The following is a 72,089-nucleotide window of genomic DNA, read 5'->3' as shown; positions in this document are numbered from 1 at the left end:
CTCAATAAAGGAGCCAAATACTGATTTACATAAAATACTGTTATGATCCCACAGGAAATCTGTGGCCTCACACCCCAAATCAGTTATCCTGATTGGTTTTGGGTGGCTCTGCTTGTTCCTAAATAATTCTTCAATGATGGATTTTGCTGCTTTCGAAGACAAGACAATTGCATAAATACACATGGAAAAACCCACCCCAAGAAACAAACAGTGGTATTACAACCTGAGATCTATCTAGTGAAGTGCGCAGATCCATTAGCAAACAAAAACTACAAGTAGTGACAGTTATAGGTTGCAGCAGGACACAGCCCACCCAGCCACAACTTTAAAGGAATGGTAATAAGTTAAGGGGAAATACTTGTGCATTGCTTTCCACTTTCAAGTTGCCTACAACACTTGATATAACACACCAACTCAAACTTGCACTCTAGTGCAAAACCTTAAGTGACCTCATATTTTTTACATCAATTATATTAACAGAGCAGCACATCTCAGTGTCACTCCTCCCGTGCATTGGGAAGTTAATTTGCTTTAACACTGCTTGAGTTGCACTGGTACCCCTACACTGTTGTAAACTGCAAGTATACTACACATTTCATTTCATTTTGAATTGCAATTTTAATTTTGTTTTTCAAAAATATGAGGGTTTGATTTTTGACTTAAAAAACACTTGTCCCCCTTTTGAGGTAAAAGTAAAAAAGGGATAGAAAAGGAGCTAAAATCTCTGAATATCTGAAAACTAAAACCCAAAGATTTTCTATTTTCCAAAAAGAAAACTTCAATTTGAAATGAACATTTTCATTTTATTTAGACTTTTTTCATCACACTCTAATTGTTTATGCAATTGTTTTTTATTTAAAAAAAAACAACAACAACACAATTTTTGTAGGAAAAATCAGTTCAGTTGAAAAATTTCTAGTTCTGTTCTGTTCGGATTCTTATACCACGTCCATCCCCCAGATATCTGAGCACGTGGAGTACCACTGAGATAAAGCTGACCAACATCAAATGATATCAAGGGCAACTGCATTAGAGAGAGCTCAAGCCAAGATTTCAAAAGGCATTATAGGTCAAGGAAAGCGCCTTGAAGCTAATATGGAATTTCACTGGCAACCAGTGTGTGATTGAGACAGAACTAGAATTATGTGCTCGCTCCATCTGGTGCCAGTCAGAATCCCAGCAGCCACATTTTGTACCAGCTGCAGTCTGTTAATTGTGTGTTCAGGGAGACCAGCAAAAAGGGCATACAATGGTTCAAACTGAATGAAACAAAAGCAGGAACAAATACCTCTGCTTCAGTAAGGGCGAGGTGATGACACAGTCTGGCAGTATTCCTAAAGTGATAGAAGGCAGACTTCACCACAAGAGAGTTTCAACTGCACATCATGCATTTCAAATGTGAGAGCAGAGTCAATGATAGTCTCCTAACCCTCCTGACCAGCAGAGAAAATTGCAGACACACTAAAAAAAAAAAAAAGAGTTTAAAGTCTGAAGCCATACAGTACTTCTGTTTGGGTTTTCAAAGAACGCTTTTAGACATCGAAGCCCGGATTTTGATCAGGCAAGCAGACATCTCCGATGGGGCAGAGGGACTAATTCAATAACAAATCAATGGCCTGACCATAAGAAGGCAACATCAAGTTGGTAGTTTAAAATGACTTGGGGATGAACATGTAAAAACAGGCCTCTAGGAAAAGAACCCAGTGTGTCAATAGCCAATGTAGGCAATATAAATGTAAAGGGTCTGATTCTGATCTTGCGTATACAAGTGTAAAATTAGGAGTTATGTGGATATAAAACCAGTGTGAGAACAGAATCAAGAAAAAACGGCCCAATTTTGCATTTCTTCTGTGCACAAAACTCTCACATACTTATCCAGAATTAAAAAGTGATCAAAATTAGGCCTAAACTGAATTAGGGCCATTTTTTTCCCTAAATAAGTGTGTCCACACAGGGACTTAATACAGCTTAACTAATCCATTTTAAATTCACATCTTTAGTTAATTCAGATGAACTTTCTTTCATATCCCCATGCAAACAAGCCCTTAGTGAGCTCACAACAGAGGCTGGTCCAAAAAACAAAGCTATGATCCAAATTTGATTCAGACCTTTCTAAAATTTGGGGACTAGTCAGATTCAGTAAACAAGGTGGGGGGGAAAATGCAAGAAATTCTTAAATTTAGATATGAGCATGTAAGTACCAGATGATATACCCCCAAAACACCAGCAGAGCAATAAGACACAAGTTTTAGCTGGACCGTACTATCTTGCACATCACAAGGGATATAAGCTATTTCAGTGCACACTGTATCATACATTGACAAAGCTTATGCACTTGGCTGAACACTCAATGTACCTTCCTGGAACTCTTTGCCTTTCAAATCTGCAAGCAAACAGCTGACTCTGCATTGCAGTGTTTGCTCTACCTGTCCTCATCAGGTCTCTAGGATCTGGAGGAAAGATGTTGACAAACGTAATCAATAAATTAAAGAATGATGAACCAATGAAAAGAGTGACTGAGAGGCCACCGCAGAGACCACAACCATCATGACAATATCATCATCCGGGGATGGGGTGGGTGGTAAATTAAAGTGAAAACAGGATCAACATTTTAAAGCTAGTACAGTGTAAGGTTACAAAAAAGAGATGAGAAACAGCAATAGCTGTTTTGCACAAGAGAACTAACTGGGATCATGTTTTCTATTTAATATTTATAGTCACATTTTTTTCTCTTTGGTAATGAACTCTCAGGCCTGTTTGCAAACTCTCTTTCCAACACTCATTTTGGTGAATTGGGGTGTGGGAGCAGGGAGTGGGGAAGGGTCCAGGGAAGCGGGGATCCTAGGTTCTATTCCTAACTGCTATTGACCTCCCTTTGTGATGTAGGACAACCCTGTTTAGTTCTCAGTGATATCCTTGCATGAAATGTATTATGGAAGTACAAAAACTAATTAAAAGAATTGTGTTTCAGAATGATGCCAGAATAGCAGAAGTGATATTGACTCGCTTCAGGTATGTGTTTGCAAATCTCTTCACGTTAACAGAAGGCACACATATGTACCCAGAGCCAGAAGATGGCCCACTGCCTACAAAGCTCATGAAACAAAACAGTAGAGATGTCAATTATGGATGAGGAAAATTGTTCTACTTCATTTCAAACCCACTGGAACAGTCTGGACACAAAAGTTCAGCTTGAATGCAAAGGATTTGGGGATCAGGATTTCATTCAGGAGAGACTGAAAAATAGAGCAGAGGGAGGAAGAGAGGGAAAAAAATCAGAAGAAAAGAAAAAAAAGAAGTGGAATGTAGTTCGGAGTGGGAAGAGTGAAAAGCAAATGGTGAGACTGGGACTAAAGCTAGCCGGAAAAGGAAACCCCTTCCTGTGAAATACTTCACAGTTTTGAACACTTTTTTGGCTCAGCCTGGGACAAAAAGTTAAAAAACCAAAAACCCTAAACTCAAGTTTCAGCTTCTGCCACCCTTTGGGGCTCCCACAGTGCAAGGCTCTTGTGCCAGACACATGCAACATCACCATGTGGCGACATAATGGCACAACATGCTGATGCTAACTTCTACTAGTTGTCTGGCAAAGTGAATATGCAAAGATCAGGCTGGCTTTGGTGGACTTAAAACACAGCCAGTTTGGAGGAGCACCAAATGTGTCCAAAACCGACATTAACAGCATTATTATAAGTACCATGGCAGCACCTACAGGCCCCAAACATGACCCCTTTATGCTCGGCACCAAACACACACATAAGAAGATAGTCCGTGCCCCAAAGAGCTTACAATCTCAGCATCAGATGAGAGATCAGGTGAACACAAGAAACAGACAGGGAGAGCATACAATAACAGTGAGACCACCATAATTAGCAGAATAAGTAGTGATCATAGCACAGAGTCCTGACCTTTAATACAAACAATATCTTTCTTTTAAATAGCTAACTTACTTTGTCACTAAATCTCAAGTCAATTTACAAAGGAGGTCAGCATCATCATCACTATTTTACAGTTGGGGAAACTGAGGCACAGGAAGGGGAAGTGATCCAAGGTGATCCAGCAATTCAGTACTCTGTCCACTAGCCCTTGCTGCCTCCATTGTCGTCATGTGTTTTGTAGGCATATGTCAGTTTTAAAGAGAGATCTGAAGGAGGCTGATATAGTGGCTTTGAAGATGTATATACTTTTGTACATACACAGTGTAAAAACATAGGACAATTTTGTGGTATGAAATCAAGCAAACTCCCCTTGGCTTCATTGGAAATTGGGTCCAGTTAAGATCTACAGAATTAAGGCTGTGCTTTCTTTTTTAATGTTATGAAGACAAAATGGCAGATGCAATTGGAACAGCTGTCTGAATATTTTAAAAATGAAAAAAAAATTCAAAACAACCAGCTTGGGTCAAGGCTGGCACTCAAGACAATCAGTGGCTCCCTGCAGCTTACACTATTTTAATTCACACAGTAATTAAAATGACAGCTATCGCCTAGTGGCTAACTAATAGGATTTAAAAGCACCTACATATTTCAACACTGAAGCAGCCTCACCAGGGTCAAATCTGTGTTGCCAATTGTATCCTGAAAGTCAGCATTATCCCCAGTGAGTTGTTTCTGAGTTTACAAAAAGAAAAGGAGTACTTGTGGCACCTTAGAGACTAACAAATTTATTTTAGCATAAGGTTTCGTGAGCTACAGCTCACTTCATCATACTTCTGAGTTTGTAGTTCAGATGTAGAATGCCAGTACATTTGATATAGGTTCTCTACCTACACCTTATATTAGGTTTCAGAGTAACAGCCGTGTTAGTCTGTATTCGCAAAAAGAAAAGGAGTACTTGTGGCACCTTAGAGACTAACCAATTTATTTGAGCATAAGCTTTCGTGAGCTACAGCTTACTTCATCGGATGCATACTGTGGAAAGCATAGAAGATCTTTTTATATACACACAAAGCATGAAAAAATACCTCCTCCCACCCCACTCTCCTGCTGGTAATAGCTTATCTAAAGTGACCACTCTCCTTACAATATGCATGATAATCAAGGTGGGCCACTTCCAGCACAAATCCAGGGTTTAACAAGAATGTCGGGGGGGGGGGGTAGGAAAAAACAAGGGGAAATAGGTTACCTTGCATAATGACTTAGCCACTCCCAGTCTCTATTCAAGCCTAAGTTAATTGTATCCAATTTGCAAATGAATTCCAATTCAACAGTTTCTCGCTGGAGTCTGGATTTGAAGTTTTTTTGTTGTAATATCGCAACTTTCATGTCTGTAGTCGCGTGACCAGAGAGATTGAAGTGTTCTCCGACTGGTTTATGAATGTTATAATTCTTGACATCTGATTTGTGTCCATTTATTCTTTTACGTAGAGACTGTCCAGTTTGACCAATGTACATGGCAGAGGGGCATTGCTGGCACATGATGGCATATATTACATTGGTGGATGTGCAGGTGAACGAGCCTCTGATAGTGTGGCTGATGTTATTAGGCCCTGTGATGGTGTCCCCTGAATAGATATGTGGGCACAGTTGGCAACGGGCTTTGTTGCAAGGATAGGTTCCTGGGTTAGTGGTTCTGTTGTGTGGTATGTGGTTGCTGGTGAGTATTCGCTTCAGGTTCAATATAGCGCAAGTAGAGTAGGGGCTTCCTCAGCTCTCGTCCCCTAACGCCCCTACTCTACTTGCGCTATATTGATGACATCTTCATCATCTGGACCCATGGAAAAGAAGCCCTTGAGGAATTCCACCATGATTTCAACAATTTCCATCCCACCATCAACCTCAGCCTGGTCCAGTCCACACAAGAGATCCACTTCCTGGACACTACAGTGCTAATAAACGATGGTCACATAAACACCACCCTATACCGGAAACCTACTGACCGATATTCCTACCTACATGCCTCCAGCTTTCACCCTGACCACACCACACGATCCATCATCTACAGCCAAGCTCTGCGATACAACCGCATTTGCTCTAACCCCTCAGACAGAGACAAACACCTACAAGATCTCTATCAAGCATTCTTACAACTACAATACCCACCTGCGGAAGTGAAGAAACAGATTGATAGAGCCAGAAGAGTTCCCAGAAGTCACCTACTACAGGACAGGCCTAACAAAGAAAATAACAGAACGCCACTAGCCGTCACCTTCAGCCCCCAACTAAAACCCCTCCAACGCATTATTAAGGATCTACAACCTATCCTGAAGGATGACCCAACACTCTCACAAATCTTGGGAGACAGGCCAATCCTTGCCTACAGACAGCCCCCCAACCTGAAGCAAATACTCACCAACAACCACATACCACACAACAGAACCACTAACCCAGGAACTTATCCTTGCAACAAAGCCCGTTGCCAACTGTGCCCACATATCTATTCAGGGGACACCATCACAGAGCCTAATAACATCAGCCACACTATCAGAGGCTCGTTCACCTGCACATCCACCAATGTGATATATGCCATCATGTGCCAGCAATGCCCCTCTGCCATGTACATTGGTCAAACTGGACAGTCTCTACGTAAAAGAATAAATGGACACAAATCAGATGTCAAGAATTATAACATTCATAAACCAGTCGGAGAACACTTCAATCTCTCTGGTCACGCGACTACAGACATGAAAGTTGCGATATTACAACAAAAAAACTTCAAATCCAGACTCCAGCGAGAAACTGTTGAATTGGAATTCATTTGCAAATTGGATACAATTAACTTAGGCTTGAATAGAGACTGGGAGTGGCTAAGTCATTATGCAAGGTAACCTATTTCCCCTTGTTTTTTCCTACCCACCCACCCCCCACCCCCCACCCCAGACGTTCTTGTTAAACCCTGGATTTGTGCTGGAAATGGCCCACCTTGATTATCATACACATTGTAAGGAGAGTGGTCACTTTAGATAAGCTATTACCAGCAGGAGAGTGGGGGTGTGTGTGGGGGAGGGGGGGTGAGAAAACCTGGATTTGTGCAGGAAATGGCCCACCTTGATTATCATACACATTGTAAGGAGAGTGATCACTTTAGATAAGCTATTACCAGCAGGAGAGTGGAGTGGGAGGAGGTATTTTTTCATGCTTTGTGTGTATATAAAAAGATCTTCTACACTTTCCACAGTATGCATCCGATAAAGTGAGCTGTAGCTCACGAAAGCTTATGCTCAAATAAATTGGTTAGTCTCTAAGGTGCCACAAGTACTCCTTTTCTTTTTACACCTTATATTAGTCATGCCTATTACTTAACTTGGTTGTTTTTACAATGAGTTTGTTTCAGATATATATTAATATAGAGTGGAAATTGGTTTTGATGGTCACTGTTTGTAATGATCATTTGGCCCTACACATACTGTAAACTTTCCACATGCATGTATGATTGTATCTCCCATTTTTGCACCTCATTCATACTTTTCAAAGATAGGAAAGAATTTTCCACATTTATTAAAACTTGCCTAATGGTGATACCAGTAGTAGAGTTAGTGATAATCAGGTAGATGTGTCTTTACACAGTAAGCCAAGTTCTGTGTGGATTGCATAGGTTTATGTCCACACAAATAGTGTCCCATTATGTTTGGGGAGTTTTAATCATCATTTATTTTTTGTAAAAGCAATATAGTCTACTCAGTGCAGCGCAGCCCCAATCTTACCATATGCTCCACATAGCTAGACCCCCGGCACTCAAGCAGGGTCTCATTGATCTCCCTAGAACTCTGTACAAGGCTAAGGCTATTTTGCATTGAAAACACTACTGCAGCACTTGCTACAGAGTCAAGAGGGGTTCAGATTTACACCAGTGCAACTGTTTAATTTGTCCTAAATGTCTTTTTACTGTCCATTTCCTTATCCATTTTGCTAACATCAGCTTTTCCAAACATTTGACTTTAATCAACATGCAGTCCGGACCTTTATAGCGCACCTCAGACTCGCTTTAGAGCAACTTCTTTTCTGAGCCTCGCATAAGTTTGCTTTTCACACACAAAGCAGCTACCAGTGTATTTTTAGCTGGCCGACTTTACTATCAGCACAACTCAAAATGACAAATTCATCCTTTGTGCTGATACAATTGACTTGTCTCATAGGTTTACAGCTAATTAGCTCTTTAGTAAACGATGGCTGGTGTCACAGGTCATCTGATAGCTGATCCTGCTAAATTGACCGTAAATATTTCCTTCCGTTTGTATCTGATTGTTGCTTGCAACTACTGTGCCTTCTCAATTAAAATTAAGTGTTTAAACTATTCCTTATTATTCAGAGGGGAAAGTGTTACAGCTTTGATTCCAAAATGAAGGTTTCATACTGATCAAATATCAGAAGATGACTGTTTTGTACTTAGGGCTTGATCCAGTGTTTGCTGAGGTCAACCCAGTCTTCCCTGGACTTCAGTTGACATTGGGTCAGGCCCCTATATAGCACTTTGGGGCCAAATTCTCTGATGTTTATTACAGTTATTAAAAATATTTGTATTGCGGTAACACTGGAGGCCCCAACCCCAATGAGCCAGGTGCTGTATAGACATAACAAATGGTTGGTCCCTGCCCCAAACAATTTCCAAGGCAACACTCCACTGAAGTCAATAGATCTGCACCCATTCATACCCTTAGAGAATTTTGCTCTTTATCTCTAAATTTCAAAGTCTTTAACAAAGGGTAATAAACATTATTATGCCCATTTCATAAGTGAGGTACTGGAGGGAAAGGAGTTAAGTGATTTGCTTGAAGCCACATGGCCAGTCTAGGAATACAGTTGGGAATAGAACCCAGGAGCTTAATATTCCACTGCTTTGCGTCTTGTGTAGTCAATTACACCTGGGCACAGTGGACGTTAAATGTCTCCATGCTGATAGTCTCCCATGTTGCACTGTTTTACACCCACAGTGCAACATGGAAGCCAGGGGATTCGAGTCCATATTCTCCTAATTCCCTGTGCTCACTCCGCTGGATATATATTCTTACTTAAGAGAAATCAGCAAACAGATCAGATCAATGATCATTCCTTGTATTCGTCTCTTTAATCTAGAGGCATGTCCAATGCAGGGGTAGGTCTTCCTTGCCAGAAAATAGCTGTGTTTTTACATTGAGATCATTTTCTCAGAGTAAAATCCCAGTGGAGAGACGGTACAGGAAAACCCCAGGAGAAGGCTCCTTACCCCAAGCATCACTACATTTAATATCAGAGTTTTCTACTTTACAGGCCCCCCCCCCCCAGTACTTCAAAACAAAATAGGCTGGGCCAAACCACCTTCCCATCAGCAAAATGGAAATTGATGCACTCCATGGGAAAATCCACAGGCAAGAGGCACTTACCTTGTAGAAGAGAACGTATGGTGATGCTCTCTCTCCATTTTCTCAGTCTTCTAAAAGGGTAGTCACGAGGCTTTGGTAGCATTCTAAAAACAAACAAACAAACCAACAAACCAGAATTGTCAGGGAGTTCAACATCATTTGAAGTCATAGAAAAGAAGCTCTGTTTCACACCTACATTAGTGCTGCAGGTTTAAAATGATAATATGAACTTCATTTAAAGTCTTTATTTAAATCATTTTGAAAAAAGATATCGCACTCTTGGACTTGAGTCTGAGTTTGAACTGTATGGCCTATGTCCAATTCAGGCGCCGATTCAGCAGAGAACTTCAAGTTCAGAACACAATGGATCACATGCTTAGGTCGCCCTGACTCCCCTATGTTTGTATAGATCTGAGCACAGCAATGATATTCAATAAATAATGTAGACAAGAAAAATCTCCAGGTACTTTTCAAAACTTTTGTTGCTTTCATCATTCCTGAGTTAATACAGATGTATGATGACATCCCTCAACCTAAGTCTTGCTCAAAGAAAAGCTTTCCTCCTGTTGAGTCAGTCAGGGGTAACTAAAAATGTGGGGCTGGTGATTGTGTTGTGGATCCACAAGCTGTGCTGAGCAGAAGCGTCTATTTAATCAAATGTTGCTATCCTCTCCAGAAGCCACAATCACAGCTGAGGTCTGTAAGGAACACAGGTACTCCTGGGATCACTTTGCTGATGCTGTGTGCTTCAATGAGAACATCAGAATATTTGTCTGGGTTATTTGCCAAGGGGTTGGTATTGTACCTGAAGTCTTAGCAAGCTGAAAGACAGACTCTGCCAAGGAAGAGAGACACTGCTGACTAAATAATATTGAGACCCTGAAATATTTAACTTAAAGATTTTCCAGGTGGTACAGATTATTTGAAAATATGGTTTCAGACTAATCAAAAGTAAGAGTGAGGATTTAAAGGGAGAATCAAGGAATAAAAATATTAATCACAGTTCTAGAGAGAAAGGTGGAGATGATATCCACGTGACACATTGCACAGGCATCTAGGCTGCTATTTTCAAGTAAGCTTAAGGAAGTCAGGGAACCAACTTCCACTGAAACCTCTATTTTCCTTTTGAAAAAACCTTCAGGCCTTTCTTATGCCTCATAAAGAGACTTTAAAAGAGGCAAAACCTCATTTTAAAATCCTCCTCAGCAGTGCACAATTTGTGCCAGGGGCTGAGCCCCAGCACCTTTAGGCTTGGCAGTTCATAGCCCTGGCACCTCTGGGCCTGCCACATAGTTATTAAAGTAAAAAACTTGCTTGAGCCCCAGGACCTCTTTCATTACAAATTAAGCACTACTTCTCAGTAAAATAATGGTAATAAGTTAAATCATCTTTCCCTATTTGCTACAGACTTAGCAACATCATAGCTGCTGTGTTGCATGAAAACTGTGCTCCCTGTAATTCTGCCTTAATATATGCTATTTTTAATGATTTATGGCTTGACTTTAATGCTTCAGGTGGTGTTGACTTCTGCCTCTTTGACTGAGTTGATTGTACCAGACGTGTTTGGGTGTGTCTATACAGAAGTGGTTGTGATTACAACATAAAGACAATTCAGACCTTTCTTGGACTTGCAACAAAGACCAGGAGGAAGGATGATCTTGTGGTCAAGACACTGAATTATAACTCAGTCTTCCTGAGTGACTGTGGGCAAATCACTTGACCTGTCTGTGCCACAGCTTCCTTTCTGTAAAATGGGGATAGTACTTCTTTTGTCTGCCATATTTACTTAGATTCTTAACTCCCTGGAGGCAAGGACTGTCAATTATCATGTTTTTGTGCAGACTTAGAACAATGGGGGGTCCAATTCTGACTTAGTTACTCTAAAACACTGGAATTGGGCTGATATTGGATTACTCCCTCTAACTGCTACTGTAACACAAACAATAAAGAACAAGTTACACTGTTTTCAGAGGGAGCTGAAGGAGTATCTTTATCATCCCAAGCACAGAGTACATACATCATGCAGTCTGAAAACTCCTTAATTCTAGGTAGGCACCTGTTTAATGCCTGAGGCTTCTGGCATTCACAGTTAAGTTGTTTGCAATGGTGAATGCTTAAAACTCCTTTAGCTATTTTCTGCCCATGGCTTTAACCAATCAATGTCTCTTTTTACCATTTATCTGTTCAAATCTCCTCCCAGTTTATCATCATCTGTAAATTTCATTGATGAGCTTACTGTCTCTTCCAGAGCATTAAAGAATAAAGGTAAATAAAATCTAAACCACCTCCTTAGCATTTCCCCCTTAAGGCTGTTTGGTATATAAATGAATAAGATACTCCTTACCATGTTTCAAGTGAGGGGAGGAGTCACCAATCACCTCCTCTGATTGTTTTTGAGGACAAGATTTTATTTAAAAGTGATTTTTTTTTTATTTTAAATAATAAGCTGTGCTCTAGCCACAAAGTCCTTCTGCTTCTGCTTGCTTTTTCAAGCACAAATGGCTATAGGATTCTACCAGCTGGAGGAGGTACTGTTTTACTAAAAACTCAGGTGTTCTACTACTATGGCAATCAGGTAAAGAGGCAATGGAACCCATGAATGGGCTAATCTCCCCAGACCACAAACCCCTTTCTCAGCATCCTGCCTTTGATCTCCTCTGCCTTAATAATTTGTCTAAGAAGAAGGGGCTCATTTTTCCCCCATCACACCTACCAAGCTACCACACATCCACTCCCACCCTCACCTCACCTACCCACATCATCACGTCCACCTCCCTTACATACATCACACTCACCTACTGGATGAACCATATCAGACTTACTAATTTGTCTGTTGGTTCCCCCTGCCAGCTGAGCTTGTGGATCTGTCTCTTTACGTCAACAGTTAACGGTGGTGATTCGTATGTGATATACTGGCCTGTATGTGCATGCTTCCATGCCTGTACTGTATAGCTATTGTTTTAATCGATTAGAGATTTTTCATTTTTGCATCATGATACCGTGCATTGATTCTGAGCTGCACCGATGCCAAAGTCACTTCTGCTTATTTTGCATTCACCATATTGCTCTCTAAAGTCAAGTTCATGAAGCTCTAGTTTTGAATGCAATCCTAATTCAAGAAAAACTTCTGACTGACTTCAGTGAGGGTTTTGATTAATTAAGGACTGGAAAATCTGACTTTAAATTAGTAGTGATTCTCTGACAGAGAATGATATGCCGATTCAGTCAGCAATTAATATACTATCATAATTTAGCATTAATAGACTACATCAACATAAATCGTGTTATCTGTGCAGACTAAGAACAGATTTCATTTAACTACATTTACAAATTACAGTATCCGCCTAGTCTTTCTCCTTCCCTCCCCCCATACACTTCCTTTGTGTTGTTTCTCTCTGAAATCTGTCCACTCTAGCCCACTGGCATAGTTTATTGTACCATGCTGGGCAGTGATTTCACAACATAAGGCCAAGAGTCAGCATCATACACATGCATAAGTGTTTTGCTCAACTGCTCCTTGGGGCAGGGACTGGGGTTTTTTTCCCCCCTGTGTTTTTACAGTGCATAGGACATTGACCAGTGCTCCTAGGTGCTTCAATAATAAATAAAAACTGGGGTCTAAAAGGTGTCACGTACAGTGAGTATTGGGATGAGAGAACATCAGTGAATCAGATTTTGTGCAACCAAAGAATAGCCCTTGAAGAACTACCTGGTGTCAGCATTGAAAAGCAGCCTGAGGGGGAGGGAAGTCTCCTTACTGAATAATATTAATGTCCCATTCTCACTTGCTCCCTAAAGCTATTCTACAATCTTTGTTTTTATTCGGTAGTTCTTTGCTGCCATGCTACATTCTGTTGCTCAGTTAACGGGAAAAGCAGCAACCCTCTTCTGCTAAATAAACATTAGCCATTCCTCAGACACAGAGAATGAGGAGTGACCATTGAAATGCATCTTATTAATATGACCATCAATGGAAGATGCTCTTTCAGGTGCAGGTGAGGGAGAGTTATTACAGGCACAAACTGTTGGAGGTGCATGGGACTGAACCACAAGGCTTGCTCTGGTCTGGATGATTAAGCTACAGATTGAAGTCTCATCCTCTATACCAGAATTTAGGCTCATTGCCACTGCTGATGACTGCAAGAAAGCACAATTTAGAGCAGGTCAAAATATTCAGTATAGGTAAGTGCAAAGGACTACACTTAGGAAGGAAAAAATGAAATGCACAACTATTGTAGCCCTCGTATTAAAAAAGTCATTTCACAATAAATGGAAGTTCAATGCAATGCACTAAAACAGTTTAGGACTTACACGCTATTTCACCATCACTAGAGATACACTATTATCCAAGTTCATTCTGAAGAGACTGGATTCTACTGTACAGATGAAAATCTGGATAGTTATGCTAAGCCTTTTCAATACAGAATGTCCACTGTTTGCCTCTCACTACAGCTTCCACTGTCTATGGTGACACCACTGTAGTGAGACCAAAAGACACTGGAGGCTTCTGTGGGTCTAAATTTATCCAAATAATTGGTCAAGACCCCAGCATCTATCTTATTGTTTAGCTCCATTTGGAACTTTTTTGGTTCAGCCTTCAACCTCTCTCCACCCCAGGCACTCTAATAAGCAAACAACAAAATGGAATAGATCTGGGGGAAAGGGCCTTTACCTCAGTAATATACCTGCCCCTGCACTCTACAATGACACCATCTTTTAAGTAGGGACGACGGGCTGCTGTTAGCAGATTTCCTCTTTGGAGAAAGCCCCAAACTCCAATGCCAAATGCCAAACTTGAAATCTTGTCCTGTTCCCCCACATCTGATGTAGGCAAGGGGGAGGGGGTTGGACAAGGTCAACCGTGGGTATAATAGGAAGAGACCAGCTCAGAATGACACATTGCACTTGTTACACCATTTTTACAGCTATGGCAAATCAATGCCAACCAAATATCATCCAGCTGAAACAGACTCCAGTCAATGTCATTTGAACTTGAGCTAAGGTCTCTGGAAGCAGTGGGTGAGAGAGCCTGGTATATTTAATGCTTAGAGAAACTTAGAATGATGTGTTACAGCAGGCAGATTTACTCTGAGACTGTTCTAGCTACTCCCTAGCAGCTTCTTCTGAACAGTGGTTGCTGAGCAACCAGGTAGCTGTTTCTTTCAACCATAGGACATTAGTCTCTGATTCTGAATAGCTGTTATGCCTAGGTGTAACTAGTTACCCTGAATTATTTATTTTTGCTGGTTTTTTAAGCAATATAGTAGAATGAGTTATGCTTACCTCATGTCACAGGCCTCCTGGACTGATTTTGTACACACAGAAAAAGAAGCTTCTGGCATTTTTCACAAGTCAACCAGCAGTGGCTTGGCTATGCTATCAAAGCAGGCCTGGCAGATACACAGAATGGAGCATCCAAGACCCACCACAGACGCTGCCTGTACAAATGAACTAATAGCACAGATACTGCTGGGCCACAGCAAGGAGGCCAGGGGAAAAATAAAATCCCATGGAGACAGGGGTAGGCCATGGCTATAAAGAATCAGCTTTTCTTAGCAGGTGCTTTAAGTTCCAACATCTGCTGGCCATATAAATCAAAGTGGCTGCTACAACCATTTACGCAAATGAATGATGTGAACATATAAATACATGGTAAGGATTTTTCCCTGTTACTATTCTTGGCATTGAACATATATAGAAGGTTCAGTAACGTTTTTTTCCAGCGAACTAAAGAGGTAAATTTAGGAGAGAAGGAGGAAAAATCTAACAATTTAGTTTCTTATCTGTGCTTTTTAAATATGCTGTGTACTCTATAAATCCTTTAAAAATCAAAATACATCTAATAATTTAAGTTAGGAGCCCCTTTAACTAATTTGTTTATTCAATTTCTGGCATTGTCCAAGTCAAATAGGAGCTTTGCTATTGACTTCACCTCTCAAATAGGTGGAACATGCCAAAGATAAAGGGTGAGATGTCCACAGGTTCCTCGGGGGAGTTAAGGACCCAACTCCAATTGAATCCCAATGGGTGGAGCGTGCCTGACTGTCCTAGGCATCTTTGAAAAGCTCACCAAAACCTAGGAAACAAGTAAACTCCTTATATGGACAAAACTGATGTGTGGTGGTGTAGATAATGGCTAGGGAAAGTCCTCCACAGTTTCGCAAATTGTTTCCCTTCTAATGTATCTAGTTTATAGCATAGTGAAAATAAAAACTGAGAATTGCCACACATTGCATGGAATACTATTATACGCAGTGGTCAACAATAGATAGCTCTGGGAGGAGGGCTGTTGAGCCAGCTGGAAATAGATACTTGGGAGGTCCATGCATTTTATCCTCATTTCATTTAGGTTCCCAGAGGAATTTGGCACCAATGCAAGTGTCATTTACCAGGGAAGAGGATGCAATCAGATGTGGTAGCTTGGGCAAAAGGTTACAACTCTGAAGCAAGATCCATGTGGATGACCCTTTGTCCACTCTCACCTCACCCCACTCCCACACACAGGGGCTGGCATACCCCCATGTGTCTCTCTCCTTACATGGCAGGAGTCCTAAATAGAATGATTTACAATGGATCACGATTGATTTACTCTGGATCAAAAATCAGGGACTCCCCACTCACCCATCCCTTGTTATGTGGGGAGCAGCCCTGTATATTGGATCTAAATTTGTTCTGTTTCTACACAGAACCTTGCTGTAGCGTGAAGGGTCCTGGCACTGTGTGCAGTGCTAGAAACCACAATGCCTAATGAAAACTTGCCTGCATAAATCCTGCATCCTTTTTGGATCAAAATCCCATGGGATTTTTGCACTCTGAAATGCAGCTATGTGATATGCATAAATATGTAAATGTATTCATGAATTGCTTTGAATATTAATTATGTACAACAATCTCCTCACATAATTATTTTTGCAGTAAATTTTGGGTGGTAGTTACACATCTTACATACCTCATCTATCCTCTCTCTGCTGACACGGCTTAGGGTAAAAAGCTTTCCAATCATCTTTGGCACCCACTGCCGGAATGCCTGTTTGAGCCCTGGCACTAAAGGTGTCTTCCCCCATCTGACATTCACATAACCATCATACCAACTCCATTTTGCACTGGGCTTGTTTCGCTGAGACATGAGGCTCTGTAGACAATGTGCCTCAAACTGAAAGCTGCAGTGAGCTATTCACTACAGGTTTCAGAGTAGCAGCCGTATTAGTCTGTATCCGCAAAAAGAAAAGGAGTAGTTGTGGCACCTTAGCGACTAACAAATTTATTTGAGCATAAGCTTTCGTGAACTATAGGTCACTTCATCGGATGCCATGAGCTTTAGCTCACGAAAGCTTATGCTCATATACATTTGTTAGTCTCTAAGGTGCCACAAGTACTCCTTTTCTATTCACTACAGTTTCAGATTCCGGCCAACAAGCTCCTCCAAGCTCACAGACTCCCCCCGCTGTTGGCTCTTACGCTGTTATGTCCAGCAGAGAGATTGCTTCTGCTGCAAACGTTAAGCACTTGGGTCTGGTTCTGCTGCTCTCAAGCCAAAGTAATTGGATGAAATCAGCACAAAGGATGAGAGGTCAGTTTAAGCATCAAATGCCTGATCCTGCTTTCATTGAAGTCAATGGTAAAAATTAAGAGTGGGGACCTGATTCTGATCTTGATAAGCTCCAAGGTTTTTGTTGGGTTTTTAAATACATATACAAAATATGGGCCTGATCCTACAACCCTTACTGACATGCGTAGTTCCACTGAGTCCAGCTCTGCCACCCTTATTCACATTGGATAGTACCTTGGTAGGCAAATGGCCCCATTAAAGTCCCAAAAGGTCGAACACCACAGATGCAGAGGCTCCAACCACTTCTCTATTCCTGGCTGCAGCCCATTGCCCAGGCCACAGGTTAAGATGGTTCCTTTAATTTCCCCACTGCACCTGCACTTCACCCACACAGAGCCAAATGCTTAGGCTTTAGGTGAATGAAATAAATTTCACCCTCACTGAAGAGGCAGTGTCCTCTAAGCACAGGGTTAAGAAGCAGGCTCTCCTGTGTCTCTGTCCTGGTTCTTAGACTAACTTGCTTTCTGGTCTTGGGTAAGTCATTTAATCTCTACATGCCTCAATTCCCCCCTCATCTCCCCAAGTCAGACTGGAGCAGTACAAAGCAGCCCAAATGCCAGCTTCACCAGCCACTTGAGAATGTCATCTTCTTAGGAGAATACTTGGGTGTAATACAGCCATGGTAGCAGCTCCAGCATCACCACCTTTCAGCCACATCTGCAGGGGACCAAGCCAGAGGAAAGGAGGTGTGCCACTGTGGCATGCCTACCTCCCAGCAATCCCTCGATGCTGGCATGTCCTTTTGGAAACAGAGGCAGTTGGATAGCTCTAGGATCAGGCATTGCAAAGGTGCTTTGCTTATTATCATCATTGTATCCCAGCACTGAATGCATTTAATTTCTGTGGCCATGGGGGTGACATAAGAAACTACAACAGGACAGGTTTTGGTTGACTGTGCTGTCAGAATGCCAGGTGGGTTTGGGAATGACAATGGTGTGCCATGATCTACGCTGGCTGTTCCAAACTTGGTGAGTTGAAAAGACAGACACTAGAAAGGATCCCATAATACATCTTATGGATCTCTCTCTTAAGTATTTAGAGTGCTACCTTCCATAGACCAAGATTTTCAAATGTGGCTAGTGGATTTTTAGTGCTTCCATCTGAGATATCATAAAGGGGCTTGATCTTCAGCATTTTCTGAAAAGATGTCTCTTTAAAGTGTCTCAGGTTGGGGCCCCAAAAACTGAGGTACCCCAAATCACTCGTCACATTTGAAAATCTTGGCCAAGTTATCTAGTGGCAACCAGTCCAACCTCATGATGGATGTGTTCAAAACAGACTGAATTTTACTGGAGCAAAATTCAACCATATGAAAAAGAAAATTGCACAGAATGATTAATATATCACAGAGGAAAGTATCCTTACCATTGATGGTGGCTTTATGATCAATGATATTTGCCTACCTAATCTTGAGCCATTCTAGATAATAGCTATGGACCTGATTCCACCACATTGACTCATACTGAATAGTACCTTACTCTGCAAGTAATCCCATTAGAGAAAAAAAATATCAATGGAGGAAGGCATTACTCACTGAGAATAAAGATGACCGAATCTATCCCTAAAAGACTGATTCCCTTACATCTCTGGTTTCAGTTGGATTTCACTGAAATACCTTTGCACAATAAGTTAAACAAAAAATCATGATTGAAATTGAATATTTCCTGGGTGTAAAACAGATTATTTTGCAATATATCAGAGCAAAAACTGCTATAAGAAGGTGACAAGTATTTAAGTGGTATGTGATATCTTTATAAAGCAACTGATGGATTTAAAAAAAAAAGGTAGATCCTTGCAGACACTAATAAGCTACTAGCTGCACAGAGGTTCTCAAAATGGCAATATGGTATCATTAGGTTATTCCTATGACAGCTGAATCACTAATACACAGCAAGTAGTGAATGTGAAGAGTGGAATTCTATGTTGTCATTAACTCCTGCTTTAGGCCCTGGAATACCTGAACTCAGCCTTCAACTGACAAGAAAGATAGCCACACTGCACATGAAGTTACTTAAAGAGATTCTGTGTTGGATGGGACTGGCTGAAGTGGCTGGAAATCTTATGGGCAATAATAAATATCTTGTCCATGCTGAGAATTCCTCAGGCACTTACTCATTTAAGCAAATGCAGCATGCAATTCATGGTACTGCACCTGGGAAAAACCCACCATCATCCACTACCTATATCACATTGGCACCATTGTTTGGGAGAAGGAGGAGATGGTCAACCAGTCTGCTATGACTGTCTCCTGCTGAAGATGATCTGAAGTGAGCGAGTTATCAGAGCTGCATGCTGATAGTGTGACATTTTGCTGGATGCTGCTGCCACCAGAACTAATGGCCACTCACACATGTGCAATGGATAGTTTGGTTCACATATCCATCTTACTCTCAGAGCTGGCCAATGCACTCTGTAATGCAGCCAATACTGTTCTGAAATACTGTGGGACAGTTTTAGTCTCACTTTCTTCTTGATTTGGCTCCTGCTACAGTGGAGCTGCAACTGGAAGGGACTAAGCATCATGGCAATCGATGCAATATAAGTACCTGAACAGAACAGAACTGCTGTCAGCTTCCAGGTGTTCTCTTCCTCCCCTTCTGTGAGGATGGGAAGACAATAAGTCAAGCGCCAGCACATCAGCTGCCATGGCAGTCATTCCAAAGCCACCTCAGTCATGCACTTTGTCCCAAAACAGGAACAACTGATATGCTGGGGGAGTGGTGCTGATGCTCTGACTTCTGAGTAATGCAAGAGCCTACTGTAAACCTGACAAAATATGTACTGAAAAGGTGGGCTCCCCTCCACCCAACATTCTATTGCTCAAGCTTTTCAACAGGCGTAGACTGAAAGGGATATGCCCGATTTAGAGAATCTGTAGATAAAGCAGAGGTGCCATTGTATTTTGGCTAGATTCCTGAGCTAAATCTCTGCCAACATAGAATGCAAATTGCATATGTGATGTCACTGCCATCACCGTAACACATCCATGATGACCACTAGTGCTGCTCTCTCTGTTTTTCTGCCTTCTGAAACACTCATTTATGTTGCTGATTTTGAGAGGGAACTGGTCATGTGACTCCCTCTCTGACTTTAGTACCAAATGGCACGAGACTATGGTGTCGCAACATCACAGGTCTAACCTCAGACTCACCACTACCTTCCTTAACATTTCTGTAGCCTCTCTGCTGTCAGACACACAATTTTGTACATCACTAGTACTTGAGCCAGATTCTCAGGCTCACTACACATCATTTACATCCTCCTGCTTCATCAAGGGGCTGTAAAGCTAACTTAATGGGGCCACTGAAGATTCTCCCAGACTGGAGTAGAACTCCAAGTGGCATAGAGCTGAGGATGCTTAGGACTGTGTTTGCCATTGTTGCTCCTGCTTTCCCAAAGTTCTATAATGTAAATGATTGCTTTTGGTGTGTATGACCAATATATGATTTCTGCTTCTGTTGCAAATAAAATTTCAGCTGTGGGACTAGAATTGCTCACAAATATTTGTATGAATAAAACTCTGCTCACACAAATATTTGTGAAAAGGGCAGGAATGTAGCAAATCAAAACTAAGCTTCTAAATTATCAAAATGTTCATGCAGAATTTTCACACGATATTATTTCAGTTTCTAGAAACAAGTATTTTAAGCCTAGGAGTGTGTATACTGTAAACCTCTGACCAGGGATAACATACTGATAGCCTCAGTTTGATCCAAGAACTCAAATATTGGCAAAACAAATAATACTTAGACTGAAATAGGGCTTTCATATTTCTCAAAGAGCTGATCAAACAATGGCTAATAAATATATTTCCCCAAGTAAAACTGGGTCATTCTTATGTCAGACCAAAAATTAAATGAATATAACACTAACAGACTTCCAACCAACAAGGAGGAGTGTGAACTGTGCAGGAAAAATACGCTACAAGCCTTGGTTTGATTCAAAAGAAGAACTAAAATGTGAACAAAAGAGAGTTTCTCTTGGAAAGATAGGATATACTTAAGTTAAACCATATATAAAATAATTAAAAAATAGAATTGTTCCCAAAATAGTTACAGAAGGAAATAAATGTACTAGGCAATTACCTGCCAGGGTAAGACACAAAGAGACAGAAGCTAAGATTAGAAGAATTTTTTAATATTTATATTTATTTATTGTAAGCTGAAACTGAAATTCTCTCTTTTCTCATATCTACATATGTAATTAATTCATTGATTAGCATGCGTTTGGGATGGCTGCATTACTCAAATGACAAAGCAAACTCTTTCACGACAATCACTTTATCATTCTGTATTCCATGCACATACCAATAAACTAGGTTATATATCTTGCTATTAAAAAACTGTTAGGATAACACTCAGGTTGCAAGGTTAAGCATCTAAAAGTCAAGAAAAGCCAAAGTTAAGACAGCACGCACAACCTTAGCTCTTCCCTTTGGTACGTACACATTATAATACAGTCCTCAATTACCTAATCACACAGGATTCCTAAGTACAGAACTTCTACAACATTAGATATTCATCTGTAAAATCTACTGTTGGGTATTATTCTGTGTATGCCTGTAGCGGGGTGGTCATCCCACTCCGACCCTGAAGGGGTTAAAGCAGCTTTGGAGAGGGCTGAGGCTGGAAATAAGGGGATTAAGAACAGCTGTGGAAGCTGACTGAGTAGCTGACCACAGGTGTGGCCAGCTCAATCAGGGCCCAGCTGGCCCTTATAAGAGGGCTGTGGGCCAGAAGCAGAGTCATCTCACTCTAGCTCTAGCGTGGGAAGGGTTAGCTGCTTGGGAGCTAGGAGCTTGAGCAGTGCTGGGGAGTTCTAGCCTGGTAAACCCCCAGGCTGCTGGCCTTGGTAAAGGCACAGAAAGGTACTGGGGTAGCCTGGGAATAAGCAGAGGCAGCTGGTCCTAACCCCTTACCAATTATGAGAGGCCATTACACTGCAGTCTGCCCTAGTGAGTGGGGGCTAGAAGATGACTGGCAGTAGCCACTGAGGCAATGTGGATTTAGAGAGTTGGGGGTTCCCCAGGGAGGGGAGACCCAGAGTTTGGGGGTACTGCTGGGGCAGAACCCTGAGCTAAAGGGCCACTGGGGTCTGGGAGGGACATGGGGGCCAGTGGCAGGTGAGACACCAGCCAGCAGAGGGTGCTCCAAGGCTGGAAAGAGCTAATTCCCAGACAACCAGAAGGAGGTGCCATGCTGGTGAGTCATTGCCTCGCTACAATGCCAGATGAGCAGAATCAAGAATATTTATATACAATATGCATTGTGAATGAGGCAAAGGTTGCTTTACCACGCTTTAGTAAGATAGTCATTTTAAAATCATGCCAATTATGTAACTGAGGTGCTTTCATTCAGGAGGTCAAAGCAATTGTTACAAGCAATCTAATTTCAATTCCTGGCTCTGCTGCTGATTTCCTATGTACCTTGACCAAGTCACTTAATCTCTCTGTGCCTCAGTTCCCTGTCTATAAAACAGGGATAACGGTCCTTGTTTCCTCTCACACTTTGTCTGCCTTGTCTATGTAGATTGCTCTTCAGAGCAGAGACAGTCTTTTCCTATGTGTTTGTACAGTGGCTAGCACAATGGGGCCCTGACTCCCATTTGGGCTTCCAGCCACAACTAATAATAAAGTTACTAAGAATGCCACATATTGTTAAACTTCTTTGTCAGTATTCTCACAGGGGAAAAAGGAACACAGGAATATTTGAGCCAGAGTATCAAGAATAGTGGGGTCACCCGTATATCACAATTAGGTCTTCTTTAGAAAGAGGATTGAGAACTTCTGAGAGAAAAAGAGGTAGGTGGTGTGGAAAAGAGTCTTGTAATCTATAGCAGTAGCCTATAGAAAATCTGAATAAATTAAATGGTTTCTATTTGCAGTCTCTTAAAAGAAAACAATGAAATCTCAATAGAGGAAACATGAGTTTCTTTCTCTTCAGCTCTTGGCTGATTAAAAAAAATAAAGGACAAAGACTAGCCTGACTGGTGACTGCCATGAGTAGTTTCTACATAATCATGACAGTCTCTTGATCCCAAAGAGACTCCACAACCTTTATGAAGACCTAGGGTGCCTACTTTACTCTTAGTGCCCTTGGAGAAATTCTACCTATTTCCTAGCTTGAAACCGATCTCTTTTTCTATTCTGGGGCCTACAAGGTAGCACATGTGCTAATTCACAGCAATGGCCCTTTGAAGTGTCATTGATATTCAAAACTTGTGGAGCCTTCTGAATCAAAAAAGAATCATCAAACACCACACGGATCCCTCTACAAATCATCTTGCTCTGGTGAAGCGGCTACTCACTTCAGCATGCTAACATCAGCCTGCCTCAGAGAAAAGGGGGCCGGCAGCATAAGCATTGCAAAGGAAAATAAAATCCTCAGCATGGAACCCTGGCAAAGAAAAACAGTGAGATATTTAAACCAATCCATTTCTTTTTAAATACTTGGGTGTTCTTCATAGAGGGAATTTCCACACACCCCCACCCCACCCCCAGAAGCGTCCAAAGTGTTACTCACATTATTTACAGAGCTTTGATGTGTGCCTCCAAAGTTTTAGTTCAGCTTTTAGGAATGTGAGGGTCAAATCATTTTCCCTTTCTGATGAAAGCAGACTGTGAATCTAATACCACAGTTTATTCAAAACAAGGAAATACAGAGGCACTTTCCACTAGTAATGCATAGCAATAAACAGTTGAAACTATCATAATCAGAGGGTGTACTTAGCCTGGTACAACAATGGAGAGACATTCACTCTCTGTGATTTTGAGCATGCTCAGCACCTGTGAAATACGCGGTAGGTTTGCCCTTGAAAGTCTGGAAGAGAGATTCCTTAAAATACAAACTCAGGATCATCACTTCACAAAAGGGAACAGGAAGCTGAAAAAAATCTAGCATCTCTCCACAGAAAAGAGAGTGATGCCATGTAGATGTTAGAGGGCTACTCTTCACAGAAAATGTTCTCTGTATGTAAGCCAAATCTACGTAGGTCTCCGAACATGTTTTCTATGCATTGCTGTGAGTGTCGATGTGATGGATTCTCCTGCAGGTAACAGTAATTGCTAAAGTGGAACTCTATGAAATGTATGCTCAAACCCCACTGCATCTTAATTTATTTAATGGTTTTAAGCAATTTACAAAACGTTAGTTATGTTTCATTGGCTGGTACCTTAGATATTTTTCCCCTTAATTTCAGTAGTCACTCAAGTATGGTTTGTTTCACTGATCAAACGTCAGTGTATAGGAGAACAATTTGAATGGCTCATTTAGTAGCCATTTGTAATAGCACTGTTAGTCATTAAAACTTAGAGGTCAGACCACCCAGTAGAGCAGTAGCAACAGCAGCAACTAATTGTTACAGGAGACCCAAGCCCAGAAGTGATCTCGGGACTCCAAATCCCTGAGCAGTAGAATCTGGACAAGGGCAGCGAAGGGCAAACCTCAAAAGCTTTGGTGTTCAAGTTTGATTTGAGTGAACCATGTCAGGTGAGTTTGCAAAACTGGGCTAGAAATCTAGGGCTTGACCCTATTTCACATGCTCCTTACACTGGTAAATGATGACACCAACCATAACTGGCTCTCTGGAACAAACTGTGCCTGATTCCAAGTTAATGATACACAGGCACTTTGCTTGCTACAGCCCTCCAGTCCTCTCATGCCTCCCCCTAAGCACTCACCATAGAAGAGGAACAATCCTACCTGTTAAGGATCCCTATATTGGTACTCTGAGCACCCTCAATACCCACTGAAGTCAATGGGAATTGACAGAGTTCATCATGTTGCAGGACTGGGCTCTTAATGAGAGTGATCTTCCATGCAGTATATTGGAATTTCTCATTCCAATCCTACCCAAACCCCAGAAGTAAAAAGGTGCACAAAAACATGGAAAATATATTAACTAAATATTTCTGAACCTTAAAAATAAGTTTTTATTTCAAGTTTGGTTCCACAAATAAGCAATAGCTGGAAGAAGAGGTTGGGAGGGTCATTTCTCCGCTCACCTGCTCTTAATCTAGATATGAGATCACTGAAATTACTAATGAACAACACTACCAGTTGTACACAGCACTTGCTCCTATGTCTACTTTTCAGCTGTAACCCAATGCATTGGAGCTAGCTGACTAGAGAAAAGAAGAGGATTGGAAAGAGCAATGAGGTAGGGTTTTTGCCTTCAGATAACTCTTTTGAGTGACAGAGCAAGTCCTCAAGATGAATGCCATAATTAATCTTTTCCCTTCCTCCCTACACTGCAAGTTTTGTGCTGCATCAAACAGGCATTTCCTCAGATATCCTTGCATGATAAGAAAGGGATAAGATGCACATCTCTGTGGCTTGAGAAAGGATTAGCTTGTCTGGTTCAGGGTTTTGTTAAGGCACCCATCACTGCAGTATCTGAGCACCAGTCTGGTTAATAACTCGGCATAATGATATAAATGCTGAAAACATATTCCAGATATAAAAGATATCAAACAAGATGGTCCATACTCCAGAGATTGTACGCCTTACAGGTGGTATTAAACCTATTTCCCCATCACCTCTGATCATAATCTCTCTTTTGTGGGTTTAACATCTCCTATTGGTGATCACATGGGTCAATGTTTTCAAACTAAAGCTAGACACATAACTAATGTGGGCTGATTTATACAGATTTTGAAGATACTCGGTACCTAATTACATAGGTACATAAATATGGGTTTAGGTGCCAAACCTTAGGGACAGAAATTTGAAAACTTTGGCCTCAATATTTTCTCTTATTTCTGCTGGAGGAGATGAGTGGGGAACCAGTTTCTACTTATGCAATTTATTACTCCTTTGTTTGGTTTCAAGATTATATATCTTAATATGATGTTGACTTTTCTTGTTTATTAGGAGAAAGATATTTGTATTGAATAGATATCAGTCTCTCATGTTAAAAATCAAGGTCCAGTGACCAAAGCATATTAGTGAATCAGGCCCCCATGTATGTATTTTTCCCCTGCTTATGTTACTAACACAGCAGAGAAAATAGACATTTTTCTCAAATTCTTATTTTCCCAAGGCTCTACTAAAATACTTAAGTGTTGGCAGGATCAGGGTCTTAGACTCTAACATGTTCATGACCCTTTTATATTTTCTGAAGAACTTGAGCACTTGACCTTCAAATGTGCCACTACTCTTCTAAAGTAAATTTTTAATCTTCAAATACTCAACAGTTCAAAGGCAAAGCTCCTTCAGCTCCTATATAAGTCAGCCCACTTAAGTATCATAAAGAAGTTTAGAAATACTGGTCCATGCTTTCTGCTGTCACCAGTAGGATACCTGACTTTGTTTGAATGTTCAATCACTGAAAAGCTAGTTTTTACATGTACATTCTATTGTAAAATTTGAAGTTTGTACTAATCAACACATTAATTACAATGAAAAGTACATTTTAAAAATTCTTTCAGGATTAATAGTCTAAGATTTCATTTGTAACTTGAGCTGGGTGAATAGTTGTTAGAAAACTATTTATTTAATTTCCCCCTTATTATTATTCTTGAATTGTCCAGGTAGAGACTGTTATTTATTACTACTACAATGAGTTCAGTGGCCCCAACAGAGATTGGGGCCCCATTATAACAGGTGCTGTGTTTGTGTGTGTGTGTGTGTGTATATATATCAGATTTATTCTGTATTCAAACTTTTTGAGAATTTCTTCAATAAATAATCCTTGGGTGGCAATGAGCTCTGCATGGGTCCAGGGTCTGCCCACATGGAGCTCATTTCAGGAACAGGGCTATAGTTTGTGATTTGAATGATCTGCAAATTTCAGTGAGCAATGATCCTAAGCACATGGGGGTGAAACACTTGCCAAGTTGAAGTCAATAGGTGTTTTGCCATTGAAATCCTGGCCCCAGTGGAGTCAGTGGCAAGACTCCCATTGACTTTAGAGGGGCCAGGACTTCACCCAGGAAGTATCCCATTGAAGACAATGGACTTTTGACCAGGTCCCGAATAAGAGAGCAAACACCAGACCACTAAACTTATGAAACTTTGAATTAATTCACAAAAGAGAAAAAGCAAAATGTACTGAATAAATATTCACTGCAAATGATATGTCCAGCTATAGTTACACAAAATCTAAGAATTATTTAAACCTGAAATTATTTTTAAAGTATACTTTTCAATATTTATGCTGGTGCTTGTTGTGCATTTCTCTCAGTTTAGATAATTAAGAGATTAGTCCATTTTACAATTGTTATGGAGTAATTTTCTAGTTAATTTAACATTCAAGTTCTCAGCCACTAGCACAAGGAGGCAATTAGGGGGTCCCAATCCAGCAAAGATTTATCTTCTTGTTTAACTTTAAGTCCCTTGAATATGCCAACTGGACTTCTCCTCCATGGGAATATTCACTATTTTAGTCATCAATAACATGGGGGATAATATTAGTATGCTATCTCACAGGAGAGTTGTGAAGGTAAATCTATTAATATTTGTGAGATATTCAGATATGATCGTTATAGGTACAGTAGAAGAGCCCATCAGGAAATTAATAATTTCATGTTTGGTGCAAGATTTGGTAAATAAGCCATTGGGCCACACATTGAACCATCAGGATTAGATGAAATATTAAATAGTTGCCTCAGTCCCTGAGCACCATCCATCCTGTCTGTAGAGTAAGGCAGGGGCTCTGTGAGGAAAAAGCAATTTGTAATTAAAGACTGTTGTAATGCATACACACAAGGGGACTGAATTAAGGTTGCATGGGCAACCTTAAATCTGGCATTTCCTAACTTCTGAGTGATAGACTTTGTAACCTTTAATACTGTTTTAATGTAATTTTTTTCTGTGCAGCATAATAGGAGTAACATTCACGCTGGTGGAACTAATATATTTGCAGTAAACAGCTCTGCAGTTATCAAACTCTCCAGCTTTGCTTCAGCATTAAATTAACTGCAAAAGACATTTATTATTTCATATATTCCAACACCATGAACAATATGTATTAAATCTCCATCTCATGCAGTGCCTACATTGCTTTGTACTTGTATTGCAAGCTCATATTGCGGAAGGACCTGGGATTAGCCTGTACCATCCAACCTTAGGAATCATACTATAACACCTTGTTAACTGCAGAACCCAAAGACTGTGCCAAATTTCCATCTATGAAAAAAGCCAGCCCCCAAAATTATTTCCCCCTCTACCTCCATTTTGAAAGTGTTGCTCCATGCCACTGTATATACATTATGATCTAAACTCAGCTTCAGTCCTGGGAAATGAGGGGCTGTAGAATAGCTCCCCTACTCCTTGAGGAACCACAAGACAAAGGCTGCAGAAATTGCAACACCACCTCAGTGCTAAATCCCATATTGAACATGCATTGCCAGTCTCATAAATGTACCACATAAAATCAATTACAGAATGTCACAAGTATTTAGTTTGTTTCTCCTGACCCTGACCACCACCCCCCCACAACCTGTACATCTTCTGAAATAAGAGCCTTTTCAGTTAATTTTAGCCAAATTTAAGACTAATGGATTTTGCCTTTTAAGACACTAAAATCAGTTTTTAATCTCTCTCTTTTTGATGGTGCAGGGCTGGCCATCATTAATGTATAATTATTTTTCATACTCTCTTCGATACCATTGCAAACACCAAATCAGCAATTCCAGCCCTTGGTGCCTACATCTCAGAGGATTTACAATAAGAAATTACCATTACATGCACAGTGAGACAATTTTTAGCCAGTGATTACAAAATTTGTCAAATGATCCTATACCAATGGCTTAAAAAAAGGTGAACATGACTGGTTTCTATCTTTGCAATGGCTGCTGTGAGATTTATTGTGCCTCTTTACCCAGGAGTCAATACTCTTATGTGCAGATAGGCCAGAAAAACTCCAGGAAAGCACCTGTTGCATAATCACACTAACAGGACACGTCTTCATGGGAGAACACAGAAGGTAGAGAATCAATGTGTTTTCCCCCCCCCCCCGCCCCCCCCAAAAGGAATCATAAATCTTAACCTAGGTGACTGCCACATTGGATATTTCAGGCAGCTTTTTCAACCTTGGAGGTTTGGGCAACCTGCCAGTAATGAAGATGTATTAATGCTTAATGCAGCTTAATGTAATAGGTGTCATGTTCATAATTTACAGAAGCTCTTTCTAAAACATTAAATTCATTTATACTCCTTAAAAGCTACTCAATCCTGAGGGCTAAGTTAGTTCAGTTGGTGGGAGGAGGTTCTTTTTTAGGATCAAATGATATATAAATTGTTAACATATCCAAACTCATCCATTAGTGCATGTGAAAGCAATAAATGTGCCAAAGTAGCAATAACATGATCGAGGAAAGTCATTGTGGTCATTAGGGCTGAAAAGGTTTCATTTATGGTCCTAGCAAAGAGAATGAAGGCTATAAAGTAAACCTTGGGAGCTCTGGTGACCAGAAGACTTGCTACATTATATTAAAATAAGAATAAAAGAACACATTTTCAGTTTTATAAATGGCTATGCATAGTACCATCCATTTTATTATCCTAGTTGTTCCTACGCTCCCATTTGTGGCCGGCATGTTGAATTTAGAAGGGAAGCCAGGACATGGACCAAAGATACTGGTGTCTCTAAGTTCACCACTGATTGCATTAACCTCTTATTGACACCACTTGGACAGTCATGCTGTAGTGAAGTTATCTTTACCAAGAGGAAACATGCAAGAGTAACAGTTTGGGAGATTGTAAGCATTGGCACACATGATGTTGGGACTGTAGAACTAGAGCAGTGAAGATGTTTCCATTGTCTGCAGCTCTGAATAAATTGAGCTGGGTCAACCTATCATTGTCCAGACTGGCCTGCAACTAACCACTACTTTATGTTCCTGTCGTGCACCTTGATGCCTCATCACCTGACTTTTTGGAATCGAAGGCACCTAGCTATGTGTGTGATAATATGGATATTGAACCTGAACTGCTGTGATCAATAAAGACGCTTAAACATTCTCAAATTAAGCTTGTTGGGGGTAGGGCCATCTTTTTGTTATATATGTGCACAGTCTCTAGTACCCTGGGGCCCCTATCCCTTGAGTAGGACCACTAGGTGCTACATTAATAATAATAGCACTGTGTTAAAGAAGCTAATCTTTATCCCTCTTCATGATTATTCCTATTGGGCTAAATCCTGAAGTCCATATTCTGCTGAAATTTTCACTGAAGATTATAAGAGCTTTCTCCTAAGGTCCTAACCGCATTCTCATTGAAGTCTATGGGAATTTTGCATTTTATTTCATTAGAAGCAGGCTTCACGTAAGGAGTTCAGATAATTAGGCCCTTGGTGGGATCAGAAATTCTAAAGATTTCACATATGGTAAGGTAGGCAAAGCATTACCTTGTGTTGATGTATTTGTAAGACACATTGTGTTATGGAACATGCTTAACGTTTAAGTTTTTATAAAATGGTGCTTTCAAAACAAATGGCCAGATTTGCTCTCTGTTACAGCATAACCCCAATGATACTGCACTGACTTCAGATGAGTTAATCCACAATATGGCAGAGAGTAGAATTTGGCCCAAAGTATTCAAATTCTAAAAATCTAGCAGGCAGAACAGCACTGCCACCAGCCTAGCACCCATCCCTAAAGGGAAGATCAGAGTGAGGGATTATTGCCGTTCAGGCACTAAGTCATGAGTCAAACAATACACCATGCTCTTGGGAATAAAGCATTGGCCTTACATCTTCGGCACATTGCTGGAGTGGCTCATCAGTGAGCCTCACCGCAACAGAAACCTGGTACAGAATGGTTCCCTTTTGCATTCAACTTGTTTGTCAGGTATCCACATTGACCTGGCTGCCGGGTTAAATGTCTTTTAACAGATCAGTATGTATGTGTGCATGTGTGTTATATGAATAGTCCAGAGCTGTAGCCAAAACCCTGATACCACACTATGAGATCAGAGAGCAAGTGTATCTAACAATCTGTAATTAAGTCATGTCATGTAGCCAGATTCGACTTGGAGAAAAATGCCTACAGTAATTGCATTTAGTTCATCTTGTAGCATGCTCCCAATCATAACCGCTAATTCAATTGTACGTTCATTCTGCCAGCTCATTGCCATTAAGCACACATTTAATTACTTCAATAAAGGATTAATATGCAGCACACAAAAGAAAGGACATTGCACTGTGCCAAAGCACACAGCTGCCCCACCATTTAGTGGAGAGATAAAGAAAGAATATCATTGGGCAGCATAATCCTGTTAGAAATACATCATTATTAGATGAACATTCGGGACTTTTATTTTCATGCTTGTTATTCACCACTCAGTGTGCATATATTTCCTTGGCACCAGAAAGAGCCGTAATGTGCAACTGACAGCTCTGCCATTGTTGTCTCAATAATAACACTGCCACCCCCTCCTCCTTATCCACCCTCATTAGTCCCCTCCATGCTTGTAAGGTTGCTCTTATCTCGTCTCCAGGCGAGGGCTTACAGCAGCTACATTACAACATCCTGAGATAAGGGGCCCTGCTTGACATTATTCTTGTCTGTGCTGCAAACAACTGACAAGCATGGCAAGTATTTAAAAAAAAAAATAAAAAAAAAATGAACAACAAAGACTGCTCTCCCCTTATCCCCCTCCAACCTCAGAAGACAGCCCATCAATTCTCCAGGATGTACACAATCATTATTGTAGGGAAAACAAAGGCCAGTGTCAATTGTGCAGTGTTATAAAGTAGTCCCTCAAATTAAAACCATGTACCTAACTGCATCTGATGGCAGAAGCTATTTAGCAGTGATATTTTACGGAAAGGCAATGAAAAGCAATAACTGCTTTATTTAATGTATCTGTTCAATCCAGCTGCCTTGGATGGGCCGTAATAGAAGATGTCGATCAATGTCAGAGCCTTTGAAATAACTGCAGCAGACTGCAATAAACATGAAGGAAAGATAACCAAAGCTACTGATCAGCCTCTTGTTACCTTCCTGCACTCGGAGATTTGTCATTTGTTTGTACTGCTTATAATAGCTGGGGTTGATTATCATGCGAGTGTGGAGTTCTGCGTGCTGGGAGGGAGGAATGAAGGAAGTAGTACAGAAGGAGAGGAACAAATTGCAGAAAGTTCATACCAGGAATTCAGAGGCTGAATCTCTATAAAACATAGATTTGTTCTCTTGCTGGCTCACTTGGTGGACTGCTAACATTTATCTCACTTTCCTTGCTCACAGTTTGGTGGCCTTCACTGGGACGAATTAAAGAAAGAAAGCGTACAAGATAACCAGCTGCTGTACCATCCACTGCTAACCTGTGCTGAGTGCCAAGAGTGATCTTTTACAAAGGGAACCCTGAGCAATATTAACAGGGACATCCATTTATAGTTGCAGAGACATTGATAGTATTATGGCAAGGTTGCAGGTGCTAAACACAGCAAGATCAAGGAGTGGCTTTGTGTGACTTATTGTTAAATTAGTCAAACCAAGCATCTATCAGTCAGTGGCAGAGGGAAACCTGAGACGGAACTTAACCATCACTGAAAAGAAATTCACATTAGTGAAGCATGTCATACTATCCTGAACAAGGTCATATTTTCTTTGGGATGTAGCGGTTTAGCATTGTAGAAGTCCTGATCTGGCCTAAAGTTTCATGATTGTATTATGCTGCGCACCATGGGAATTCAGATTTTCATGGCCACCAAAGGGAGATGAGTCAGATGTTATCAGTCCAAAAGCACAAGCCCAACCATTTAAGTGAAAGGAGAATCTCCAATAGCTATTAACAGTATAGGGCATATGCAAGGTAGGTGAGCACTTTCGATAATATTCAGTATAAGCCAGTTCCAAGCAGTACTTAAGAAGCAGAAAATCAGGGGAAATGGACTGCGGAGAGACAGTAGTTTTGAAGCACAATGAAGAAGAGAATTACTGATTTAGAGATGACCTGATCAACTCACTTGCAATAGGTCTGAATGAATCTTTAATGTGAGCTTTGATTATCTAGTCTGCTATGCAATATCTGGAAACTTTGCACTGAGTGTTTGCTGAAACAAAGCTTTAGCTCAATTTAGTGTTTGCATTTCTGTCAGCTAATTAATATTTGAACTAATTGTTGAATATAGTTACAGTTGGGGGCTCTAGAAATCTGTAGGAAATTCTAGCAAAATCTGAACATTTCCCACATATACATCCCCACAAAAAATCTGTAGGTTTCACTGAAATAATATTAGCACTGCATGCTTTAAAAAATAGCCTGTTTGATAATGGATTTGGCAGACATATTTGTGAGAAATGTATTGATTCTCTCTGACAAACACTTCTATTCTCTATGGCTATCTTGTCTACCAGATGATAAATTATGATTCTCATTTTATGTCATTTTTTATATTACAGTAGAACATCACCACAGTGTTTTTTCTACCTTGGTGCACACTACTTGTGGAGCATATTATAAAGAGATATTTTATTTTATTTTTCAAACTGCAGTCTTGTGTACGTGAACATTTTTTAAAAGTTTTCACTTATTTCAGACTGGAATCAGGGGTTTCAAATTTAGTTTCATACATACAATTGCCAGCTTTTTTCTCTGTGCATGTACAGCACCCAGCACAAAATGGGTCCCTAACCTGGAAGACCCTGTTAGAATCAGGGCTCTATTGCGCTAGGCAATATACACACATAAAACAAATAGATAGTTTCTGCCATAGAGAACTCACAGTCTAAGGCTACAGCTACACTATGAACTAGGGGTGTAATTCCCTGCTCCTGTCCACATACTCACACTAGCTTGATGAGAGTTAGCACACGTATAAATAGTAGTGTATCCATGGCAGCATTGGCAGCAGCAGCACATCTTAGCTGTTCTAAGTACAAACCCGCCAGAACCCAAGGGGTTCATTTTCAGCACAACTAAGCCATGCCGCTATGGCTGCTGTCCATGCTACCGCTGCTATACTACTATTTATACTCACACTAGCTGTCATTGAGTATGTGTATATGAGCTGAGAATCACACCCCTAGCTCATAGTGTAGACGGAGAATCTGGCGCTGCTGCAATAAAAATATAGAATTAGATGAAGGCAATTTAAAATGTGTGTACAAATGCCCTTTGTGTGAGCACATACACACACATGGACATTTAGCCAACAGGGCAAGACTGTAGTACATTTACTCTGAAAAGCATCTTACTCTATGAGCGGTTCCATTGGCTTCAGTGGAACAGCTTGTGGAATATTATTAAGTATTTGTGTTATCATAGTACCAAGGATCCCAACGTACTAGGCGATAAGGCATCAATCTCCAAGAATAAGGATATCAGAATCTAGCCCACAATATTTAGGCAACTGGGCAAAAGGCTTTCTCCTTTGCAGTTTGGTCACCAAATAAACATTGACAGAACTAAATCTAAATGGATTTCAACTGGTTATAGGTAAACTTTTAAAGGTTTGGCTTGGGTCAGCATCCAAATGTTGGCCTAGGAAATTCCAATTGTTAAGGAGTTGTTCTTAGATGATTTCATGGTTTATACAGTTCAGTAGATCTCCTTTTCATCTTAGTCAGCCCTTATCAGATCCCCTTATAAATATTAATGACTATATAAACTGTGTCCACCAGTTTCGAGGCCTGGTGAAGTTACTTCTGTCTTTTCTGCTATACACTGAGGGAGCAGAATGCGCAAGCAGTATTCCACAAAGGCTGGAGATCTTCATATTTATGAATAGAGGATCAGTGATGAAGACAAAAGCTTCCCCATATTGATCACAGGCCACTCCCTGCAATCAAAATAATAAAACTAAATAATATTGCAACATTCAAAAGTCAGAGCTCGCCGAAGATGATCAAATATGTTGTTGGTGCTAGCACTGATAGTCAAGGCCACCAAGAAGGTGGATTGCTATCTGTTAGTAAGGAAATAATAGACGTTCTGCAGAGGATGGATGAGACCTCATATCATGAGAAGATATGAGTTTTGCAGAGGGATTTGAAGCACATTGGCTGCTTTCCACACATGCCACAAAAAGGCCTTCCAGGCACAGGAGGCAGCATGGAAGAAAGCACAGTGACAAACACTGGGCTAATGGGACTAACCAGCAACATTTTATGAGATGAGCATGCAAGCAGCAAAGCCGGATATTGGGAATATTTCTCCATCTATCTAGCGGTACACGGCTACTGCGGATATGAAAATATTCACTGTCTGCTCATATCTAGTAATGTCAAAATAACTGATGAGCTGTCTAAATTGACTACTTCTGTAGCAGCACCTCTAAAGACATCCCAAAAGTAGCGAGTGCATGTTCCCCACAGCTAGATCCTTGATTTCCTGTCTTCTGGAGGTGGCCCTTTCAGGAAGGACATAGAAAGGGCATCACTGTTCTGGTGAGGTACTGCACTTGTTGGTTGCCTAGTGCACCAAAGCCATCCCCCAAAATGTCTTTCTGTATATTTGCAGGTGTGTTGTGTTGGTGGAGGTCAAGAGTAAATGTGCACTTTAGCACATTTTATGTAACATCATACATGCGGTTGTTCTGGGGAAAAATACTTCGCACCTTTACTGCATCTTTCACCCCAATTGATTTGAAAGGGACATACGGCCTCTCTACAGCATTATTGTTTTGTTTCTTCACTTATATTTTGGAAACATTTTGCACGGAACTGTGACTTTAAATGCTTCTGCTACAGGAAGATGAACTTCTTAAGTACACCCTGAGCAGTTCATTGTGAACGAACTGGCAGCAATAAGTGCTGGATAAACTCCTTGCACTTATGCTTGGCACAGGGGAGCCAGTCATTGCTCTGCACTCAGAAGCAATCACAGTTGTCACTTTAAAAGAAAGAGAAATTCAACAGATTGCTGGGACAAACCTACCACAAGTTAATGCTGTGCAAAACACTGCAGGACCACCACTCTGAGCCTAATCTTTACTTCCCACATAGGGGCTACATTACTGTTCCCGGTGGCACACTGCAATTGCACCCGTGGTGCTGGACCACAGAGGGTCGACTTCTTGACTATGACAGCAACTGTGGAATGGATGGCTTAGCTAAAATACTTAGTCCATTAGTGAGGAAACATGTACAGTCTTCATACACCATCGTACCCTCCTCTGGTGCAGGGCAGCCTGCTGCACTTCCACTTCAGCTCTCATTTGAAAAAAATTAAAGAGGGCATGGAATGAGCAATTTAACACAGCAGCAAACACCTTTTCAAGGCAGCATGGCTCTTTACACCTGTGAAGACAACCTGCTCCTACATCTTTGTAAAGTAGCTAATCAAAAGAAAAGCCCCAGGAAGGATATAACAGCAGCAGGTGGGTTTTGAGGAAGGAACGGTTGCTTTTTGAGGCAAAACGAGGAGGCAATTCTGCATAGCTTGAAGAAGGGGTAAATTTAGAGGCCTAGGAATGAAGCAGATTACAGCTAGGAACATTACAGAGCTTCAGGTCTGAGTTATGTTTAAATTGTTATTCTCCCTGCTTCCTTTTATTTTTTTAAGAATTTAATTTCTATCCATCTTCTGCAAGAATTACCAACACTAGCCCATCTTAGAGAAATGTCACATGGAAAAAAAAAAGGAAGAATAAAGCCCTAACAGAAAGATTGTATTGCACATTCCATTTTCTTAGCCATTCTCAAGTACAGCTGCCTGCAACTGTTTTGCCCATTAGTAATCATCAGACTACAAGGCCAAAACTGAGAGACTTATTTTCTCTCCCAAATCCTCTTCACTAGCGGCATTCTCTGTCACTGGCAAAAAAACCTTACTGGCCTCCATCATTTAAGCCTGTGAATCACCTTTGTCTCATCCTTCTCCCTTATCTCATCACTTCTTCCTTGACAAAGATTTTCTTTCTATCCTTACAGCTAAGACTATCATATAGATCCTTATCTCCCACCTTGACTGTTGCAATCTCCTCCTTGCTGGCCTCCCCACTCCCTTTACCCTCTCTTCATTTCATGCAAAATATTGCCATTAAGACTATCTCCCTTGTCATACCCCCACTGAATCCCTTCACTTGCTCTCCTTCTGACACTGCAGTGCATTGTCCCCACCTTCAAAACTTTACATAAGAACATAAGAATGGCCAGACTGGGTCAGACCAAAAGTCCATCCAGCCCAGTATCCTGTCTGCCAACACTGGCCAATGCCTGGTGCCCCAGAGGGAGTGAACCTAACAGGTAATGATCAAGTGATCTCTCTCCTGCCATCCATCTCCACCCTCTGATAATCAAAGGCTAGGGACACCATTCCTTTCCCATCCTGGGTAATAGTCATTAATGGACTTAACCTCCATGAATTTATCTTGTTCTCTTTTACATAACTCTATTCCTCCCTAGTTATCTATTTGCCTCATTGTGCTGTTCCCCCTGCTTCAACACTACCAACTACCTGGTCTACTCACATATTTCAAAGCCTTCTTCAGTGCTGCCTCTTATGTCTGGAACATCTTTCCAGAGCTTATTCACAAGTCACTCGTTCCCTCTCTGCATTCAGGTTTCCCCTAACGACCCTTTTTCACTATGAGGCCTGTCAGGAACCTTGCTGCATGGTAACAAATTCTGAGGAGTAATTCGGTAAGAGTTCAAACACATCCTAATTTAAAAAATTAGTAACATTTATGTTATGTACCTTATATTACCATGACATGACCAATCACTACCTTGGCCACTCTACTTTTACACCATCCCTATCTATCTTCAGACTGTGCGCTCAATGGGGCAGGAACTATGCCGCCTTTTCTGTTGAGAAAACACCTTTTACTTTGCATGTGCTACCAGTAACAAAAGTAACATTAGTGTCTTAGGGCCAAATTCTGCCTTGGTGGCTAGCAGTGGCTTCAGTAAGAGTTACTGGTGTGCATACATCTGAAGGCAACATTTAGTTTTAATGCTTCATTACAAGGTATGCTTTGGATCAGAGAGAACAAGTACTGTTAGTTATTGGAAGCATTCAATGAAGGACGATATACCCATGGCAGGAACCATTCGTAACACAAGCAGGCAAAGAGCAAGGTTTACTCAAAAGCTGGCTATCCCAGCCTCCCCCAGTAAGAGGGCTGCCATTCCTGCCAAATTATGTTGTGACTTTGTAATGTGAACAAATGTCCGCTAGAGATTAGACTGAGATCACTAACCTCATTTTCACTTGTGACCCAAGCCTGAATTGATCCTACTGTCTCCAGGGGTGAAAGGCTATTGTACTGCATTAACCCAAAGAAATTGAGACATTTTTTCAATTGTCTCTTGTCTGTTTGAGACTTTCTGCTTAACATTCAGCATTTGTCCTGCATGTTGACTAGGCATCATATAAACTTTTTTTTTTAAACCAACAAGATTGATAGTTCAGCCTTTTCCCATGTTCCATAGTATAATAAAGCTTCCCTGTCGGCTTAGCTTGGTAGAGTCAGCTTTTCGCCTTATGTATCTGTCAAAAAGCCACAGTGCCAAGACAGGGAACAGTTTTTTTCTCTTATAGAAAGTTGGGTACCAGACCATTCTAGTGATGCACAGTATGTTACACAGTACACAGCCCACATACAACACCACCTCCTTCCACTTCAGTTCCACCCCAGGACCCAAAGGATATCAGTTAAATAATGTTTGTGAATGTTCATTTGCATTCCAAATAGCTGTTCAGTTTTGACCATATTTGTGCCCCTTCTCTGAGAACCAGTTTTTGTCTGCACAAATGTGACTCACATTAACCCAGTGTGGGTCTTTCCCTCTCTAGTTGCTGGAACACATAAAGAAGTTTATGAATCAGCTACTACCTTCAGGCTAACAGGTCTGGTCCTTTAAATCAGACAATAGAAATGTATGCTTTTTACATCCCAAAGTCCTCAGCTCAATCCCTGCAAAGAAACCCAACCAGGAGTGTGGTCACACAAATGTTTGGGGCATTTTGTATAAGTGTCTGAATTCATGTGCAAACAAGGATATTTGTGCAAGAAGAAATGTTCATTACAGGCTATTCATTACTGTTCTGATGTTCAAAGTGTTTCACGTGGCCAATCAGGGAGCAAAAGCCATACCCAGTCTCACATGCCACAAATAGTGAATAAGTAAACGGAACCACCAGCCTACATGTAATGTTTTGCAGGATCAGGCCCCCTAGTTCTAAATTCCACTACAGTGTGTGCCAAATGACGATTTGGACAAACAGGCATCAGGAGTTCAGTTTTTACATCTAAAAGATTTTCCTGTCAATCTAACGAAGGGTGAGTTTGCCCCTTGGAAAATCCCAGACAAAGTCAAAAACTGTTGCAGCAAACTGGTGAAGACATTAAGTTAAATAGTAGCTGTGCATGTTACTAATGGGGTTCACTTCCTCTCTCCAGGGAGACTCTTGGGTGCTCCTCTTCTGTGTGAACCGCCTTTGTAACACACTTTACCATCCACACTTTTCCATCTGTGCCCCTGAGCAGAAATATGTGCAGGGGTACCCCCAGATTTCAGAACTCATCCTTACAAGCCCCTTTGAGGTCACCTGCGTGGTTTTCCCTTCAGAGACGGGCCTTCGTGAACATCCCAATTCTTTACAGAACAAGGTTTGTTGAAGTAGAGAAAAAGAACAATTGTCTTAATACAACTAGGTTTAAACTTTGCCCCAAAGTTAACCAGCTAAAATAATATCAGTTACTGAATAGTTAGTATCAATTTTAGAGCTGGTCAGAAAATAAAAAATTCTGTTTTGTAAAATATTGAAGTTTCTAAATTTGTTTTTGTTCCAATGCAGAATGAAACCATGATCTTTAAAACATTTTTTCAAAGACACCTGTGCACAAAAGAGCCAGAGCAAGTACTTGAATGTGGGTCTCCCACATCCCATGGAAGTGCCCCAACTACTTAATGTTCTGGGTCTCTCTCCCTGCCTACTCAGAAATTCCATCCTGGACTTGAGAAACCTGCAATGAAATTATTGTTGAAATGGATATGTTTCCATTAAACTTTTCAGTTTTGCTAAAATGGTATTTTTCAATGGGAAAAAGTTTAATTGAAAACTTTTCAACCAGCTCTAGTCAATTTACATCTTTTACGACCCCAGATTTCCTAAGACCTGGTCTCTGTTATCTACTGCCACCACCAACCTTTTCACTTAGAAATTTTACCTTAGGGCACCTCTTCCTCTGCTCCCATGTTACAAGGACCCTGTTCCTGATAGGGTAAGTATTCTTCAACAGCTGCTGCAGAAATTCCCATTCACCACAGCTTCACTCCAGAATGCATTAATGAATTTGTAATTTATTTTTTGTCAATTAAAACCTGTTAATTAGCTCCAACACTGATCGCCTAAAAGTGCCCATTGTCCTTTTCAAGTCCCAGAAAGTCTTATTTCACACCGCCGCTTGGAGCTTCCTTTTCATCAACCCCAGAGTCCAACATTCCCACTATCTGGTCTCACCACCACCCTCAGCAACCCGGACCTCGATCATGGACCAGTCGCTGGAGTGACCTTTCTTAAAACTTCAGCAACCCTGGACAAAACCACCTCCAGCGGGCAAGTCTCCACACTTCCTCCTCCTGCTTCTGACCTTCAGATGAATGTTCCAGGGGGGCTCCTAGCAAACCAGTGGTCTTTAGTGGTTTGAAACCACTATCTCCCTCATACCTAATGCAACACATACCCTAACATTCTCTACGTCTTTTCGAAAGAGCAAGCTCTAAAGATCTGACCTTCTTGTTAGTCACCCAGCATGTTAACTTCCAAAAAATGAATCTGTCCTGGTCTACGTGACTGAATTCCTCCCATCAATGTTTCTAGGCTTCATCAAATACTTTGTCTCAGGACTCATTAGCATCCCCCAAAAGCTAACTCTTCCAAGCTCCAAACTGGTTCTCCATGGTCCTCGGAAAAGCTGGACCCAACTATCAATTGAATGGTTTCTGTGATAGCTACATTGTTGTGTTTTAATGGCTGTATTCATCATCCATTTGGAGGCCAGTGGTAGAAGGGAAGTGTTCTTCTGTGTCAGAAGAACACTTCTTTTTCTGCAGTCCTAAAATAGAATTGCTAGGTTTAGGGTAGGAGTTTATATCTTCCACCACAGTGCATATGAAGAATTTGATCTGAATATATATTTTTTGTCCTTTGAACAAGGGAAGTGGTTGTATTATTTTGGAATGCGATCAAGCAAAGCTAAACGCAAACTCATGTCAATGTCTCGGGTAATTCATCATTTGGATAACCAGCAAATATACAAAAGAAATCTTCTGTGTGATGTGCTTATTTTTTTATATACAGATACATTTGATTCATAGAGCCAAATTCTACTAATTTACAATGGTGCAATTTGGCATTACGTTAGACATACAATGGTGTATTGCAAGCAGAATTTGACCCACTTTTATTAATATTTTAAATAGAAGCCAACATTTTCAAAAATAGGAGTCCAAAGTTAGACTCCTAAATCTATATTCACAAACACAAACCTTTGTTTAATGTTAAGGTGTAACTCTTGTCAATAAAACTAAACCATGAAGGATTACGAAAACCAAAGTTAAGGATTAAAAGGTTGCAAAGTCAAGCACTCTCCTGTTAAGAAGTGCCAGAATGACCATGTCCATGCAACCTTAATTCAGTCCCCTGGAGTGTATGCATTATGTTAAAGACTTTAAGGATATGCAGAAGTGATTGCCTGTGAAAAGTTTAAGTGACTTGCTAAACATCACATAGGAACTCTGTAGCAGAGGCACAGATAGAATCCAGTTCTCCTTCCATAGTTCTGCCTTAACTATGAATCCATCCCTTCTCTCCTGCAATCCCCTGCCTCATTCATGACACACCTTCTAATTTCTGTAACAAATGAGAAAGGGGTCCTACAGACAACAGCCTTCTTCTCTGCACAACCCCAATTCATCCTCAGTACAGATCCATCCTGTGCACTGAATGAGGCAGGGGTCCTATGGAAAACAATACTATGGGATCATGTAATCAGAGACAGTATTATAACGCATGGGCAACATTCATTCTGGCATTTTCTCATTTAAGAGTGCTTAACTTGGCAACTTTTTAATCCTTAATTTTGTATTGCCTCAGATTTTATGGGTTAGTTTATCAATGAGAGCAACCTTAACTAAAGTTAAACAGTGGTGGTGGTGTTGTTTTTAATTACAAATAAAATCTTTTTTTCTATGTGCTATTTAAATAAAGCACTTACACATTTGCTCTCTTCCATGTGTATTTTCTGACCACTACTATCTTTGTGAACCTTCATATTTCAACACTCAGTGCCTTGTTGACCGATATATTGAACAGGGTTTAGTTTTTAATGCAGCTTCTGTTTTACTGCAACTTCTGAAAGATTTAACTGTGAAGGGACTCATAGCTATAATTTCCCACTTCCTTAAAAAAAAAAATTCAGAAAGACACAATTTATTGGCTTCCTACAATATCCATGAAAGGGCGCTGGAATTGTGTACCTTATTTTCATGTCACTCTTTGAGCAAAGTAACAAACAATGACCCTTTGAAAAGAGACTGTGTAACCTCGCCACAGTACAAACCCAAAGAAGCACACATCTGGAGTTTATCCAAACCTAGTCTGTTCTCACTGCAGCTCATTCTGTGACCCTCCTCTGTACTAATTTTACAGTAGCATGAGGGAAATCCATTGTCAAAGGCAGCCACTGCCAGGACAACCAAGGCAATAGTGACTCTCCCCAAATATGCAAATGACTGGAGAGAGGGCGTGATGAGTGGCTGGTTATCACTGCTTTCACAAAGTTACTGCTCAGGCAGTTTCAGGGGGCAGCAAATGTTCACTGAGTCTGGAGGGGAGAGGGAAACACAAGCTGTTCTAGTGTTCCTGTTTTTCAAATTTCCTTAAAAACTAACACAAAATGGGCATTGGAGATCATTCCTCATGCATTAATTAGTGGCTGAAATTTAGTTCAAATTCATCATGGCCTGTTTCCAAAAAAGAAGGAAGGAAAGAAAAACCCTCTGAAACAAATGTCTGACCCAACATTAACTATATCACTACTGCAAGACCATGATTCAGTCATGTGGCAGACTTTTAGAACTGCCCAAAAGCTCCCATTGACTTCAATCCATTTAGCTCCCTTTGATCAGATTGAGCACTTCTGAAAATGAGGCAAGTATAGACAGACTCAGACTTTACAGCCAGATGGGACCATCATGATCATCGAGTCTGACCTGCACATCACAGGCCACAGAACCTCACACACATTCCTTTAGCAGGCCCATAACTACTGGTGGAGTTAATGAAGTCCCCAAATCTTGCTTTAAAGACTTCAAGTTACAAAAACTCCACATTTACACTAGTTCAAACCAGCAAGTGACCCATGCCCCATGCTGCAGAGAGATAGGCAAAAAAAAAACAACCCCAGAGTCTCTGCCAATCTGACCTCGGGGAAATTCCTTCCCAACCCCAAATATGGTGATCAGTTAGACCCTGAGCACATGCGCGAGACCCACTACCCAGACGCCTGGGAAAGAGTTCTCTGTAGTAACTCAGAGCCCTTCCCCTCTACTGTCTCATCTCCAGCCACTGGAGATTTGCTTATAGCAGTTGCGGATTGACCACATGCCATGACAGGCAGTCTCATCTCACCATCCCCTTGCAGGGGTGAAAGTAGGCTGCTATGGGCCGGCACAGCATACCGGTAAGAAGCCGGTATCGGCCCATATGCAGCCAGCAAATGACCCTCCTTAAAGCGCTGCCATGGCACCGCTTTAACGTCATTGCCCCTTTTGCCCCCCCACCCCCACCCCCACCCCCGGGCTGCAGATGGCGGGGAGGGGGAGGGGCAGCTGCCACAGGGTCAGCGATTTAAAAGGGCCTGGGGTTCTCGGCCACAGCCACTGCTACCGCAGCAGCAGCTGCAGCCCCGGGCCCTTTTAAATCACCGCAGGAGCCCAAGGCGGTGCAGACCAGGCAGCATGGATGGGCTGGCTGGGGAAGGCTGACCCCAGCCCCGCCCCTTCCACCCGGGACCCCACCCTTTCTGAGGGCCCCCATACCAGTAAGTGTTTAATATTACTTTCACCCCTGTCCCCTTGTAAAAACTTATCAAGCTCAGTCTATACATAGATATGGCTTATATCTCGCTGCTTCTGCAAGGTTGACAGGTAATTCTGTTTCCATCTAATCTATTGCTTGATATTTCTGCAGCCACTCAGCTAAGTTAAACTAGTCTCTTCTATTTCAGCAGAGTGAATGCAAAATAGCATTATCAAGATTTAGTCAGAGAAAGTGTTCACACACCTTACACATAATTTCAGTCACCTTACAAATAATGCCTGTTGTGGAATATATTCATGGCCAAAAGTCACATTTTTTATAAAGCTGAAGCCAGATCCAAGCATATATATAGTATACCCCCCCGCCCAAAAGACCCCAAAGTAACTAAAGTGTTCTATTCAACAGTGTTAAAATGTCACTTGTATCACCCTTTTCAAACAGCCAGACTGAAACTTCTGTACTAAATGATAATGTAGAAAATCTAGACAATCCCAAAGCACGTTATAGACATAATGATAGAGGTACAGACTATGCAAAAGGATTAACTTCATACACCACTGAAGTTCAGTTGCTTCTAAGGTGAAACAGGGCAATTGTTTCATAGCACAAAACAGAAGTAGCAGAAGGAGGGGGTTCAGACATGGATGATGAGAATGATTAGGGTCATGGAAAAACTCATCTGAAGAGATTGAAATGACTTGGACTGTTTACTTTAGAGGAGACAAGTAAGAGGAGACATGATAAAGGTATACAAAATATTGAACAGTACAGAGGAAGGTGACAGATTCCATTCATCACTTTTCATAACACATGAAAAAAATTGGAAAGTGGCGAATTCCAAAACAGATAATTTCATACACTGCATGATTAGTCCATGGAACTCAGAGCCACAGGACAGTATTAAGGCCAAGAGCTTAGAAGGCTTCATAAAAGGAGTGGATATTACTATGGTGAACAAGGATATACAGTGTTATATTAGTAACTATTAACAAAGAGTTTGGGAAGGGATATCAATCCCCAGGGTCAGGGCATACACCAACTTCAAACTATTGGGAGTAAAGAGGAAATTTTCCCTGTGCACTGGTTATTCTATAAGTACCTGTTGCAGGCTTTCTCCTACCTGCCTCTGAAACAGCTGGTATTAGTCAGTATTGGAGACAGGATACTGGAGTACATGGACTGCTGGTCTGATCCTCTGTGGCAATACCTATATTCCTACACAACAGTTTAGGATAGATGTGAAAGATAATAGAAACTGCAGGGGGAATTAAAGACCCAAAGTCATCAGGGTCTCAGCTTTACATTTAACTTTCAAGAAAGGACCTTTACCAGCACTGATGCTCCCCACCCCAGTCCCACCCATCCCTCCAATATTATGCTGTTTTATATTGGTCAATATACATTGCATGGGGAAGAGCATCATCTCCTAAATTAGCACTGCCACTTTCAGTGGCATGTACATGTTCCTCTGAGGTCTTCTAGTGAAAGCCTGCTAATCCTGCATAGTTTGTGAGATCCCATGATACAGTAATATAATGAATATACTAGACACTAATCAGTGAAAACTCAGACGACAACGGGCTTCGTTGAATAACAGGAAACCAAGCTGAAATTTCTTGTTACATAGGATGTAACAGAGATACCACCACTTCCTGCAGAGCCAAAAAACTAAATACGTGGGGGGGGGGGGGGAAGGAGAGTGTGTTCTCAGGTTTTACACTGTTTCTAGCTGAGCAACTGCCACTTAAAAATGAATAGCAATAGCGAAGTCCATAGCAGACTTCATAGAGTTTCTGGTACTTCTCCATTTTTGGGGTCAAAACTCTGGTGGGGGTAGGGTTTTGTTTGTTGTGGGGGTTGTGGTAGAGTTTGGGAATAGAAGGGGTGTTCATATTGCAACCATCACTTACAGTGGAAAGCTTTTCTCAAAGAGGAATAGGTTTTGCAGAGTTTCTTAAGATGGTCATACTCAGGAATTGCCTGATCTCCACTGGAGGATATTTCACAGCTGGATCCCTTTAATAGAGATTCTTTGTCCCCAGTTCTCATTACCTTCATCCTGGGCTTTGTAACCTGCCTTGTCCCAGAGGAGCACAGACAGTGATAAAAATTTGGTTTTTGATGTAGCTGGGGCTTGATCTATTAATTGCTCTGATAATTAGGACCAAGGCCTTAAACTGGCATCCAAAGCTGCCCGGGAGCCAGTGGAGGGACTTGAACACAGGCCTAAAGTGCTCGTGGAGGCCTAAGCCATGGAGAAGTTGGGAGCACATTCTGTACCAGCTGGAGCCTGTGCAGTCTTCGCACTCAGCTTTGGATACGAATTACAGTAAACCAGCCTGGAGGGAACAAATGCATGGATCCCTGTGGCCAGGTTCTTGGATGAAGTTTCCTAGCAAGGTGGAGGTGCAAGGTGGCATCTTTGGAAACTGATGCTACCTGGTCATCCAGCCTTAGCTAAGAGTCAAACAGGACCCCAAGGCTTTACATCAGTCTGATGAATGGGGGGCTTGTTCCCCCAATGGAAAGTGGACACAGGCAACATCTTAGCCTATTCTTTGAAGCGTTTCCCTTTCCACCTAACATCACTTCAGTCTTGCCTGGGTTTAGCTTGAGCCAGCTGCTCTTCATCCAAGCGCTCATTTCTTGTCAGCATTCTGACATGTTAGAAATGGTGATGGTTTCATCAGTTGAGAATGGGCTGTATAGTTAAGTGTCATCAGCATTCTGTTAGCAACTAAACTCAGTGTGCCTCACTCTCTTCGCACGCACATGTGTACACACACCCACATCCAGTGGTAGAAATTCAGGTCACAGTGATTACCACAGGCCATCTGGTTCAAAGTAGCACTCTCTCATGATAGTGTTAAAGTAATGTTGCCACAGTTCATTATTGGTAATGCAGTAGTGTCTAGAGGCCCAAACAGAGATCAGGACCCACTGTGCCAATGTCATGCAGTGACCTTGTTCTTCAAGGGAGTTTTGTTTCAGCCTCACTTGTGTCCAGTTATCTCCCAGATGCCTTCTGGGACTTTTAAGGGGCAGCCTGTGATTAGTATGAGAGAGCTGGAAGGCCCAATACTATGTTGGGAAGCTCTCCTGGAACCAGGATCTGAGGAAGGACTGGCAGTAGCTTTCTGGTTGAGAGATCCTGGTGAAGGAGCCTGGGAAAGTCTGTACATATGGAAGAAACCAGGAAAGGAATTAGAGAAGGTGGCACCATAGGAAGTGGTCCTGGAGAACACTGGAACAGTACATGGTATAGGGACCTAAGGCTAAGTACCTGTAGCTGAGGAATGCCACGGGTCTCCCTACTCACCCCCACACTATGCCAACCTAGAAAGGTGGAGCAGCAAAGGGAACTAATTAGCACCCAGGAAGGCTGGAAAGACACTTGGGCCCCAGGAAAGTCTGAGGAACTGAATCAGATAGCCGAGGAAGGCTGGTAAAGGACTGAGCCCAGAAGGATGCTGGAAGACTGGGAACAGAGCAGCTGTGCTGGCTGGGTGAGTGGGTAATTCTTGGCACATCCAGACAGGCAAACTATATTTTGGTACAGCTGCACCAGCATCAGAAGGGAAGCTCATGTCTCTGTACCCTCTCCCAGTAATAAATGGCTAGTTATTTTGTTAACTGAGCTCATGCTTCCATCACTATCCCAGTGCTTCGACCTTCTCATGTTCTCCCACCAATAAAAATTGATCATGAGGTCATGTAAGAGACTGTTTTATTTCTACAGACTTTTGTTTTAAACACTGAGAGGGATAAACCACTCAAAGAACCACAGTCAAATTGGGATTGGGAATTGACCCACCAGCTGGTAGGAGGGGAAACTGAGGCAGTCGACATGCCCCATACAGGGGTGAGTAAATCACTGTCACAGTCAGGCAGTTTTTGAATTTAGTAAGGAGCAAACTCTTCCCACAAGAATTTAAACAAACAAGTTGGGCGTAGGGGGGCAGAAGAAAGTAGTATCACCCATTTAGTACAGACAGGGAACTGAAACATAAGAGAGATTCATGATTTGACCAAGATCACATAGGAAGTCTGTGGCAGAGCCAGGAACTATGGTTGCCAACCCTCCAGGATTGGCCTGGAGCCTCCAGAAATTAAAGATTAATCTTTAATTAAAGATTATGTCATGTGATGAAATCTCTAGGAATACAACTGGCAACCCTACCAGGAACTGAATCCAACTCTGAGTTCCAATCCAGGGCCCTAACCACAAAACCATGAGCTCTTTCTGAATGCAACATCTATTTCAGTACTTATGTGCCCCTCATCGCTGTAGTATGCAAATGCTGGATAGTTTGCTGTCCATGCCAAGACTGTGCAGTCCAGGGGAGGACATCTGGGAATCCCATGTGATGACAGTAAGCATCACGGGCTGTGTTAGCCAGTCTGGGAGTTAGGAGCTTGGGATACTTACTGAGCTCTCAGTCCATGTCCAGTGAACTACACAATTAGCATTTTATTCAGTACACTCCTGTCATGTCTTGTTTAAATCCTGTGGGAACATTACAGGTTCTTCAGCCAACAGGAAAGCGAAAGGACCAATCCTCAGATGTTAAGGCTTACCTTCATAAAAAAATTCAGAGTGATGTTGAAACCATCTTTCACTACTTCTATGGAAACAATCCAACTGAAACTGGAGAGTGGACAGTGCATTCATTGGCAATAGCACAAGGCTCTGTGTCAGAAATGGTTTGCAATAAGGAAAAGAACAGAAAAACTTGTTCTATCATATATTCAGAAAAGTGCCATCTAGTGGAATTTAATGCAGTTGCAGACTCAGTTGGAACAGATTAGAGTTGGAGGGAGAAAGCATCTTGTAGAAAGTTCAGCAGCTTCTGAGCACATGAATCAGCTGCCATTTGTTAGGTTTCAGTAGGTTCTAATTTAATTCAGCAACCTTCAAAGAATTTGCACTTTGAAATTTAAAAAAAAGACATAGCAAGCTCCATTTGTGTACACTCTAGTTTGGAAATACCAGCCAAACTAGTTTCGCTGTATTTCTTGATAGAATGTTTAGATTAGGAGACCTACTCCAAAGCAAATGTCAAGCTTCTACACTATTGGATGTTGGTAGACAATTGCCTTGGGCCCACCTTTGACGATCTGAGGTACACATTTAGTATAAACATACTATCTTGTCTACACTTCCTTATAAGCTTGTGTGTGCTCCTCCTTCCATGCTGGAAAACATATCTGTAATTTAGGAGCTCCCTATCTTCAGTATGTTCCGGTGTTCTCTTGAAAGCCTTCTGAGACCAGCACACTAATCAAGGATCTCTGCATTTAGAATTAACTGTGTGAGCACTAACAAGAGCCAACAAATCAAGCATATTTATTAGACAAGATTATAAGATGGATTTACCAGTTCCTCAAGAGATCTAAGGATAGTAGTCCCCACGAATAGCATCCTGGAGCTTGACTAGGATTATTGTCTTTAATGGACAAAATTGACCTGTAGTTAATGGCAAAGGTAAATTAACGTACAGCAAATGGTACTATGATATGATCAGAAATGGTAAGATCTGCTACTGACAACTCAATGAGAGGCTGGCCACAAAATTCCATGAAAGCAAGCACATGACCAGCATTTGGAGGGGCTCAGAAAATCTGTGCAACAGATCACAGGATGGAAACAAGTAAGTCCTTCTGCGGGGAGAATGGAATAGAAAAATGTCCAAGCACACCAATGTCTCTACACATTTTACTGAAAGCCAAAAAAAAAAAAAAAAAAAGCACTTACCAACGCTACATAAATAGAATGTTTTAGCTTTTGAGGAGTGTAGTATATTGAGGGCAACACCAAGACCTATAAAACAGTCTCAGTGGGGGATGATGCGATGAAGATACAAACCTGCAGATTATGGGAGATGATGATCACATACAGATGCCACAAAGATTTCTGTCTAACGTAGAGAATTGCATAACTGCCTCATAAGTAGTCAGTCAGTTGTGTGCATGTAGACACACTCACACGCTCCCATTTATCTGAATGGCCAGGGACGTCTGAAACTTTCAGATAACCAGGCATTCAGATAAACAGAAGTGCTATTTTGAGCTGCCGTTTCACTGATATAGTAATATGGGGAACAAGGGGAGGAATGCTTATGTTTTCTTAATACTTTGTATATTAAAGAGAAAAACAACAACTTTGAGTGTATTAAAGCACCAACATTGTATTAAAACCACTGTGGACATAATTTATTTCTTAATTATTTATCTGTTATACAAATACAAAGCCGATGATTAGCTCTAACAGGTGCTAAGTAGCGAACTGAGAAGTTATTAGCAGGTGATTAACATAGGGTTACTTGGGGGACACACTCTGTATTAGAATAACTAGCATTTTCAGATATTATAGAATGATAGAATCATAGAATATCAGGGTTGGAAGGGACCTTAGGAGGTCATCTAGTCCAACCCCCTGCTCAAAGCAGGACCAATCCCCAACTAAATCATCCCAGCCAGGGCTTTTTTGTATGTCCACATATCTTAACTGAGTAGTGATATGATCCTACTGCTAGAACCTTTGCCTTCCTTCGCCATATGCTACCTCCTATTATATTGCTTCCCTTTACGGTGTCCCAGGGTCCAAGTCCTGCAAAGGTTTACACACAATGCAAGCAGCCCCATTTAAATCCATGAAACTACTCACAGTGTATAAATTAACCACATATATAAGTCTTTGCAGGATTGGGGCCTAAAATTAGTTTATAAACCCAGAAGTCAATCAGGCTCCACGTGGGAGCAACTAATTACAAGATCAGGGCGTAAACCAACACTCTAAATCTTATCTATTTTAAGTATGGGGATATAGAGTAAGCACTGGCTGAACATCAATATGGTAAGACAACATAGGGGAAAATACATTGGGGAAGTGGAAAGTTTTCAGAGATATTCATGCATGCCCCAAAAGTGAGGGGTGTTAGCAAGCAATAAATACACTAGGAGTGGGAGGGTTGAGGGGAGGACAACACACATGTTTAAGAGCTATATAGCTAAGAGGTCTGAGAAGATTAGGAAATAAAGTTCAGAGAGTGTCAAATGCTAGAAGAAAAAGCAGGGAATAAGTGAGAGACTGCACAAAGCACAATAGAAAAGTGACTTGTAAAAAAAATTGCATTGTGGTGAATCTTATGTGTTCCTCTGTGCTCAGGGACTATGGTGAGGGGCCATACAAGTACTTGGAGGGACAGACCAGCATTAGATTGGCTCAGTTTATAAGGAAAAACATGTTTCCAACCGCCAGCCCAGCAAACCGCTTACGATCTCAATTACCATATACTGGGCTCTTTCTTTTCATTTATCACTACCAACTACCAAGATTCTGCAGGCCAAATTACTCCCTCTGTGCTACCCCACTAGCCTGTAGAGGAGTTGTAGAATAGTAACAGGGCACAATTTGCCCTGCAGTATCTTTATTACTGATGTTGCACAACTGGGGCAGCACATGTGAAAAACCTTAAGGAGGAATTGCACTATTCTAGAACGAAATATATTAAGGCATCTATTTCAGCAGCAGCATGGTAGGACTGTTCTCTGCCTCTAATCCTTCTCTGGAAAAGATATGGGATAGACTAGCTCTATAGAAATATGGCACATTCTGCCCCCATTCTATTCTGTCCACAACACTTTTTCAGCCTTTGGGCAATTACTTTTATTTGTTGATTATCTCTGCGAACACACATACAAAGAAGTAGATAATGGGCCAGATCCTCAGCTAGTACAATGACCATGGCTCCATCGACATCAGTGTTGTTTTGCTGATTTAAACTAGCAGAGATTTAAACTGGCACAATGTTTGTAAAGCACTTTGAATACAAAGGGTTAGATTCTATAATATGTGACTGCTGCTTGGTACAAAGGGGCCGTTATCTGGCTGCACTCTTTGTTCCGTGTTCTTACAGTGCTTAGCACAATGGGGTTCTGCTCCATGACTAGGTATCCTAAGTGCCCAGTAGAGACTTCCCCTGTCAGAGGGCAGCTCCCTGAGTGGCTGAACTTTTGCCTTTCACCATTTTGTGCATTGCTTGCAGTCTTCAGGATGCTTGAACCAGCAAAGTCCGCTCCCGCGCCCAAAAAGGGCTCCAAGAAAGCGGTGACCAAGACCCAGAAGAAGGGAGACAAGAAGTGCTGCAAGACCAGGAAGGAGAGTTACTCCATCTACGTCTACAAGGTGCTGAAGCAGGTTCACCCCGACACCGGCATCTCCTCTAAGGCCATGGGCATCATGAATTCCTTCATCAATGACATCTTCGAGCACATTGCTGGGGAGGCATCCCGCCTGGTGCATTATAACAAGCGCTCCACCATCACCTCCCAGGAGATCCAGACTGCCGTGTGCCTGCTGCTGCCCAGGGAGCTGGTCAAACACGCCGTGTCTGAGGGCACCAAGGCTGTGACCAAGTAAACCAGCTCCAAGTAAGCAGGGGGCTGTGCCGCTCTGGGAAGCTGTTACACCTAAAACCATCACCCATCCAGTGTAGGGGGCATACTGAAGTTGGGACACATTTGGAATATGTCAGAGTGGAGCATTGCTACGTCAATATTCCATAGGTGTAGGGTCCATTAAGTGCCCTCCACCACTGGTGCCATTTGGAGCAGCCCAGCAGCTGGTCTAACTCATTCTCAGGCATGGGCAAGTAATGAGAATGAATGAGCAGGTGGGCTTTTGTTTTGTTTTCTTACCAGTAACCAAAAAAGTCTAGAGCACTTTTAAAGAGCTTTCCAAAGGGATCATCTGTGAGTCAATATTATTTGAAAAATATTTATCCTAAACTTTAAAAAAAAATTTAAAAAGCTATCACCCTTTCTTTTAATCACAAAAGTGTCCCTAAAAGTAGCTCCTTCCCAGGAGAAGTTAGGTGGGGATTGGTCACAACCAGTTCGTCCAGAACATACACTATCTTGGAATATATTTTGTTGTTCTGGGCCTGATTTTCATTGGTGTTGAGGACCATCAGTTCCAGTTTAAAACCCCAGTCCTACAAAGACTCATGCTTAACTTTTCAAATGACTCCTCATCATGGTGTTAAGAACATAATTAAGTCTTTATAAGATTAGGGCGTTAGGAAATGCAAAGACCAGGCACTTAACACCTCTGAAAATCAGGCTGTCTATCATTCCAAAGTTAAGCATTTGATATATCAAATTATCTTCTGTATTGAGTATTATTGTTTTGTGTCTGGTTTTTCTGCTAGGTTTGTATTACACATACCAAGTGGAATTTTGCTCTTTGGATAAAAGTACATCAAGCAACCGTATTCCATACTGTACTTTGTACGTTTTCCAATAGTTTTGAAGTAAGTGTGTTATGTAGATAATGAACTAATATTCTGCAAGATCTGTTTTTATTCTGTCCAAAGCCTATGCAAACTTCCAGAGTTTTGCTTTAAAACATTTAAAACATTAAAACATTGTAAAACAGTTTCTTTATAATCACATGGGGGAATTTGTCATAGATGGAATTTATACTCCTGCGTAACTGTTGTGGAAGGTCCAAAGATATTTCTAACTGTATAAATGAAACTAAACAGAGTACACACATTTTAAAGGCTCACAAAAATTTGCAAGTTTTTAAGCCCAAGGTATTTGTCTTTTACTGTAAGATTCTATTTACAGCAACCTATATCAATATAGAGCAAAAACAGGCCTAAATTAGTTTACGGAAACATTGTTACCTTCTTCTTTAATTGTGGATTTAGCTATGCACTCAGACATACTGCCTTTTAATTCTTTAATTATATTTCACTTCCTATATTTGCTTCTGTTGCATTTCATTGTTGAAAGAGTTGGGGTTGTTTTTTTTTTACAGTCACAGAATATCACACAGTAGTAAAGGTACAAATATGCATCAAAGGTTATAGAAAAAAAATCAGTCCATTCCTTCAATTGAGAAATAGTAGGTAATTGCATAATTAAAGACTGTATTACAGAGGAACACCATAGTTAAAGCTGAGTCAGGATTCTCAGTTCAGTGGGGCACATTAACTTCTCTATCTAATACATCTATATAATTTTCCACTGAACTAACAATAGAATGTGATCTTTGTGGCCTGTTTGAATGGTGTGAGAGACAGGGGGTTAACATTTGCTAAATAAAAACATCTTAAAACCTACTTGTTTTTGAAATGTTCGGTGTGCTATCTCACCTCTCTGAAACCTTTTGTGAAGACATTGTGGACCCAGTGCCTTTAAACTGCACCCACAAACTCATGTCAGTGCCCCATTACCTTCAAAGTGTGTTTGGCTTACTTTCCTTCACAAAGGAGATGAACACTGCCAAGCTGTCTAGGCTTGGACCCAATGTAAGGTACTGTGGAACATGGAGTGGGGTACCCTGCAAATGGAACTTGCCAGGTGGGAATGATGGAGTTGTAGCAGAGGTCAGCACAAAAACAGAGCTAACAAATTCACTAGAAATAGACTTTCCAAACTCCCTGGAGCCAGAGAAACATGAGCGGTACCATCTCCTGCTGACATTTTTCACCTGATTCACTAGTGCATCTTGCCAATGCTAGCTCAGGAAGAGAGGCATGGGTGCAGAAAGGACATATGGGGTCCAGGTTAATGGAAAATTTGGGGGCTAAGTATGAAGTTAAAGTTAAGTTTTTGAATCCTAAACAGTGAAATGAATGTAGGGAGTGTAATGTGTCTCTGTATCTTGCAAATGGAAGGCAATTCTCTGTGGGGGGCCATAGCATCTCATTTGATGCGTGGGAGACAAGGGAGATTCTACCCCTTCACGCCACATTTCCTTGCTTTTAAGGTTTGAGTGGGTGGGAGGTCAGCAGCCAATCTTGCCTTTTAATGAAATGTTTGCTTATTTCAACTGCAATATATACACGCAATGGGACAGAGTTATAACTGCAGGTGCAATCTGAGTTTCTGTATTTCCTGGCTGTGCTCCTCAGCTGGTGTAAATTGGCATAGCTCTAGTGAAGTCAGGTCAAGTTACAAAAACTGAGGCTTTGGCTTTGTGGCCTTCACTTTAGAACCTTAACGTTGCATTGTTATTTTTCACATGTATGCATGTAGATAGCCTTCATGATTGTAATGTATATCACCATGCCCTAATACAGAGTACATCAGAATTGTTCTTAACAGAGATAGAGTCTCCAGGTTCAAAAATCCAGCATCACCATTTCACTTGGGATCCATAATACTTGCTGAGTCTCTGTTTACCAGATCACCTTGGAAGGCCACTTATGGCATACAAGGAAGCTGAAGAAGCATTCCAGCTTTAATCTCTAATACCTCGTTCCAGCCATTGCAACCTCCAAGGAATGCAGCTAGTGTCAAAGATTTAATGCTTTTTCACATTAGTGATGTCAGCACTAAAAGGCCATCTTCTCTGAATAATTTATCTCTCCACTGCATAATTTTCTTATCTCTTTCTCTCTTTTGGCTTTTTACTGTAGATGAGGAGGTAAATGGCTGTTAGTCCTCGAAAAACCTATGGGGCATCCTTCCCATCAATCAATTAAAAAACACTTACCTTACACTCAACATGATTTATTTCTTGTTAATACAATTGTCTCACTATATCCTTCTATTATTATACCCTTAATTCCATTAGCCATTCACTTAATGCTCTCTTTAAAGCTGACCCCTAGGCTGAGGAGAAGAGAAAGGGAAGTTCGTCTAATAGTGGCAATGCCAATAAAATTCTGGAAGGTCTTTTCTTAAAATTTTGTAGGTCACTGAAAAGACAGGTCCCGAACATATCCTGCCTGAAGGAGAACAGGAAAATATTTATTTTTTCATTTTTTTTAACTGAATGCTTTGTTGGCTCTGAGGTGTGACGGTGACATGCGGTGACTTTGGCAAAGATCAGAATCATTCACCCACTACCCCTCCAAACAAACTGAATGCTGATCTGTTAGCCCCACCTTACTGCAGATCATCTCATCAGTGCTTTAAATGGCATAGAGCCTGATCTTGTACCTCAGACTGAGCCAAGATTCCCATTAAATCCATTGGGAGTTTTGGCTGAATAAGATGGGCAGGACTGAACCCACTAGTAAAGTTAAAGGCTATTAATTCTCGAATAAACCCAACTGCAGCCATCTCCTCTCCTCATTCTCCTGCAGAATTCTGCATCACAGTATAGTTTGTTTGTCGTGATGAAAGCCACTGCAACTGGAATGGAATGTGTACGACCTATCTGGTATGCCTGGCAGTCCTGAAGTTGCATTTTGCTACACTTAGTTGGCACAGTAGGCAAATGCAAAGTGGTCACGAAATAAATGGAATTCCAATTTTCTATTGATTTACTCTCAAACTTAATAAATGGCCCTACTGTTGATAATTACCAAATTTCTGTCCAAATAAAACCTTGACACTTCATAAATATCAAATAGCATTAGATCTACACCACGTCCCATTTTCCCCAGTATTTATAAATATATACCTTTAACACTGAATCTTTTGTTAGGAAATGTCATCCTGGGCATACCCAGATGTTAGATTTTAAACATCGATCTTTCCTGCTTTGAGTAATTCAAACACTGTTCTTACTGTAGGCCCCACACATAAACAAAGTTCTGCCACACACAATCTCATTAGAATCCGAAAAACCACAGAAATCAATGATGGAAAGAACTATCTAGATCATCCCCCTGCAAGGGCAGGATTGGTTTCCACAGTGGAGAATATACTATATTAAGCTGTCCAATTTAAGCATGCCCTATGTGGTAGGGAATCCAACTTCACTTACACTATCCAATCTTTTCGTAGAAGATCAAGCAGGAATTCTGTTCCTGCGATTCGGTCTAGACTCCCCTTTCTCCCATTTATTCCCATTATTCTTTGCTATGCTTTCTTGCATTACACATATATACCCTTCACAGGCTTATAAACATTTGTCACATCTCCTCTCATTAGTCATAAGACACATTTGCCTGTGATCTGCTTCAGCTTGGTTTGCAACTTACAGTACATTGATAGAAGCACTTGTGTTTTCTTTTTTTGATTTGTTTTAGTTACACACAGAGGGAAGGACCAAGATTAAAACCAAACATTTGGGTATAACCAGGTGGGCATTTGTTAATAGAAAATTCCACATTAAGGAGTTTGCACAATGTGAGGGGCCTCTCATATTGGCTGTTTCTTCCACCCAAGGCAACACTCATTTAGATTTCCCTACTATTCCTATAGCAGAAGGCTGTCTTTTGGTGATTATTAAAAAACAATTCTAAGTTAGCTGCTCTCACAGGCTAATAAGTGTGGAGACTGAACTGATATTGTATAGTCTGCACTGGGTGCTTTATTGCTCAGACTGAACTATTTTCGCAGTAGGGGAAAAACTTCTTAGATGGATGTGTGTTAAAGAAAAGAAAGAAAGAAAGAAAGAAAGAAAGAAAGAAAGAAAGAAAGAAAGAAAGAAAGAAGTGGCGGTTTCTTGCCACCCTATGTGAGGCTTTCCTGTGCTATCACAGCGAAATAAAAAGGCATTTCTTCTGCCACTGATCAGTCATAACATTTAAACTAAGGAGCTAGCCATGAAATCCTATGCATCATTTAGGACTTTGATGCTGAACTGACTTCATAGTAAAAATGTCTTGGCAGAGCTGAAGCTCCTGCTGTCAAAGGGAAATATTGATTAAAAGTCTCTTTAAAGAGTTCTTCTTGTTCACTTTTACCAAACTGGGTGAGGATCATCCTGAGTTGTTATAATTTTAAAGAGTCCTGTAATGTGGTTAAAGAACTACTACTCAAAAACCTCATTAAAACCATCATGATTTTTTTGTGCATTTCCTTTCCTGTCACTGTTGATTACGATAGTACATGTGTATAAATATACACTTTCCTCCTTGACGATTATCCCTATTTTTCCTGCCTGATTCATTCAGGGAAGCTACAGTTCAATGCTTCTGATGCCACAATTGCTACCATGGAACTTTATTATGACATCAGAAATGCTGAATTGTGGCCTCAGTGAATGAATCAAACAGGGAGATCATACTGAATATGAAGGAGAAAGCTTTTATTTACAGATATATCTTGGTAGGCACTGCTGATATGAAGAAAGAAAATAAGTTTAAAGGGATTTCAACAGAATTATTTTTGTTAATGATGAACAGAAACACTGAGCCAGATCCTATTCCTATTGCTTTAAATAGGCGCAAACTTGTGATACATGTATATCTCGAACTGTACTGACTTTTCTGATTACTGTAACTTTAAAATTGCAGGGGAATCTGCTGTCTTCTGGAAGAAGCGGGCATTGTGTGTTCAGTGCACATGCAGCCTGTTAAAGTAGAGACACACACTGTGCTCTCTCTCTCTCTCTCTCTCTCTCATGGAGACTTTACTTTTGTTCCTTCTTATGTTTTTTGTCTTCCCTTAATCGAAAATGGAAGGGAATTCAGTTTAAAAGTACCTGTTTGCTTGTTCTGTATAGGAAAATTTAACAAGGGACAGGCTTATTTTTCTGTTCATTTTTAGTAGACATTTCAACAAATTATATATTTTTTTAAAAGCAGGTCCTAAAGTTGCAACCACATAGATGCCAACTTCCTATTTGTGCTGAACTATGCCAGGCATGCACTTAAAGTTTTGGTGTCAGTAGAACCATTAACTTGTCTGCCTGGAAAAGATAAGCCTGTTTTTATTAAGTGCCGAGTGGACCTCTATAGTTTATTCTTATGTATTTTACAGGGTCTGAAGTAATATTAAGAAATTAACCAAGAAACAGTGTGGGATTAAAAAGCTCAAAGCATAATGGTAGCTGCTGCTCAAAAGTAACATCTGATAGATTAACAAGCAGCATTGTTAGGCACAGAAAGGACATTCATTCAGAAAGGACTTAAACTGAGGAGAGGCATGGTGAAGTCCGGGGAGCCAGAAATGGGAGATCCTCAGAGATCCAGAAGGAATGTAAGGTCCTTCTCAGTAGGATGGAACCCCAAGGATGGGGGAAACAATCTGGGCAAAGTAGGAAACAGCCCAAAACTTCATGCAATACCTTTTGAAAGGGCTTATCAGTAAAATTATGTTGCTTCCTCTTCCCCTGTTGGTGCCTTGCAGCGACCCATCTGCCTCCCTTATAACTTATCAGGCCTCCAGTTCTCCCCTCCCTGCTGTATAATAGAGTTGAGGGGCCTGGATGAATCTGGGTTAGCTCCTGGCAGCTCCACACTAAATTATCTGGCATTTTGTGTCCCCCAGATTTCATGGCATGCCAGAGCATGAGAGGAACATGGAGGACGGGTTACACGGGGGGTGGGGGGGTGGGGTTCTTTGGCTGACATCTTCAGTTTTTGAACCTAAAAAGTTTGGAGATTTGCTTTAGCTGAACGGGATCAGAAAGCTCAGAGTATCTGAACAATAAAAAAAAAAAAAGTGTCTGACAGCCCCCACTTACCTGGAACAAAACATAATTGTTTTTTAAATTCCTTACATCATTAACAAAACAATTTATTTATTTAAGATCCACTCCCAATTTGTGAATAATGATTAAAAAAAGGTCAACTGGTCTAATCAACCATAACTGAGAAAAATATTTTCTGAAAGGACCCTTTTCAATGAAGCCTATAGTATAAGCCAATAATATACTCTATGAAAGGGTGCCCCTGTGAGGCATGTAAGAAAACTTACTTCCATTCTATATATTCTCTGTTGAGTGTAAACCTTTAGTGCAAGAGTGGAATAAGGAGACTCTCTCTTTCTAAACTGGAAACAAAATCCCCCAAAATGAACTTCTTGCCTAATTGGTGTCCATTCACACATAAAATCTGGGTGAAGAATGAGAGAGAAGAGTGATGCTAATGAGATACTGAGAGAGTGATGTCTTGTGATTATTTTTCACTTTGTAGAGAGGGTCCATCCAATCACAAGGATGAAAGACTCAAACCTTGAGGTTAAACAGAAGTTGGTAAATATACAATTATTCAGTGTGTGTCTTTGTAATAAATACGGTTGCAGTCACTGAGCCCAGTCTTAAAGCACTACTTTGCTGATTAAGGGGATATTGCAGACAGGGGTCATTTCAGGAGTAATGAATCTGTATTTCATCAATGTTAAGCTAGATTCCAGGTCTGTAGTGTATAGGGGAGGGGGGAAATAGCCAGGAATAGGGAAGAACACTAGAGAGTCCCAGTGGCAACACTGATACCGCAAATCACTCCACTGCACTTCTGGACCTCATGCATTAAAACAGCAGCATCTCTCACTGCAGAGAAATGGCAATATTGGCGAATTAATTACATCTCAGGGAGAGGCTTATTGTTACTTTAATACCTTATTGCATGATCAATAACAATGTATTTATTTTGTACTATGGTCTCAGGTGACTTTTCATTAGGAATTTAAATGGCTTTCAAAAATTACTGTGTATTAATTTAAAAATAATTTCAAGAGATATAGTATTATCCCAGTCCCATATGTGGAAGAAAAATGAACATACAGCTTGTTTTTAGGACACAGGGAGAATATCAGGAAACATTTTGCTTCAGCATGTCAAAGGAGACTGGGTTTAAGAACTAACAATATAAAACAACTCAGCTTTTATGAATTTAAGAACGAAGAGAGACATAGAACACTGAAAAAAGAAAAGGAGTACTTGTGGCACCTTAGAGACTAACCAGTTTATTTGAGCATGAGCTTTCGTGAGCTACAGCTCACTTCATCGGATGCATAGCATATCGTGGAAACTGCAGAAGACATTATATACACACAGAGACCATGAAACAATGCATCCGATGAAGTGAGCTGTAGCTCACGAAAGCTCATGCTCAAATAAACTGGTTAGTCTCTAAGGTGCCACAAGTACTCCTTTTCTTTTTTCTTTTTACGAATACAGACTAACATGGCTGTTACTCTGAAATAGAACACTGAATCATCATTAGGTATTCCTGGCACCTAGAGCAGGAGTTCAGGAGTACAGAGACAAGCACTCTACTAGGGCCATAAAGATTTCTAGAGAGGGAAAAAATAAGAATTAAAACAAAAAAGAGATTTTAAAAAGAGACAGGGCCCAACTGTAGAAAAAGGGCCCAATTCTCCCTGCCTAGCTCACTCAAGTAGACCCATTGACTTCAATACGATTTATGCACATAAATTAAAAAAAATGAACGATTTTGACCAAAGAGACTGCAAATACTGAAGACAAACAGACAGGTATCATACAGTGCAGTGAAATCCCTAAATGTGTAAGACATCTTATGGGAGTTTAGCCACGTAACTCACTATAATATGAATGTAAGACAGGCATTTATATTCCATTCACATGCCATTCTGAAGATCTCACTATTGCCAGTGCCAAGTGTTCAAAAATCATGAATCAAGCCTAAAAAACCCATGAGATTCTAAAATAAATAATAATAATAATTTATTAGTTATTATTGTTGTTGTTTGTTAGTTCTCTTTCTTTGTGCCTTCAGAGTTTTGAACTTTAAGGTTAACACTCAGGTCACCTTTTCAAGCTTTTCTCCACAACTACAAGGGCTAAAAACATACTACTTTTTAAAATGAAACTCAGATTCTCTGATTGTCACTTGGCTCCAGGAACTGGGACTTTAAGAAAAGCACCAAATGCTGCAAAACTTGTTATAAAATGCCAAGAATTGGCAACACTGAAATCCCAGCATAAGTGACTGGGCCAGCACCACACAGAAAATCTATGGCAGAGTCGGAATAGTACTGTTCTCCAGTCCACTGCCTTATCCATGAGACCATCCTCGCAGGCACAGTAACAAAAGATAGTTGAAATTACTTTAGTCAGCACACCTGCTCACTGGGTAAGGTCCCACTTTTAGATAACCATAATTTTGATCTGTGGCAGACCAGACCAAAAGAAAGACATTTCTGTAGAATTTGTGAACAGATAAAAATAGAAGTTTCTCTGCAAGCAGCAGGGTTTATTTCTATTTGTTCAAAAACAGCATTATTGTCTCCCCAGCTTCATAGGCCCTTATCTGTCTCAATATATACACAAAGTTAAAAACAAACACACACACAAAATAAATAGAAGGGGCTTACTTGCCCAAAATGTCCAGGTGAGCCCATCAGCATACCTGGTTTCCTTCCAGACCTCTCTCCAGTTTTGGAAAGGGTAGGGTTTTATACAGTCTTATTTCTCAGGATGCCTTGTCCCAAGGAAGGACTACTGTTATGCCTACCCTAGGGACCAACAAAGGGAGTTCTAGTCACCGTACTCATGGAACTTAAGCTTTGGGGTCTAAATCCATCCTCAATGGCCCTGTGCTCCCCATTATATGACCATAATCACACTTGAAACCTAGGAAGATGTGAACTCTTTCCTACACCACAGGGCATTTGGAGGGACTAATTCTTCATTATTATTCTTTCCTATTTCTATTTCTTTCCCCCCCGACCCCTAGTCCATTTTTCAAGCAACCATCCAACCCTGGCTATCAAATACTTATAGTTCCAACTTGCACCTTGCTCCTCTTCTATTTGTTTGTCCTAAACAGTTTGTCCTAAAGTTTGTAGATGGTCGGGCTATCTTATATGTATGCCTGGAAGTGTTTTGTTACCCAAAATGAGCAGGAGTACTATGGTGGGTCTATAAGAAATGACTAGCCTGATCAAAATGCTTGCAACGTATATGAGCTAGTGTGAATTCTCCCCATAATCTCCTCCTGAACTTATTGTCATTCCCCTTGTTGTATTACATCTGAACTGGATTGTAAACTCCTCTGAGTTGGATTTGTGTTTTAACTTGTTTGGTAAAATGCCATGCACACCTGTGTTATTGCAGTAGTAACACAGGCATAATAATTGATGAAGACAACAGTAAAGACTTAGAACTTATAGAATGAGAATTTGAAACACACTGCTTTGTCAATTTATTTAAGCTTCCATATTATAACAAAGCCACAGTAGCATTTTAAGCATCTACTCACACACTTGTAAGCAAACAGAAAAATAAAATTAAAAAAAAGCTTTTAGCCAAGCTTTTGAATGCTTATTTGAAACTCAAAGGGGATTATCTTTCTGGAATGTTTAATGAAATGTGGTTTTGCCATTTGATTTGTTCGAGCTTGTTTGCACTTTCCAAACTTTTTTTTTCTCTGAGCCCAGATAAATGAAGAATAGCTTCCTTTTAAAATTTCAAATCTGGAATGTACAGTACAGTTGTAAGTGAGGCTTCACTACTTTGCTGAGTTTGGATAAAGACTGGTTGAGTAAAAATGAATAAGTTAAACTTATAATCAATTGAAAATAGCACTTAAGCTGGTGGGTGAACTCACTGGCCAGGGAAGTTGAAATAAAGTTCCCAACTATTCAGTCCAAGCCTTCTCCTCTTGACCGGCTTTATTTTCAAATAAGAATTCCCAAACAAGAGCGAATAAACTCACAATTACTTGATACTAACCTTCCAGTGTTTCCACAGCTGCCACCAGTTCGGAGGGGAGAGGACTCACTCTTCCTTTTAGCTACTGTGGAGAGACCCCACATTAATAAATCCCCAACCTTGAACACAACCTTCCAACTGCCCCATCCTAAGGCTACATCTACACTTCAAGACAGGGGTGTGATTCCCAGTCCACACAGACATACTCGTGCTCGCTCTCATCAAGCTAGCATGTTAAAAATAGTATTTACTATTAAGCTAGTGCAAGTATGTCTATGCAAGCTAGTTCCCAGTGTAGGCATAGCATTAGAGGCAGGAAGCCTTATCTCTGGTTTCCTGAGGGTCACATGCTTGCTCCTAGTCACATGCCCTGCAACTATAGTTCCCAGCTTTAAAGGGCCCAGAGGAGGCACTGGGAGGTTCATTTGCACCCCAAAGTGCCCTATACAAGTATGTTACAAAGCACAATGGGCCAGATTCACCAGTACACTCCAGCTGCCTTATGCAGTGCCAGCAATGCAAAGGAGCTGTTCTTACAGCTCAGCCAGACTGTTCAGAAGAGTTTATGGATGCTTTGCATTGCCAGACAGGAACAGGGAAGCTGGAGCATACCAATGAACATATAATTTTCCTTAGTAGTTTAGGCACAAATCGTGCCTCCTTGGAAAAACCCAAGGGAGGACGCTCACAGGGATGCGCTACTAGGGATTGTCTCCCAACTATGGCTGGCCCCTGGATCCTTGAGGGGGTCACTCAGAAAAGGGCCCCCAGCCGCTCTGTATTGATCACCGCATACCGTGCCAATTACGTAATTTTCAAGGTTCCAAAATATGTTCTGTACAAATATGCCTTCCCAGTGAGACTTTAGAAGCAGCGATCCCGTTTGGGGTGGGTGGACAGTCAAGACCCAATAGCAACTTTTCATAATGGGTATCCTCAGTCAAAACATGTCTTGCATGCTATGCATCAGATGGTCGCTACCCATGCATCAGAAATTACTACAGTGGGTGGTGTTGTGTGTATATATCTGCACAAAGGAGTTGCTTTCTGATTATACCGTGGAATTCTCTTAATGACCTTATGCCAATAATGTTAAGTTAGAGCAGCCTCCGAGATCAGGCTGGAATGGAATCAGAGAGTTGTATTCAGTTCCCAGACAGACCCACCCTTTCCCCACTGCTCAAAGGAGGGGAAAATCAAGTAGTCTATATTTATTTATCACTGTTGGATCCTTTGGTATTCAAGACGCTATGTAAAATAATATTCCTGTATGAAGTTTCAAATGAAAAGTTAGATTCTGTAGCTATTGGAACATGAAGTGGTAAAATGACAAACACAGTTAAGATTACACTTTGAAATTATTAGTTGTGAAGTACTGAAATAAAATAGAAATAAAAAAATAACTATCACTTTTCATCCCACAAAAGAGAGCATTTTAAAAAGAGTAAAGTATTGTCATCCCTATTTTACACATGTGGAAACTGGGGCACAAAATGTTTAACGGAATTGCCCAAAATCAAACAGTGAGTCTTCGATAGAGCTTGGAAAAGAATATCTATTGATTCCTAGTCATAACCACTAGACTACATGGACTCCTCCTCCCCTCTGCTTCCTCATGGCTCTGCACATAGCTCAGATGGGCCATGTTTACCCCAGCATTTTTATTCAAATTGTCTGTTAATACTACCAGTGCCATTGCAGGGTCAGAAAACATGGTGGATAAAATGTCTATGCCCTGCCAGTTTGCCTATCTATGTTTTTATATGGCTGCCCATCACTGTGGTATCTGAGTGTCTACATTCCCACCAACGCTAAGAGCAGTGTTAATGCAATAGTTGGAAATTTGAAGAATAATGCTAATATAGGTATGATAAAGCATAGCAATATTACTAGTTATGGGGGATAAATTACAACATTTGTACATGCCTGGTATTTTATACAGTCAAACTTCTGAAGGGAGTTCCTTGGAGGATGAAGAAATTTTGTTTATCATTAAATGTAGCAATTTTCCATATTCCAACAGTTGTCTTTCTGTTCTCTGAACCAGCAGCATGAGTAGCTGCCAATCTCTAAATCTTCACGGCAAAACAATAGGTAGTGGATTTAACTCAGATTAGGTAACCTGTGGTTGCTAACTCGAGTTAAAATAGCAATGACGACATGATAACTTGGCTTGTAACTTGAATTAGCAGCTTGAGTTGAACCCTAGGCTGCTCTCCATCATGCCAATAGTTTGTGCTACACTAAGGTCTTGTCTACGCTATGAAATTAGGTCGAATTTATAGAAGTTGGTTTTGTAGAAAGCATTTTTATACAGTCGATTGTGTGTGTCCCCACACAAATGCTCTAAGTGCATGTAGTCGGCGGAGTGGGTCCACAGTACCGAGGCAACCGTCGACTTCTGGAGCATTGCACTGTGGGTAGCTATCCCACAGTTCCCGCAGTCTCCGCCGCCCATTTGAATTCTGGGTAGAAATCCCAATGCCTGATGGGGATAAAACATTGTCGCGGGTGGTTCTGGGTACATATCGTCAGGCCCCCCTTCCCTCCCTCCCTCCGTGAAAGCAACGGCAGACAATCGTTTCGCGCCTTTTTTCCTGGGTTACCCATGCAGATGCCGTACCACAGCAAGCATGGAGCCTGCTCAGCTAACCGTCACCGTATGTCTCCTGGGTGCTGGCAGACGTGGTACTGCATTGCTACACAGCAGCAGCTTATTGCCTGTTGGCAGCAGACAGTGCAGTATGACTGGTAGCCATCGTCGACGTAGGCCAGCGTGCTCTTTTAACCGACCTCGATGAGGTCAGGGGCACCTGGGCAAACATGGGAGTGATTCAGCCAGGTCATTTCCCTTTTAAGTTTCGTCTGATGGAGTTTCAGTCCTACCGGCAGTCCGAGTGCACTGTCTTTTAATCAGCAGCCAGGAGAAGATGATGGCTAGCAGTCATACTGCACCGTCTTCTGCCGAGCACCCAGGAGATGATGATGGCTAGTGGTCATACTGCACAGTCTGCTGCCAGCAAGTTGTATAAAGATAGATGAAGTGGATCAAAACAAGAAATAGACCAGATTTGTTTTGTATTCATTTTCTTCTCCCTTCCTCCCTCCCTCCATGAAATCAACAGCCTGCTAAACCCCGTTTTGAGTTCTATCCTTGAGGTTTTGAGTTCTATCCTTGATGGGGCCATTCTGTTTCTCGCAAAGCCACCCCCTTTGTTGATTTTAATTCCCTGTAAGCCAACCCTGTAAGCCATATTGTCGGTCGCCCCTTCCTCTGTCAGAGCAACAGCAATCAATCGTTTCGCACCCTTTTCCCTGGATTGCCCAACAGGAGCAGACGCCATAGCACAGCAAGCATGGAGCCCGTTCAGCTCACCGCAGCAGTTATGACCATTGTAAACACCTCGCGCATTATCGTGCAGTTTATGCAGAACCAGCACCTGAAAAACCAGGTGAGGAGGCGACGGAAGCATGGTGATGAGGACATGAACACACTTTTCTCTAAAACCGCGTTCCCTCGCAATTTGGAGATCATGGTGTTAATGGGGCAGGCTCATGCCGTGGAACGCCGATTCTGGGCTCGGGAAACAAGCACAGAGTGGTGGGACCGCATAATGTTGCAGGTCTGGGATGATTCCCAGTGGCTCCAAAACTTTCGCATGCGTAAGGGCACTTTCATGGAACTTTGTGACTGGCTTTCCCCTGCCCTGAAGCGCAAGAATACCAAGATGAGAGCAGCCCTCACAGTTCACAAGTGAGTGGCAATTGCCCTGTGGAAGCTTGCAGTCAGTCAGTCGGTAATCAATTTGGAGTGGGCAAATCTATTGTGGGGGTTGCTGTGATGCAACTAGCCAACACAATCACTGCTGCTATCAAAGGTAGTGACTCTGGGAAATGTGCCGGTCATACTAGATGGCTTTGCTGTAATGGGATTCCCTAACTGTGATGGGGTGATAGATGGAACACATATCCCTATCTTGGGACCAGACCACCAGGGCAGCCAGTACATAAACCGCAAGGGGTACTTTTCAATGGTGCTGCAAGCATTGGTGGATCACCAGGGATGTTTCAACAACATAAACGTGGGATGGCCGGGAAAGGTTCATGACGCTCGTGTCTTCAGGAACTCTGGTCTGTTTAAACGGCTGCAGGAAGGGATTTACTTCCCAGACCAGAAAATAACTGTTGGGGATGTTGAAATGCCTATAGTTATCCTTGGGGACCCAGCCTACCCCTTAATGCCCTGGTTCATGAAGCCGTACACAGGCACCCTGGACAGTAGTAAGGAGCTTTCAACTAAAGGCTGAGCAAGTGCAGAATGGTGGTAGAATGTGCATTTGGACATTTAAAGGGTCGCTGTCGCAGTTTACTGACTCGCTCAGACCTCAATGAAAACAATATTCCCATTGTTATTGCTGCTTGCTGTGTGCTCCGCAATCTCTGTGAGAGTAAGGGGGAGACGTTTATGGCAGGGTGGGAGGTTGAGGCAAATCGCATCACTGCTGAATACACGCAGCCAGACACCAGGGCGGTTAGAAGAGCACAGCAGGAAGCACTGCGCATCAGAGAAGCTTTGAAAACCAGTTTCATGACTGGCCAGGGTACTGTGTGACACTTCTGTTTGTTTCTCCTGGTGAAAACCTGCCCCCTTGGTTGCCTCTAAATTCCCTGTAAGCCACCCGCCCTCCCGCCTTTGATCACAGCTTGCTTGCAAAGGAAATAAAATCACTATTGTTTAAAAAACATGTATTCTTTATTAATTGATTATAAAAATAGGGAGATAACTCACAAGGTAGCCCGGGTGGGGTGTGACAGGAGGGTAGAAGGGAAGGAAAAGGTCACTTTAAAACTTGTTGAATGACAGCCTTTTGTTGCTTGGGCTGTCCACTGGGGTGGAGTGGTTGGGTGCCCGGAGCCTCCCCACCCGCGTTCTTGGGCGTCTGGGTGAGGAAGCTATGGAACTCGGGGAGAAGGGAGGGCGGTTAAGCAGGGGCTGCAGCAGTAGTCTGTGATCCTGCTGCCGTTCATGAACCTCCACCAGACGCCGGAGCATGTCCTTTTGATCCTGCAGTAGCCCCAGCGTTGCCTCATACCTCCTCTGATCTTCCTGCCGCCACCTTTCCTCATGTTCATCGGCCACTGTCCTGTACTCTGCTATTGTGTCCCTCCACACAGCTCTGTCAGAGCAGGACGACTGCATGAGCTCAGAGAACATTTCATTGCGCGTGCGTTTTTTTTGCCGCCTTATCTGAGATAGCCTTTGGGACAGAGGAGGGAGGCCTGAAACATTTGCAGCTGCTGGAGGGAAAAAAAGGAGTGAAGTATTTAAAAAGATACGTTTTACAGAACAATGGCTATACTCTTTCACGGTGAACAGCACTATTCACATTACAGAGCACATGTGATTTTGGTACAAGGTTGCATTTTGCATCTTATATTGAGTGCCTGAGGCTTTGGTGTTAAAGATCACACACGCAGGGCTGGGCAACAGAATTTGGCTTCCAGGCGGCCATGGTAAGCCATAGTCTTTCAGCTTCTGCAACCTTCATAACAGCAGCACTGTCCTTTCCCATACCAAGCAAAGCCTGTTGAGTTGGCCATTTAGTGCTGCAGTTTTCCTGTTAATGTGCAGCAGAAGAAACCAAACTAACCCCCTCCCCCCATCCAGTTCTCTGGGAGGATCGCTTTTCCCCTCCCCCCACCATCTGGCTGGTAACAGGGAAGATCCTTGCTAGCCAAACGCAAACAGCTCAGCACCAGTGCCCCCCCCACCCCCGCATGGCTAACTGCGGGGAGGATTTCTTTTCAGCCACAGGCAAACAGCCCAGTAGGAACGGGCACCTCTGAATGTCCCCTTAATTAAATTCCCCTATTTCAACCAGGTGACCATGAACGATATGACTCTCCTGAGGATAACACAGAGAGATAAAAAACGGATGTTGCTTGAATGCCAGAAAACACTGGGACCATACGTTGCCAGGCTTCGTCATGCAATGATACCAGATTACTTGCTACTAGCATGGCGTGGTAAAGTGTCCTACCATGGGGGACGGAATAAGGCGGCTCTCCCCAGAAACCTTCTGCAAAGGCTTTTAGAGTACCTCCAGGAGAGCTTCATGGAGATGTCACTGGATGATTTCCGCTCCATCCCCAGACACGTTAACAGACTTTTCCAGTAGCAGTACTGGCCATGAATGCATCCCAAGTCCTCAGGGCTCCTTAATCATTAAAAAATGCTTGCTTTTATAACATGTATTATATTTTAAAAGGTACACTCACCAGAGGTCCCTTTTCCGGCTTCGTTGGGTTGGGAGGGTATTTCAGTCAGGGTGATAAAAAGATCCTGACTGTTGGGGAGAACGGTGTGCTGTGTGCTCTGCCCAAGCTCGTCCTCCTCCTCCTCATCTTCCCCATCTGCAAAATCCTCAGGCATGGCGGAGAGTACCCCATCATCGGAGTCCACGGACAGGGATGGGGTAGTGGTGGCGGCCCCCCCTAGAATTGCATGCAGCTCAGCATAGAAGCGGCATGTCTGGGGCTCTGTCCTGGAGTGTCTGTTTGATTCTTTGGTTTTCTGGTACGCTTGTCTGAGCTCCTTAAGTTTCACTCGGCACTGTGATGCATCCCTGATGTAGCCTCTGTCCCTCATGTCCCCTGAGATTTTTTGAAATGTTTTGGCATTTCATCTTTTGGAACGTAGTTCTGATAGCACGGATTCCTCTCCCCATACAGTAATCAGATCCAGTACCTCCCATTCAGTCCATGCTGGAGTTCTTTTTCGATTCTGGCACTGCATGGTGACCTGTGCTAATGAGCTCTGCATGGTGACCTGTGCTGATGAGCTCTGCATGGTGACCTGTGCTGATGAGCTCACCTGGCCAAACAGGAAATGAGATTCAAAAGTTCCCGGGGCTTTTCCTGTACACCTGGCGAGTGCATCCGAGTTCAGAGTGCTGTCCAGAGCAGTCACAATGGTGCACTGTGGGATAGCTCCCAGAGGCCAATCGCATCCACACTAACCCTAATTCGAAACGGTGATGTCAATTTCAGCGCTAATCCCCCCGTTGGGGAGGAGTACAGAAATCAGTTTTAAGAGCCCTTTATGTCGAAAAAATGTCTTCGTTGTGTTGACGGGTGCAGGGTTAATTCGGATTTAACGCTGCTAAATCCGACATAAACTCGTAGTGTAGACCAGGGCTAAGCACTCCTTAACAAAGATTCTGGCTGTTGCATCAGGTGCATACCAATGAACAGTTTTAGTGGCACTCTTAGATTATATGTGATCTTAATAAACCCCACCAAGCTACAATAGTTCAAAAATAGTTTGTTTTTCTCAAAACCATAACAAGTATTTTACTGAGGAGCTTTAACAGAGATGACGGCATTAAATACTGGTAAAGCAGCTGCTAAATCCAGACTGGCCTCCTCAGTCAAATGGGTACATAAACTTTCCTCCAATCAAATGAGATGTATAAATTTTCCTCCAATTACATGGGGAGCACAATGGCATTGGACATAACTGCAGTGAACTGTGTTCTGAAAGCATTTTAAAAAATATGTTTATAACCTATAAACATACTATTATTAATGTGTATTGCAGTACAGCCTAGCAGACCCCGTCATGATCTGGCCACAATATGCTAGGCACTGTACAACCACACAGTAAGTCCCTGTTCAGGACAACTTACAATTAAAATAGACAAAACAGACAAGGATGGGAGAAAGGAAATTACATTATTCCCATTTTACAGAAGGGGAACTGAGCCACAGAATGATTGAGTAACTTGCCCAAGGTTACTCAGGAAGTTTGGCACAGCCAGGAAATAAACCCAAATACCAGGCCAGTGCCTTAACTACAAGAACAGTCTTCCTCCCTTATAACAAATGTTATATAACACATATCTTTAATTTGTTCCCAAAACTATGGACTATTGTAGCTTTTGCATTAAAGATTACACACCAAGCGTAAACCTTGTTAAAAAGAATGTGATACAACTGCTTATAGAATGACTGAATGTCACTATAATATGAGGGGGGAGGGTCTGGTCAAAATGTGGGGGGGACTGTGCCTCGGATCATTTCTTTTGCTTGATCCAGTCATAAAGCTGTGGATTTTCCCCAGTCTTGTAATATCTCTATTAGAGGCACATCAGGGGCCACCTGTGTCTGAAAATTAGCAACCTAATAGGAGAGCCTCTGGTTACTCTCATGACATCCCTGACTTTTGACAAGAATAGCTCCTAATGCATCCATAGCGCACGAAGGGGATCATATACAGCAACCATTAAATAGGAATAATACAGCTACTTATTTGTAATGTATTAGGTTTTATTATTCACAGCAACATAAATAACAATAACCCGATTCACCCGAAGCAATTAAACAAATGCATTGGTTATTAGCACACACTTTCATGAGACACATCATATAGGTAAGGGCTCTCAGTGGTAGCCTGGCTGGCTGTGCCACAGCTCAGCAGTAGAAATAGAATGGTGAATGGGAGGCTAAGGACTGGAGCGTGGAATATTAAAAGGGCTCTGGTTCTCAAATGGTGAATATTTTTCACACCGTAAAGGCCCAGCGGGAGCTCTCAGGCTGTCACAGTAACACAGTTTTAGAGTTCCCTTTCAATCTGTTTTTTAATTACTCTGATGATGAGCTGTCAGAATTGTCTTGTTCTCCTGACAAGCGTTTTCTGTTGCATTACCTTGGAGTTGAAAGAATTTGCAATTTTTATGCATCTAAGAATAAGGTTCTAGGCAAATCTCTTAAGATCTGAATCAAGAGCTCCTCCTCTTCCTATTTATGTAAAGAGTCTCTCTCTCCTTTTCCTTCCAAAACAGCAAGGTTAGTTGGAATGTGCAATCAACTCCAATGGGATGGGATGGAAGCTCATCACTTATCACACTGAAAAACGGGACAAAGTACTTGTGT

At 41.5% G+C, this 72,089-nt stretch overlaps 1 protein-coding gene across 1 annotated transcript; it reads left to right on the top strand.

Annotated features, from left to right (window-relative positions):
- Nucleotides 1-24,342: 24,342 nt before the first annotated feature.
- Nucleotides 24,343-52,244, top strand: LOC141985770 (histone H2B 8-like). The gene is made up of 3 exons (XM_074949965.1): nt 24,343-24,373; nt 24,980-25,043; nt 51,871-52,244. The coding sequence occupies exon 3, from the start codon at nt 51,879-51,881 to the stop codon at nt 52,242-52,244; it is 366 nt and encodes a 121-aa protein (XP_074806066.1). The 5' UTR covers nt 24,343-24,373; nt 24,980-25,043; nt 51,871-51,878.
- Nucleotides 52,245-72,089: the final 19,845 nt, after the last annotated feature.

Source organism: Natator depressus, chromosome 4 (assembly GCF_965152275.1).
Source record: "Natator depressus isolate rNatDep1 chromosome 4, rNatDep2.hap1, whole genome shotgun sequence".
NCBI lineage: Eukaryota > Metazoa > Chordata > Testudines > Cheloniidae > Natator > Natator depressus.
Note: the sequence above shows the minus strand (reverse complement) of the source record. Positions and strands in the feature narration are given on the sequence as shown.

Coding starts and splice junctions, on each gene's coding strand:
- LOC141985770 (XM_074949965.1), top strand. CDS start 51,879: ATGCTTGAACCAGCAAAGTCCGCTCCCGCGCCCAAAAAGGGCTCCAAG.